This window comes from Jatropha curcas, chromosome 6 (assembly GCF_041381405.1).
Source record: "Jatropha curcas cultivar XTBG-Jc1 chromosome 6, XTBG_Jcur_1.0, whole genome shotgun sequence".
NCBI classification, from domain to species: domain Eukaryota; kingdom Viridiplantae; phylum Streptophyta; class Magnoliopsida; order Malpighiales; family Euphorbiaceae; genus Jatropha; species Jatropha curcas.
The window spans coordinates 27601222-27671768 of NC_143156.1; the positions used below are offsets into that span (position 1 = coordinate 27601222).

The following is a 70547-nucleotide window of genomic DNA, read 5'->3' on the forward strand; positions in this document are numbered from 1 at the left end:
GTTTGTGTTATGTTATTTGTAATTAATTATATCATTTTCTTGTATTCTATTTTTATTTCCCTTGGGTGGTATGTATATACAAATAATATTGATCGATTTGTCCTTATTGATATTATACTAGATTAAGGAGATTTGAGAGTATATGAAAAATGAATTCTGTATTAAAATATATTAAAAATAAAAAATTTAGAAATAAATAAATATTATGTATACCAAAAACTCTCATTCACAATTCCAATTTTGTAATTATTTGGAACTCTTCAAAGAGTTACAAAAGAACATATTCAAAAGGAAATAATAATAATAAACTACGATATGCGCAGACAACTAAATCGAACAAGAACAAAATTAAAGATGGAAGAGCAAATTCAAATGCTAGCTGCGTCTCTCCATGCTAGCTTTCAAGTTTACGACCAAATTGCGAACTCCAAGACTCCCAGACCAAATTAAATATGGAAGAGAATATGAGCAATAGTAGCAATAAGAGCAGTAAACCCAGTAATTGGCTCTCCAAAAATGGCAGAAAGAATAAGTTTCAGAACTACTATTGCCATTTTCCATCCATTTCTTGAGCTTTTTCTCTTCTGCTCTACTATTTCTGTACTAGTACTGCTAGAACCTGTGTTTTGCAGTGCCAAATCATTTGCTTTACTTACTTCATCACTTTCTTTGTTATCACCATTAAAATAGCTATTTTGCCAATTCTCATAAACCATTTCCTTCAGACAAGCTACGTGAAAGCAATAGGTCTCACAGCTAGAGACATAACACAAGCCCTTAGGACCTTTTCCTGAATTGATCCTGAAATGACATTTTTGGCATTTTAGTGAACTCTTTTTCTTGAGTTGTAATTTCACACCTTCGCCATCTAGGGTTTCTGGAAGCTTAGCGCAGTGAGGGTGCATGTCATATTTTTTACAAGAACATTGATACACGAACCCTTTTATATCCAATCCACAAACATCACAATCTCTTCCTTTATCGGGTGTTATTTGAGATTTGTCGTAAAACTCAAAACGACAATCGTCGAAAAACTGGAGGTAAGTAGGAGATGTTGGAATTGCACATTCTCTATGGATTGAAAAATGGTTGCATGTTTCACATTGGTAGCATATGTCAAAACCAAGCTCTTTGCACCCATCGCAGCGATAAGGTGCTGGAGGAGGTTTTAGTTTAAGTGGATGTTGGTGGCCAGGATATTGTATTTCAAGAACAGACGACATGTCGCTTTAATTCCTGCAAGCAAATGAAAAAGGAAATAAATAAACCTTGATGTTTTAAAATGGAAGAAAAGCTATATATATTAACGACTAACGAGTAATGTAAAGGCTTTGAGAAGGTTTTGAAACATGAGAGATAGGGCTGAATTGGTAACATAAATGACCTTATTTATAGACTTTGTTTAAGCAAACAGACAAAAGAGAGGCAGTTAATGAGCATATCATTTGAAAAGGCCCGAAAGTTTCTTGATTTCTTTATTTCATTTTCTTTTTCCTTTTTTTTTTTTTTTTTTTTTTTGGTAAATAGACAGAAAGTTTCTTAGAGATTCATGGTCAATTACTTACTAGAAGGAACATCTGGTTCTTGGTCAAGTAGTTATTAACTTATAAAGTGATTACTTTGTCTTTTGGACGGAGATTGAATTGATCTTGAATCCAATTTTCAATATATATCCCAAAAATATCAATTAGATAGTGGTCTGATGGGTCTTCTCATTTATGTGAAGGATGAAATATCGAAAGAACTCACAATTATTTTTACCAATTTAGTGAGCTAAGGAGAAAGGTATCTCCTGTTGTAACATGGCCTATATTAGCCATTGTTTATATGGAGGATTTTTTAGTGTAATAAGGTATGATAAAGGAATATAAATTTGAATTTTTCAAATTATAAGGTATGTACTTTGAGTTTACGAGCTTATTCATGAATTAATTGAATGAAAAATAAGTTTAAAAGATTTATATTAATTCATGTGAAACTAGGAAAATTTGCTAGCGTGTTTCCCTAGCCGTGTGCTATAGGTTTGAAGTATTTATAATATTCTTATATTATTTTGTGTTAGTTGAAAGATGTCCATTTCATGTTGATTTCAAGTCGAGTTATAATTTCTTATCCCTTTTTTGTCTGAATTGCAAATTAATTCCTTTGTATATGTAAAATATAATATGCATAGGAAGTTTCAATTAAACTTTGTATATGTAATATATGATATTTTGAAAATTTCAATAATGTAGCAATTATGTTAGGTTACCTGCTTGGGGATACCATTCTTAAAAACTTGTTATTTGGGACAGAATTAACTAATTAAGTGGTGCCCACACGCTAAGCATCAGCTTCCACTCGTTATTATTGAACTATAGACATAAATACTATATCTTCTAACCAAAAAAAAAAAAAGTTTCTTAGTATTCATTAATAAAAAAGTAAAATTAAGATTAAAATTTATACGTAATTAAGAGGAAATGTCTCTATTTTTAGGCTTTAGCCTTCTTTTTTATATAAAAAAAAAAAGGTCGATCATCAATGGTTGATCATGATGATTGATGAGTTACAATGTAAGAATGGTCGGACAGGACAATGCATGAAAAGTTGGAAATTAACCTCCCCTTCCAGTTTAAGTAACATTTTAATTAAATTAAACATCATAGAGTTTATCCAAAATTTCCAGTCTGCTTCTAAATTTGTTCTAACTTACTGTGCATATATAATTGGAAGACAATGTCATAAAAAAAATGACAATTTTATAACTACCCATATGAAAGAGGTCAAACCGGATATTCCTGGATTCGTTTTCCAGTCTTCCTGGCAAAAGAGCTTTCTGGTATGCCATGCTTGCCAATTCCAGGCACTTCGAAAGCTGGAACCTGATAGGAAAAACTAAGCATGTCTGCTCTTGAAACTCCACCAATTAAATCAAATCAAATCAAATCAAATCCATCATTTTTGCAAATGGAAGAAAGCCAAGTAACCTTTCACTTCTCCGAGCCTGGATACTATTATCCCATCACCTATTTGAGAAGTCTGATACACTTTGGATAATTTGGCATTCATAACTTTTATGGTCAACATCTTCCAATTGGTATTCCACCCCTTATACACAGCCCAGACTTCTTCAGGACGGCAATGGTGAAGTCACCTTATATTTTTTTGAATGGCCAAGGTTTTCGCCCCTGCTCCAGGTAAATTTTGTAGCAAGATTTGGTTGTTCTTTCTGTACTTGACTCGGTAGCAGAAAAGACTAAAATGAGATTACCATATTTCTGATCATCATATATCCTAATTTATGCCTACAAACAGAATACAATAGGTACAAATTGCAATAGCTTACGAACAAAAACAACTTGTTTAATTTAGTTGTTTCTTGAGCTTTTGCTCCCAAAAAACAAAAAAAAAATTTGTTTTATTATACCTCGAAAGCCTCGAGCAAAACCAAGCAGATCCTAATTCTAAAGCGACTCGGTACCATAGATTTCTTTAATGGATTACAACGGTAACTCTGGTGCCGTTGATGGCTTTTCTGCTTTGTCAACGGAAGGTAAAACCGGAAGAGGCTCCATCCCAGATGTTCAAACCCCAGGAAACTCAAAGCCCATTATGCTGTAATTTGAATGGAATTGAAGATAAAGGTTTAGGTATCTGCGGTTTTAAGAGATTTGGAAAAGTTTTCTTATTTTGAGCTCCGTTGCATAATTTCCTAACAATTTCCGCATTTTGCCGGCAACGGCGAGCCTTGAGCTTCGCCGACCTTACTTCTATTATAATTATAATCATAACTATAACGCATTCCTCATCTCAATATACTCTTTTGGGGGATCCAAATTATTGAATCCCTGACCATGTGGTCGTGGGTTCACAGATGGCGCCAATTATATAATATTCTGATTTAAAAGTACACATATATAGATTTTATCAAGTTAAGCAGTTGCAATTTACAGTATTCGGATTATATGCACATTATGCTAAGAGTTAGTCACCAATTAATAGGGGATAATTAAAAGCTTACATTTCGTCTTAGCTCAGCCACTAGAGCACATGGCTGTTAACCATGTGGCCGTGGGTTCGATTGCTATAGACGGCGCAACTTACATTACATTATTATGATAAAAATATAGTTGATAATTTACATTATTTTCTATTTTTAATATGTTATGTAGAAAATTTCATAATAATATTTAATATTAATTTATTATTTTTAGTAACTATAAATAATTTCATCTCAAGAAAATATTAGTTTAAAGAAAAAAATTTTTAGTCATAATTTTTCTAAAATTAAAATAGTTTAAATATATAATAAAATGGAATCAATTAACAGCTCATAAGAAAAATTTCAGAATAAAATTTTTTTTAATTGCCAATTGATTGATACTCTATTATCTATTAATGAATTATTGGTCAAAATCTTAGATTCACAAACTCTTTTTTTAATATGGTTTAAAAGTTTTAGAATGCATTTACATTTTTTTCTAGAAAAAAAAAAAAAAAAAAAGAGAGAAAAGAATACATTTACATGTCATTCTCTTTAAATGTTCAATTGTTTCAAAAGAATGTGTAACCCATATTTATTTTACAACCCACCGTCAAAGTCCATATTAGGGTAACCAACTAACCATGCGCTGCCATATGCAGCGTGGTAGAGTTTTCCTATCCGGCCCAATAATTGCATAACTTGTAAATACCCAGTGAGGCTCGCACCCCATCGTAATGGGCCCCAATCCAAATATCTTAGTCAATGTTCTTTCTTTCAAGGAATGTAATAAAATATTTTATAAATTTTAATTTAAAATTACTTGATAAATAGTTATTTAGGCATAACTTAAAAATTAAATCAAATTAAAATTCATTTAAATTAATAAATGGAAATTTTTAACTTGAAATCTTTATTGAAAATAATACTTCTATTGTTTAATGCTTAAAATTTAGCTCTTAATTTTTCAATATTTAAAATTTTAATTGTGTTTATCTCATAATATTATTTGTAACATATTTTCATGTTTTAGGTTTGTGTTATGTTATTTGTAATTAATTGTATCCTTTTGTTGTATTCTATTTTTATTTCCCTTGGGTGGTATGTATATACAAATAATATTGATCGATTTGTCCTTATTGATATTTTACTAGATTAAGTAGATTTGAGAGTGAAATATTTCGAATTTTTATTTTCGAAATTTTCAAATTTTTATTAAATCATAAATCTCGATTTTCAATTATATGAGCTATAAACACCAAATAATTTTAATTTAAGTCCAAAATTTTGGGAGTTGGGCCCAAACCCAAATATATTGTCGAAATTTTCGATTCGAGAACAGTTAAAAAAAAATTTCAAGAAATAATATAAAACTCCTGCCATTAATCTATTATATATATATTTATCCTAAAATCAAATATCATTACTATTAATATTTTTATGATTATTGAGTAAATGGAGAAAATGTTATGGAACCTAATTAAAATAATCAAATAAATCGAACCAGACCCGAAAATCAAATTGATTTTTCGAAAACCCCACAAATAACTTGAAAACCAGTGAAAAACCCGAGAATCAAGCGAAAATCGAGTCAAAGCATTGAATCAGACCAAACTGATTCGAATCAGACCGGAATGGTCTAGAAACTCCAAGATTTTTCTTTCTTTCTTTCTTTCTTTTTTTTTCTTTCTCTTCTTTTTCTCCTTCCGGGCGTGAGAGCCGGCGCGCGACAGCTCCTTCCTCTCCTTCCCGTTTGTCGGCCAAACGGCTATCTTCTCCGGCAAAAAATGACTCTAACCTCAAGAGCTCAGCGAGACAATCACTCCGGTGGCCTTGGTTTGTGCGATGAGAGCCTGAATCGAGAGAGATCGCGACTGGAAGGCCGCGCCACCGTGCGATGGAGTTTTCCAGCGAAATTCTCACAGTTCCGTCGACTTCAGGTGCTGGGGATGGTGTCGATCGACTCATCTCCTCCAAACGAACACTTTCCCCTCCACTGATTTGCGATTTCGCCTGAGGTTTGAGAAACCACCATGAACGGCGGCACGGAGGTGACTGTGGTGGTCGATCCGCCCAAGCGAGACACTATCTCCTCAAAACGACACCAAATTGAGCTTCTACAAGTGATTTCGAGCATTTTGGTGACAGAGTGTATGAAAAATGAATTCTATATTAAAATATATAAAAAATAAAAAATTTAGAAATAAATAAATATTATTTAGATATACCAAAAACTTTCATTCACAATTCCAATTTTGTAATTGTTTGGAACTCTTCAAAGAATTACAAAAGAACATATTCAATAATAATAATAATAATAATAAACTACGATTTGCGCAGATAATTAAATCGAACAAGAACAAAATTAAAGATGGAAGAGCAAATTCAAATGCTAGCTTCGTCTCTCCATGATAGCTTTCAAGTTTACCACCAAATTGCGAACTCCAAGACTCCCAGTCCAAATTAAATTTGGAAGAGAATATGAGCAATAGTAGCAATAAGAGCAATAAACCCAGTAATTGGCTCTCCAAAAATGGCAGAAAGAATAAGCTCCAGAACTACTATTGCCTTTTTCCATCCATTTCTTGAGCTTTTTCTCTTCTGCTCTACTATTTCTGTACTACTACAGCTAGAAACTGTGCTTTGCAGTGCCAAATCATTTTCTTTACTTACTTCATCACTTTCTTTGTTATCACCATTAAAATAGCTATTTTGCCAATTCTCATAAACCATTTCCTTCAGACAAGCTACGTGAAAGCAATAGGTCTCACAGCTAGAGACATAACACAAGCCCTTAGGACCTTTTCTTGAATTGATCCTGAAATGGCATTTTTGGCATTTTAGAGAACTTTTTTTCTTGAGTTGTAATTTCTTTATTTCATTTTCTTTTTCGTTTTTTCCTTTTTTGGTAATAGACAAGAAAGTTTCTTAGAGATTCATGGTTAATTACTTCCTAGAAGGAACACTTGGCTCTTGGTCAACAAGTTATTGACTTATAAAGTGATTACTTTATGTATTTTGACTGAAGATAAAATTATTCTTGAATCTAATTTTCAATATATATTCCAAAAATATTAATCACGTGGTGGTCTGATTGTTATTCTCATTTATGTGAGGAATGAGAGATCGAAAGGACTCACAATTATTTTCACCAATTTGATTAGTCAAAGAGAGAGGTATCCCAATTGTAACATGATCTATATTAGCCATTGTTTGTATAAAGGGTTTTTGAGTGTAATAAAGTATGGTAAAGGAATATAAATTTGAATTTTCAAGTTATAAGGCATGTATGTTGAGTTTATGAGCTTATTTATGAATTAAACCAATGAAAAATAAGTTTAAAAGATTTATATTAATTCATGTGAAACTAGGAAAATTTTCCCTAGCCTTGTGCTATGGGTTTGAAGTATTTGCTACCGTGTTTCCCTAGCCGTGTCGGTTTGAAGTATTTATAATATTCTTATATTATTTTGTGTTAGTTGAAGATGTCGATTTCATGTTAATTTCAAGTCGAGTTCTATTTTACTGCCTGCCTGTAACTTATAATTTCTTATCCCTTTTTTTTTTTTTTTTTTTTTTTTTTGAATTGCAAATTCATTCGTTGTATATGTATAATATAACATGTATAGAAAGTTTCTTATCCCTTTTTTCAGTTAAACTTTGTATATTTTGAAAATTTTAATAATGTAGCAATTATGTTAGGTTACGTGCTTCCGTTGACCATTCTTAAAAACTTGTTATTTGGGACAGAATTAACTAATTAAGTGGTGCCCACACGCTAAGCATCAGCTTCCATTCCTTATCGTTGAACTATAGACATAAATATTATATCTTTCTAACAAAAAAACCAAAAAAAAAAAACTTAGTTTCTCAGTATTCATTAATGAAAAGCAAAATTAAGACTAAAATTCATACGTAATTAAGAGGAAACATCTCTTTGGCACACTCCAGTTTCTACTTGTAAGGCTTAAGCCTTCGTGGCAAAAGAGCTTTCTGGTATGCCATGCTTGCCAATTCTAGGCACTTCAAAAGCTGGAACCTGATAGGAAAAACTAAGCATGTCTGCTCTTGAAACTCCACTAATTAAATCAAATCAAATCAAATCAAATCAAATCAAATCAAATCCATCATTTTTGCAAATGGAAGAAGCCAAGTAACCTTTCACTTCTCCAAGCCAAGATACTATTATCCCATCACCTATTTGAGAAGTCTGATACATTTTGGATTATTTGGCATTCATAACTTTTATGGTCAACATCTTCCAATTGGTATTCCACCCCTTATACGCAGCCCAGACATCTTCAGGACAGCAATGGTGAAGTCACCTTAAATTTTTTTTTGAATGGCCAAGGTTTTCGCCCATGCTCCAGGTGAATTTTGTAGCAAGATTTGCTTGTTCTTTCTCTGTACTTGACTAGGTAGCAGAAAAGACTAAAATGAGATTACCATATTTCTGATCATCATATATCCTAATTTATGCCTATTAAATAATCTTTAATATAAGCCATATCTATTGTTCATAGAATTTGTTTGATAGAAATAGACAATAAGCGGAAGCGTACCTTAATCCATAACAACAGATCTATGTTATGGGCTACCTTGTTGCGATAATTCTTTTCTCACCGTAACAACAAATCTATATTTCTTCCTCTGACCTTTTGTCCGTAAGTTTTCTCTCAATGGTCAAAGATCAATCAACAGCTACAGGAGTTTCTTTTATGAGCTCTCTCAAACAAGTTATCACCGTTTTGAGGCAGCCGTCACACTCTCTATTTTGTTTTCTTTTCTGTATTCTTCCCTAAGCTATCGATTCCTTTTACTTTTATAAGAGGAAGGGTATTAAAACCCTAACTAGCTCTTATCTATTAAGCCCAATAACCATCATCTTGGGTCACCTTAATTAGAACCAACCCTTTAATCACATGGGCCACATATAGATTATTAAATAATCTAACAATCTCTCACTTGGCCCATGTGCATTTCTTGAATCTATCATGTTTACCATAATTAGAATTAAGATGATCGGATTATGGCAGTCACAAGTCATTAATCGACATGATTCCTTCCATATATCACAAACCACTTCAATTCATAAAACTTTAATGGAGAAACTATTCAACAAACAATACATTGTTACAATCAACTGTTATTGTTATCTCACTCAAACTATTATTGTATATATCTAAAATGTGGATAACACATAAATAAGCAAAACACATCTTTAATTGAATTCCCAAGTGTCACAATAATATGAGCGAAACAACCATATGTATATATATATACTGTCACACCTTACCCTACTGTAAGACATGGCATGTCGCCCGTAATATAATTAATAAGCACTTAATTCTTATAACACGCTTCCAAGGGGAAACCTTAAGGAATACTTTATCACCCACCTTATACTCTATATCTCTTCTCTTTAGATCCACATATGACTTTTGTCGATCTGTCGCCGCCTTCAATCTTTCTTTAATTACTTTGATCTTTTCTTCTGTTTGTTGAATAATTTCAGGACCTAGTAATTGCCTTTCACCAACTTCATCCCAACATAGAGGTGTCCTACATTTTCTACCATATAAAGCTTCATATGGAGGCATTCCGATACTGGTCTGGTAACTGTTATTATAAGCAAATTCTATCAAAGGCAAATAGTTATCCCAACTACCTTCAAACTCAAGAACACAAGCTCGAAGCATATCCTCCAATAGTTGAATAATCCTCTCAGATTGACCATCTGTCTGAGGATGAAATGCAGTACTAAAATTCAATCTAGTGCCCAGGGCTTTCTGTAAGCTAGCCCAAAATCTAGATGTGAATCTTGGATCTCTATCAGAAACAATGGATACTGGCACTCCATGTAGTCTAACTATTTCACCAATATACATTTCTGCCAACTTCTCTAAACTATAGTCTGATCTTACAGGTAGGAAATGAGCACTCTTCGTCAATCTATCCACAATAACCCAAACTGCATCATGTTTCTTCTGGGTAAGTGGAAGTCCCATTAGAAAATCCATAGTCACTCTTTCCCATTTCCATTCTGGAATCTGAAGTGGATGATGTAATCCTGCTGGTACTTGATGTTCTGCCTTGACTTGTTGACACGTTAGGCATTTAGCTACAATTTCAGCAATATCTTTCTTCATACCAGTCCACCAATAGTTCCTCTTCAAATCCCTATACATCTTTGTCCCGCCCGGATGCATAGAAAATGGAGAATCATGTGCTTCCTTCAAGATGAGATGTCTCAAATCTAAATCTGACGGAACATATAACCGGTCCCGAAATAGTAATAACCCATCTCTACTGACAGAAAAATCTGGTCGTTTACCATCTTGTGCCTCTGAAAGAATCTTTTGATAGTCATCATCCGTCAATATTGCTGTTCGAATCTGATCAATCAATAAAGGCTTCACCTGAAGATTAGCTAACACCCAATTGTCAGAAATCTTCTCAAACTTAGCATTAATAGACCGTAGATCATGGACTAGAGATAACGCTGTCGTCCTGAGGTTAGCAATAATCTTACGGCTCAATGCATCTGCTACCACATTAGCTTTCCCTGGCTGATAATCGATAATACAGTCATAATCTTTTATCAACTCAAGCCATCGTCTCTGTCGCAAATTCAACTCCCTTTGAGTACCCAGATACTTTAAACTTTTGTGATCTGTGAAGATATAGCATTTCTCACCATAAAGATAATGTCTCCATATCTTCAATGCAAATACAATGGCTGCAAGTTCCAAATCATGTGTAGGATAATTCCTCTCATGTGGTTTAAGTTGGCGTGATGCGTAAGCAATAACATTTCTATCCTGCATCAACACACAACCTAAGCCATTATGAGAAGCATCACTATAAACAGTAAACTCTTTACCTGGAATAGGTAAAGTCAAAACTGGCACTTCAGTCAAGCACTTCTTTAGCTTATCAAAGCTCTCCTGACATTTATCTGTCCATTCAAACCTAACGTTCTTCCGCAATAGTTGAGTTAAGGGCAAAGCAATGATAGAAAATCCCTTAACAAACTTGCGATAATAGCCAGCCAAACCCAAGAAACTACGAATCTCGGAAACATTCTTTGGTGGCTTCCAACTGGAAATAGCCTCAATCTTACCAGGATCCACTGCAATACCCTCTGCAGATACAATATGACCAAGAAAAGCAACTTGTGCTAACCAGAATTCACATTTAGAAAACTTAGCATAAAGTTGTTTTTCTCGAAGAGTTTGAAAAATGATTCTTAGGTGCTTATCATGCTCTTCTATATCTTTGGAATATACCAGAATGTCATCAATAAAAACCACAACAAACTGGTCAAGGTAAGGTCTGAAGATCGTGTTCATCAAAGCCATGAATGCTGCTGGAGCATTAGGTAATCCGAATGGCATAACTAGAAACTCATAATGGCCATAGCGAGTCCTGAATGCCGTCTTAGGAATACTCTGCTCTTTAACCCTGAGTTGATAATACCCCGATCTCAAATCTATCTTAGAGAATACAGAAGCACCTTGAAGCTGATCAAAGAGGTCATCAATCCTTGGCAAAGGATACTTATTCTTGACTGTGACCTTATTCAACTGACGGTAATCGATGCACAACCGTAAACCGCCATCTTTCTTCTTTACAAATAGCACTGGAGCTCCCCATGGTGACACACTAGGACGAATAAACCCCTTATCAAGCAATTCCTGTAATTGTGCTTTCAATTCTTTTAATTCAGCAGGAGCCATCCTGTAAGGAGTAATGGAGATCGGTTGAGTCCCTGTCATAACCTCAATCTCGAATTCAACTTCCCTTTCTGGCGGCAATCCTGGTAATTCTTCTGGAAAAACATCTGGAAAGTCACACACAGTAGGAATGTCCTTAAGACTAGGAGTACCTACCCTTGTGTCCACAATGTGAGCTAGGTATGCCTCACACCCATGACGGATCAATTTCTGAGCTAAAGCTGCAGTTATCACAGATGAAGGAAGTATCTGTCTCTCACCCTGTATCACCACATCAATATATTCTGGCAGTTTAAATAGTATCTTCTTAAGGTCACAATCAACCACTGCTTGATATTTTTTTAACCAATCCATGCCCAAAATAACATCAAAATCTCCGAAAGGCATCTCAACTAAATCAGAAGGGAATACATGATCTTGGATTATGAGTGGGCAATCAGGATATAATTTGTTAACAATAACCTCCTGTCCTAATGGACTCGATACAAGCACATCATACCCCAATCGCAAACAAGGAACAGATGCATAGCAAGAAATCCCAGCACTAATATAAGAGTGAGATGATCCAGGATCAAATAACACATAAACATCATGATTAAATAAAGGAAATATACCAGTCACCACATCAGCTGCATCAGCATCCTGCCTCTGCCTCATAGCATAAACTCTAGCTGGCACACCAATAGGCTCTGGTTGATTCACTGTCCCCTGACTACCCGACATGCTACCTCTACCGCTGCCTCTACCTCTGCCTGAAGACTGAGAAGATCCATAACTAGCAGCTGGTCTTTGAATCGATCCCCCTGTGGCTGTATATGCCGTAGTAGTTCTCGGTTTAGGGCAATCCCTCACAAAGTGTCCAACCTCGCCACAGTTAAAACATGCTCCTGTGGTCAACTTACACACTCCGCCATGATATCTACCACAATGAACACAACTACGAGTAACTGGAGGAGCTCGTGGAGGTGGCAATGGTGGTCTGAACTGTCTCTGGCTCTGTGGCCTCACACTGCTAGATCTAGGAGGAAATGACCCTTCACATATATTGCCTTTAGAATCAATTGAAGTTAATCGAGACGTCACATATGATGAAGAACCAGTGGCTATCCTAGCTAAGGAAATTAAGCAACTTCGGAATAAACAGATTCCCTTAGTTAAGGTGTTATGGCGAAGCCACTCCAGAGAAGAGGCTACTTGGGAACGTGAAGAAGATATGAGAAGACAACATCCACAATTATTCAGAGATCTATAACAGGTAAAATTTCGAGACGAAATTTCTTTAAGGAGGGAAGAGTTGTAATATCCTTAATTTTGTAGTTCTTTCTATTTTAGCTTTTTCGATGAATTCGGTTATCCGAATAAAAGGAAAACTTAAAATAATGGGAAACACTATAGATTGAGGATATTAATATTAATTAAATGAAACATTAATTGATCTTTACAAATCCATGTGAAAGCTTAAAGGAAATAAAAAATGAGTTGAAAGATGAATGACTTCTCGGTAAAGCACGATTTTACCTGAAAAGCCTGAAAAACGGTAATTTCCGTACGATTTTTACCAAGTGGAGTTTAGAATATTAAATACACTTGGTTTATACCTAATAGGACTAAAGTAAAGTGATTAAAAAGATTAGAGTGCCAAAGGATGAAGGGAAAACAAAATGGAGGATTATAGTGCAATTTGCAATTAAAGGACATGGAAGGAATTTTTTAATAAAGTTTATTATATAATTTTTATGAAGAAGTGAAGAGAAGCACGACACTTACCACCCATTTTGCAGTTCAGGTCGTTCAAGAAGAGAGGAGGAGGGTTTTGAGTCAAAACCAAGCAAAAAGAAGGTGAAAATCAAAGAATTTTCAAGTAATTCTTAAGAAAAGGTTAGTTATTTTCACTTCCTCCTTCATTTCTATGGATTACTTTTTGAATTCCATGAACTTTGAAGTGAGGTGCTTGTTTGTGTAATCTGATTTGGTGAAGATGAAGTGATGAGAAGTGATTTTAAGGTGATTTAAGATGATTGAAAGTAGTTATGCATGAATTCAAAGTCTAAGTTGCATAAGTCACCAAGATGGATGATTTTGAGTTTGTTCTTGATATGCCATGAACTAGGAATTCTGATATTCTTATATTATGATGTTATGTAAGTAATAGAAGAGTTGGATTGCATGAATTTGTGCTGGAAGTGAGGTGAGAATGCTTAAACATATATAAATTATTGTTGGACATGTTACAGTTGGGCTGCCTGAAATTCAGCTTCTGTAATTGACCTATTTGACTAAGCAAATGAACTCCAAAATTTATGAAATTTGATATGGAGATAGGCTGAGATGTTGGGTAGGTCGTGTTAAAATTTAAAGGCCGTTGGATAAAAGGAAATGGAGTTATAAGTAAATCAATGCAGGCTGCTCAGCATGAGAAAAACTGAACTTCAGATTCTATAATTATGTCATTTAAAAATGCAAATGAGCTTTAAAAATTATGAAATTTTCCAGAACAGTACCCTAAGATGTTTGGAACATGCTGTCAAAATTTCAGGGCAATTGAATATGGGGAATTCAAGATATAGTCAACGCAATGCCAGCTACTCAAATGCTGAAATTCTGCATTTCATAAACCTTGAACGAATTTAGCATGCTATTCACTTCTATTGTTTTCGTTGTTAGTATTTTGTGTCTAGGATGTGGTTAAGTGTTGGATATGAAGTGTTTCATGCTTAAACTCAGATCATATAACACTTGGACAAGTATAGTGAAAATGAAAGAAAAAGCATGAGACTACATTCTAATGCTTAATTTACATTCTTATAGAAGTGCATGTGTGTACATTGTGTAGTATGATCTTAATGTGAGTATTAATATCATGCTACAGCTGCTGAGAGAAAGGGAGTTGAGGAGAGGGTGATTACTAGAGGAAAAGGGCTAGGGGAGCCATCTAGTTCAGGTTAGTGTATATTATTCCTTTCCTACTTTTATTTAAACACAATGAAATTGATTTTGCAAAATATTTTCAATGGATTTGCTTTATGAATTATAATTATATTCATAAGTTTTTAAAGAGGAAAAAGATTATTTTGAAAGCATACGACCGAATGATATTTGTAAATGAATTTTATGATTCTTATACTGTGAAAGAGGAGGACGTTGGCCAATTGATATCTGTAGTATGAGGGGTGGCCGTGATTGAATGTTTTTAGCAGTGGTTGTGAAATGAAATGTTGTCCATTGTGATTTTGATATTAGTACATAAATGGAATTGTTTAAAAGTCTTATAGCTGATATAGATATGGTTATTACCCCGAATATCATTTCATTTGTTGAAGTTGATATTACGATCGATTGAACATGGATATCATCACTAGATGATATATGATTGATATGAAATTCTCCCTCCATGTTGAGGTTGTAGATTGCTCCCTCTTCTGTTGAAATCATATCACAGATTGAGGTTGTAGATAGCAGGTCTAGATGTGCACATTAGACACTGATGGCCCTCAGAATTGACTCTATAAAAGCTGTAAAGACTATATTATGAATTGATGATTTAAATGGTATTGATTTATTTTGTTTCTTATTTTCTTTACCATGGTGGATTTATGAATTGTCATTCCTTATTATTTTTATTAGTACACCACTAAGCCATATGCTTAGCGATAGTTGCTTTTGTACTATCGCAGGTAAAGGAAAGGAAAAAGAACCAAGAGAGGATCATTTTTATTTGATGTAGATAGTATGCTACTGATGTAGCTATTGTATATTTGACTTCTTTTGGAATATGTATGATGTATTAAACATTAACAGATCATTTATGTATATTTGAGCAGATTCATGTAAATTATGATTGTATGAATTTGAAAATTTATAGTCTATTAAAGTAATTAATTTCTATTATGTATCTAAGATTTGAACAGGACTCCAATATGTAATTAAATCATCCATGGACTTATGGGTTATGGAACCATTTTATTTTATGTTTTTTTTTATAATATGTTTAAGAAATTATATTGAGATTAATATCTACCAAAAGAAGTTATATATATTTAATAACTAAATTATTTTGCTACAAGATATAAAAATGAAGGAATTAAAAGGATTAAGTCCCTTGTAGTATACTTAGTAAGCATTTATAAGAATTAAGTGCTTATTAATTATATTACGGGCGACATGCCATGTCTTACAGTAGGGTAAGGTGTGACATGTTTATTTTGGTATCAAAGCAGTTTTAATTGCATATTGGATCATATTTTTACTGCATAAAAATGTGTGAAATGTAATCTGCTCAAATATGACATGCCTGTTAATTGTTGGATATCTACATCATACAATATTCTAATACGATGCATGGTTTTCTGTGATAATATACAGAGAGCGTGTTATTTTTGATCGATAGTATGGAGGGTGTTAGTCGGGGAGATAATTTTAATCCGCTTGAGGAGCAGTCTGAAGCGAGACAGGAAGAGCGTGGTAATGCTCCCGAGCATGCTGATGTCCCTGTTGCACCAGCTGCTGACCCTATAGCCCAGCAGATGGCTGCGTTATTGAGACAAATGGCGGGTAACTTACAGCAACAGCAGCAGCCAGTTAGACAGTATGATAAGTTGGTTAAGTATGGGGCCACAGAGTTTTCCGGCACCACTGACCCGATGGTAGCTGAGCAGTGGCTAGAGAGGATTGATAGGGTTTTCCTAAAACTCCAGTGTGATGATGCTCAGAAGTACGATTATGCAGTCTCTTTACTTCAGGAAGATGCATATGAGTGGTGGAAGACAGTTCCTAGGAGCAGAGTGCAACCACTAGTTCTGACTTGGACAGACTTCCTAAGGATATTACATATACAAGTTTAAACATCATGCTAACAAGGACTTATCTATAATGCCTATCTTACCAATATGGCCAGTGAAGATTTTGGGAGGTAAGCCTTTAGGTAGCAGATCCGCTATCATCAGATCAGTACCATTATGCTCAATTGACACTTTGTGTTTTTGCACTTCTTCTTTCACAGATAGGTACTTTAAATCCATGTGCTTTGGACCCTTAGAGTACCTATCATTCTTAGAGAAGAAGAAAGCTACGAAATTATCACAGTAAATTCTCAATGGTCTAGCTATACTGTCGATAATGCCTAGACCTGAGACAAAGTTTCGCAACCATAATGCATGAACGGTGGCCTCAAAGCATGCCACAAATTCAGCCTCCATAGTGGAAGTAGCAATGACAGACTGCTTTCCACTTTTCCATGATACTGCTCCTCCGGCTAGAAGAAACAAGTAGCCAAATGTAGACTTTTTTGAATCTACACAACCGGCATAGTCTAAATCCGAGTATCCCACCACTTCTAGATGGCTGGACTTTCTATAAGTGAGTATATGATCCTAAGTGCCTTGTAAATACCTAAGTACTTTCTTTGCAGCTTTCCAATGGTCCATCCCGGGATTACTTTGATATCGCCCTAACATTTCTACAGCGAAACTAATATCCGGTCGAGTACATGTCTAAACATAAATTAAGCTCCCAACCACTGACGCATATGGATTTGACTCCATCTCTTTATGTTCCAAATCATTTTTAGGACATTACATTTCGCTGAATGTATCTCCTTTCTGAATTGGAACTATTCCTATGGAGCATTTTTCCATTCTGAATCTCTCTAACACCTTATCAATGTCAGCTCTTTGAGACAATCCTAATAGTCCATGTGATCTTTCACGGAATATTTCTATTCCAATCATAAAGGATGCCTCTCCCATATCTTTCATTTCAAAGTTTTTAGAGAGAAAACCCTTTACATCATGCAACAACCCAACATCATTCGCAACAAGAAGAATGTAATCAACATATAGGACTAACATAATGAGCTTGCTCCCACTGACCTTCATATAAATACACCGATCAATAGTGTTTTCTATAAAACCATATGAAGTGATGGTATTATTAAACTTAAGATAGCATTGACGGGAAGCTTATTTCAGTCCACATATTGACTTCTTTAACTTACACACCAAGTTTTCCTTTCCTGTGACCACAAACCCCTCTGGTTAGTCCATATATATTTCCTCCTCTAAGTCACCATTAAGAAAGGTTGTCTTTACATCCATTTGGTGAAGCTCTAGATCATAATGAGCCACCAAAGCCAAAATAATTCTTAAAGAGTCCTTTTTGGAAACTGGAGAAAAGGTCTCTTTATAATCAATGTCATCCTTCTGAGTGTAACTTTTAGCAATAAGTCTGACCTTATATCTTTCAATGTTGCCTTTAGAGTCCCGTTTGGTCTTAAAACCCATTTACAACCAACTTGTTTTGACCTCTCAGGCAACTCAACTAAATCCCAGACTTGATTATCACTCATTGATTGCATTTCTTCCTTCATGGCATTAAACCACTTTTAAGAATTATCACATTCCATGGCTTTCTGGAAAGAGACTAGATCCTTAGCAATGCTCAATTCACATTCATGCTTAAGTGAGTAAACCATATAATCACTAGAATAACTGGCTTTCTTTGCCTTTGTGACTTCCATAATGCTATTTCTTGTGAAACCACTTGATCATTCGTGAATTGTTTATTATTTGCTGGTTCATCATTTATATGGTCATTTTGTGGGTTTGGAATGTTGTTTTGTTGTTCAACCATGTTGTTAAACCGTGATACAACAACCGAAGAAGAGACATTAGGAAAACCCATCTGAGTTGGATTTTCAATCTGAATCTCTTGCACATTCACCTTACGTGGTTCACTGCTCCCACTAATTTGGCCATTTTCAATAAACCGAGCATTACCAGACTCAACAATTCTCGTACTATGGTTAGGACAATAAAATCTGTACCCTTTTGACTTTTCAGGATATCCTATGAAAAATCCACTAACCACTCTAGCATCAAGCTTCTTTTCATGTGGATTATATATCCTTACTTCTGCTGGGCAACCCCAAACATGAAGATGCCTCAAACTAGGTTTCCTTCCCATCCACAGTTCATAAGGGGTCTTAGGAACTGCCTCACTAGGAACCCTATTAAGTAAATATGTAGCAGTCTTTAATGCATGCATCCATAATGATAAAGGTACAGTATAATTATTTAGCATACTCCTAACTATTTCCATAAGAGTACGATTCCGCCTTTCAGCTACACCATTCTGTTGAGGTGTACCTGGCATTGTGTATTGCGCACAAATGCCACGACTTTCAAGGAGCTTTGCAACTGGACCTGGACATTGTCCATTTTCATTAAATTTACCATAATATTCACCACCTCTATCAGATCTCACAACTTTAACTTTTCTATTTAATTGCCTTTCTACCTCATTAATGAATATCTCAAGGATATCCACTGATTGAGTCTTTTTATGCAGTAAATATACATAGCCGTACCATGAGAAATCATCGATAAAGGTAATAAAATATTTTTCACCACCCCAAGAGGGAACATCAAAAGGGCCACATATATGAGTGTGTATAAGTTCAAGCAATTCACTACTTCTTGTGGCTGGATTTTTTAATGTGTGCTTAGTTTGCTTACCTTTAATGCAATCTATACACACATCCCAGTCAATGAAGTCCAATTGAGGTAAGATTTCATATTTCACTAACCTCAAAATCCTTTCTTTGAATATGTGACCTAACCTTTGATGTCATAAGAAAGCAGAATATTCATTATGTGCACTTCTTTTATCACTTATATTGTGTTCAACATTAAACATGGATTCAATAAATTTAGAATCAAGATTAAAACGATACAAACCATCAATCAAAGTACCAGAACCATAATAGTACTTATGTTTGTATAATGAAAAAACACCATTACAAATCTTAAAACTGAAACCAACATTATCCAACCTCCTACAAAAACTAGATTTCTAGCACATTCAGGAACATAGAGACACTTTTCAAGATCCAGATAACAACCAGTGTCCAGGATAAATCTATAAGTCCCAATTCCTTCTATTCGTGCCTTCATTCTGTTTCCCATGAATAGGAACCTTTCAGTTTCATTTATAGGTTGGATCGAAAGAAATCCCTGTATAATATGAGACATATGAGTAGTTGCACCAGAATCTAACCACCAGGTATTATTAGGCACTTCAATAAGATTTGATTCAAAAAATACTGAAATATAAAGTATACCTTTCTTTTCAAACCAAATCTTTCTTTGAGGACAGTCCTTCTTGAAGTGACCATTCTTCCTACAGAAGTAGCACTTCAATTCCTTACGGATTTGGCCCTCATTAACCTTCATTGGAGCACTATCCATTTTCTTGCCTTTCTTCCCTAATTTGTTGTTGCTGCTACTAGCTCCATTATGAAATGTGAGATTGATAGAGTGTTCCTTCAATTTCTTTAATCTCCCTTCCTCTTGTATCAACATGGCCTTGATTTCTTGAATGTTCCATTTTTCCTTAAGGGTGTTGTAATTCACCTGGAACTGACCAAACTCAAGACGAAGTGAGTTAATAATAAATTGAACTAAAAAGGATTCACTCACATCCATTCCCATTGATTTCAGTTTGGCTGCCAAATTTTGCATGCCAGTCACATGATCATGAATGGATTGTGACCAATCAAACTTCTTGGTCGTCAGCTTACTCATTAAGGATCCTACGATGGACTTGTTTGCTATGTCCGATTGGGAGTATTCCTTAATTTTCAGCATGTACTCTCTCGCATTGTCTGTTCTAGGCATTGATGGCTTAATATTTTCAGCCATTGTCATCCTCATTAAGTTCAAGCTTAGCCTGTTTAATCGCTCCCAAGCCTCACGATGAGACTTGTCAGCTTCAGTGCTGGTCTCTGTAATGGCTGCTGGCTTTTCAAAGACTAATGCTAGATCCAAGTCCAGAACTCCTAACTGATAATGGATTTGTTCCGACCAATCAACATAGTTCAATCCATTAAACTTAATCAACCCAGTGCCCATAGTAAACATGTTAAAGGAAGCTTGCAACATTACACATATACTCATACGTTAATGCTTTGAGTAAGCAAAAAATAGATTCAAACAAATAACAACTTTAATTATGCATCTAGATTCACCTTTGGGTAATATTTAAATGCATAGCTTTAATCAATAATGATGCCAAGAAGAAAAATACTTTAATAGACTTTCATTGTGAAGCAACTTGTGAGCCTTTATGCAAGTCATAGAGAAGCACGCCCTTGCTTCTCTCTGGAAGTCCATAGCACGCCCGTGCTCGTTGCAGCACGTCTGTGCTCCTTTCTGGAATCCTGTTACATTTTTTTTATATATATTCCATTCAACTATTCAATAATGCTCCATACAATATGCATGTTATCTCTGGATATACATTCATATTAATTAGTACAATGATAAGTCTCTTTAATGCCATTGATTATAATTAATGGTCTACCTTTGGGTAACCTAACAAATTAAAATCAACGAATCAATTGTTTAATTTTAACTTTCATGTTATTTAACGGCATTACACAAATATGAACAATGGAAAACTGCATAATCTATGTCGAAAACAATCCAAACAAGGCCACTTTGGTGACTAACAATTTTTCCATTCAATAAACATTGATTTATGCAAAATTTTTATGAGATTAAATTGAGATCTCAAAACTTTAACGACATAACATAATAATATGTTATAACCATTCTCTATAAATTATAGCAAAATAATTTATAAAGAAAATGAACAGTTTTCAAATTTCTATAATTTTGGCTTCGTTCAATCATCACAATATGAAATTAATTTTCCATAAATTAAGCCAAATAAAACATTATCAAACAAATCTAAAACAGGTACAGGCTCTGATACCACATGTTAAATAATCTTTAATATAGCCCAGATCTATTGTTCATAGAATTTGTTTGATAAAAATAGACAATAAACGGAAGCGTACCTTGATCCATAACCGCAGATCTATGTTATGGGTTACCTTTTTGTAGCAATTTGAGTCTCATCGTAACAACATATCTATGTTTCTTCTTCTGCCCTTTTGTCCGTAAGTTTTCTCTTAATAGTCAGAGAACAATCAACAGTTACGGGAGTTTATTTTATGAGTTCTCTCAAACAAGCTATCACCGTATGTATTTGAGGCAACCGTCACACTCTCTATTTTGTTTTCTTTTCTGTGTTCTTCCCTAAGCTGTCGATTCCTTTTACTTTTATAAGGCAGAGGAAGGGTATTAAAATCCTAACTAGCTCTTAACCATTAAGCCTAATAACCATCATCTTGCGCCACTTTAATTAGAACCAACACTTTAATCACAGGGCCACATATAGATTATGAAATAATCTAACAATGCCTACAAACAGAATACAATACAATAGTTACAAATTGCAATAGCTTATGAACAAGTAAACAAGTTGTTTTTTGAGCTTTTGCTCCAAAAAAAAAAAAAAAGTTTTATTATACCTCGAAAGCCTCGAGCAAAAAGAAGCAGATCCTAATTCTAAAGCGACTCGGTACCATAGATTTCTCTAATGGATTGCAACGGTAACTCTGGTGCCGTTGATGGCTTTTCTGCTTTGTCAACGGAAGGTAAAACCGGAAGAGGCTCCAACACAGATGTTTAAACCCCAACAAACTCAAAGCCCATTATGTTGTAATTTGAATGGAATTGAAGATAAAGGTTTTAAGTATCTGCGGTTTTGAGAGATTTGGAAAAGTTTGCTTATTTTGAGCTCCGTTGCATAATTTCCTAACAATTTCTGCATCAACAGAATACTCACTTTCACGGGTTAAAAATAATTGCAAACAAAGTTCATAATTTGGCTGATGCATATTACATGGACAGTGCGATAACGATTTAACTAAATTAGCCTGTATGTCAATGGAATTTTGCTTCAATGAAAAGTTAGAACTTCAAACTTTGTGTGCTGTCAGCAGTTATCGTTAGAATTGAAAATCATTTATGAACAGTATGAAATGATCTTATCAGCATATTTAGCTACAAAAAATTACTCATCTTTCCATTAAGTAATCATTATTAAGGCCTGACTATTTGTTTTATTCTAAATGACAATAGATAATGTAATGCTCTAATAACAAATTTCTATGCTGTGTTTTGAAGAGCATTCAAATCATTATCTCAGTTTACAAAATCAACTTGATTTTCCATTTCTCATCTATTTTAGATATTAATTAATGTTCAATTTTGTGGTAGTTTTACTATTGTCATGCTTAAAGCCCCATAACTCTCTACCGAGACCGAGGGTAAATCAACACTATAAAACCTGGGTTGTCACTGTTTAAGTTCCTTCCGTTGAGTGAGAGCTTGACCCACGGGTTCTACCCTATTTTGTAGTGGCCGAGAGAAAACTCTAATGTTTTAGTATAGAGACTCTTACGTAAAAGGTATGACCTGTTTAGGCCTTTATCGTCTATTAAGGTTGCACCAAATGAAATGGTAGTCTTTATACCCGTGAGAATTGCTTAGCTAGAAGAAGGTTTAGGAGCAGAAATGTAATAAAAGCAATTGAGTCTCTTTAATGTGATTTTTTTTATTTTTTTGGATATTGTATATTTCTTTTTACTTATTTGGCGTATTTGGAAGGTTTGAGAACTGTGGAGTTGGATATATATCTATGTAGCTATAAAAGTCTTGTCTTCATGATCATGAATCAGCAAGCCTACACCTGCCAGATCTGAAAATCATAAAATTTGTTGTTTGTTAATGTCCTTGTAAATTAAATTTGCCAAAATGCTGAATCAAACTGGTACTAGGCCTATGCATAGATGCAACATGTTTTTCCATTTCCATGTCATATCCCTTTACTTAGGATTCAAAGCTTCACAGCAAGTTGAACTCATGTTATAAAGATGCATATCTCATTGTCTTGGTGGTTCAAATGTGGTCTTAGAATATCAAGCTTGAAGCTTTTAACCACCAGACTATCCTCTAAAAGCATTGGGTCCATTCTGCGTTTTTATTGGAACTGATGTTAAAGAAAAACTATTGTACAAAAATGTTGATTGGAGAGCATTAAAGAATGTTCTTTTAAGGTGGATTTTACATGTTTTAGGCATAAAAACTCCTAGACCTTGTTTGGCATTACTGCAAAATTGTTTTTTTGTTACTTTGCAATTGTTGTTTATTTTGCTAGTGATCTTTCATCAACAGTTTCAAGAACAGAGTGGCGGTGGCCGGCGAGGAATGAAAATTTTTTTGTTTGCGATTCGAGGCTGCTCTTCCCTACACACAACACACATATATGCGCTTTTTTATGGATTGAAAGTCGAACCCTTGATTTTGCATTGACTACTGTCTACTGGTAATAAATCTGTTAGCTGATATTATAGACCTATAATTGTTGTGGTATCCATGTCCATGTGAGTAGTTGGCAGTTTGATTTCTCCTATGAAGAGGAAGCCAAAAGCTTTAATTCTCGACTTCAACATTTAAGCACTGATACGACAGTATTATCCATAAACAACCCAACATAGTTTGTTGGGAATTATCACCTTAAATGAATCATCACTATCCAACTGCCTCCGGAGAAACTACTAAATTCAATGAAAATATTTGAAAATATTTTTACATTGACAAAAAAAAAATAAAACTAATTTTATCGTATTAACATAAAAAATAATTATAGGCTTAGTTATTTAAATTAAATTGACATTTTTACATTGATTGATGTTGACAATAAATTTAATTATACCTCAAATTTTAATTTTAAAATAATAAAAATAAAAAAATCTATTCCTTAAACATGTTAATTTGACTATTTTCCATTGTGAATAAAATTGATGGTTTCGGTTTCTTAACAAGTTTAAGATTGTATTGGTCTAAAATTGTATTGGACCATAGCTTTTTTAAATAGTTTTTATCAAAAAAAATTGAAACGTTTGATTGATAATATAGCATTTGGATGAACTAAGTAGATTAAGATAACCAATATTGTAGAAAATAGGAATTATGGATAGCGGCAGATGATGACTCATAAGAAGGAACTCAGTGATGGCCCACTTCCGTTAACTGTAGTAAAGTAGGAAGCCAAATTAGTTATTGGCAATTAAAGTGGGTGTCGGTTTATCAATTTAGCCATGGTTAGCTCTCCTACTTCCCAACCGCACGACTTTAATATATCCGCCTAGAATAGGCCCAAACCCATCTCTGCTTTTCTTTTGTAAATCCTCTGCTTATTTTCGATTCGAGATCTCATTCAAATTCCTGCTTCTACTTAGCTTCTTTAAATCTTGAGCTTGAAGGGTTTTGCTTTGTTTATCATTTGGTCAATTTGGTCTCTCTCATTTGATCTCCGAAATGAAGGTCTCTGTAGTTTCGCGAAGTGGCAGAGAGCTCATTAAAGGAGGACTTGAGCTTAATGATTCGGTAAACACTCTCTCTCTGTCTATGGGTTTTATGATTTGTCTATTTGTATGTTTGGTTTCCAAGAAAATGTGAAGGAAAGGAAAAGATGATTTTGTTTTTAAAATTCGTTATTTGTCAATAGAAGGGGGGAAAAGGAATATTTTTCAGGTACGGTTAAGTAAAAGACCAACTTTTCCCTAGATTATTGTGGGTTTCAATTGTGATTATTGTTTGTTTTTTTACTTATTTTGTAGGCTACAGTGGCTGATCTGCAGGAGGCAATTCATAAGCGAAGTAAGTGCTGCATGTACTTTTGACCGTGAGGCTTATTTCTCAATGACTGTAACTTCAATGTTAAGTTTGATTTGCAGGTTTAATTGTGCTTATGAGTTTATTTTTAGGTGGAAATTTTTTTTTTTTCGTTTTTCTGTTGAAATGGAACTCAAAATTTTATAAGATTGAAAATCCTACTCGAATTGTTAAATTGGCTAGAACTGTCTTGTGTTTGACTTTGATCTCATCACCTAGATATTCATTTCCTTTGTATTTGTCTGTAGATAAGCATGAAAGACTGTTTCATTTCTTTGGTCCTCTTAAATTCTTCCTTTGTTGCAATTCCACATCCCCTCCTTTATTTTACTTGGAAAGTGTGAATTTACTGGTTGAAATCCAATTTGGGTTGTTTCTTTCATTTGAAATTATTGATTTAATATATCGCGCATACTAAGAAGAAACTCACATGGCCTCATAATTGCTGTTAAAATATTTATTTCTATGGTGGGGTTTGGGTAGTGGGTTGTTATTAAGGAATGCATATCATTTTTCTTTCAATGACAATAGACCTAAAAAGAATAAGATCATCTCCTGAGTGCTGTAAACAGAATTAAAATTTCAGTGTCTCTGTTTCATAGTTCTGGACTTCTTGGTTCTTTGACCGAGTATATTCCTCAGTTTTCTTGAAACCTCATTCCCATCCAAAAGAAAAATTTGCAAATAAGGAGTTTCTAGGTATTTGTTGCACTTTGCAGCATCAGATGTGATTTTATTTTAATAAACTGATTCACTGATGAAATCAACAGCCAAAAAATTCTACCCTTCAAGACAGCGGCTGACTCTTCCTCTTCCACCGGGATCAAAGGAGAGGCCTGTAGTCCTTAATTACAAGAAGAGTCTCAAGGATTATTGTGATGGGAATTCATTAACTGTAGTTTTAAAGGACCTGGGTCCACAAGTTTCCTATCGCACCCTTTTTTTCTGGGAGTACTTGGGTCCTTTGGTCCTTTATCCTGTCTTTTACTTCTTTCCTGTTTACCAGTACTTTGGCTACAAGGGGGAACGCGTGATCCAACCAGTTCAGACATATGCTTTATTGTATTGGTGCTTCCACTACTTCAAACGCATCATGGAAACATTTTTTGTGCACCGATTTAGCCATGCAACTTCACCACTGTCCAATGTGTTCCGAAATTGTGCTTATTACTGGACATTTGGTTGCTATATTGCTTACTATGTGAACCACCCACTTTACACTCCTGTTAGCGATCTTCAATGGAAGATTGGATTTGGGTTTGGTTTGATTTGTCAAGTTGCAAACTTTTATTGCCACATCTTGCTAAAAAATCTTCGCAGTCCAGATGGGGGTGGAGGGTATCAAATCCCACGTGGATTTCTCTTTGATATTGTGACCTGTGCAAATTACACAACAGAGATCTATCAGTGGTTGGGTTTCAATATTGCAACACAGACTGTTGCAGGCTACATCTTTCTTGTGGTTGCTGCTATGATCATGACCAATTGGGCCCTTGCAAAGCACCGCCGATTGAAGAAGGTAATCTTCTGTTCTGTTTTGGTTAGTTTATATTATTTTATATTCTACACAAGAAGTTTAGAAATCATGACTTTGCTTTAAAAATCAGTCTCGTTGTTTTGAAGTTTGATATGTAAACCACGTGTAGCTTAGGACTCTATTCGTATATTAGACTGGTTGCTTATTTATGAGATTGTAAATTGAAGGTTGTCATGTGAATGTGATACACCTTCAGATACGAGCAAATGTACTTGCATATTGATGTTGATTTTTCCTTGCAGAGTTGATTCGTCAAGGTAAGGTGTTTACTAGTGACTGGACTTATTCAATCCTATATACAACTAATCTTTCTTTTTTTGTTTTTTCTTTTCCACCAACAATTGCATCGCCAATGCAATTATTGGGGAACAATGAGGATGCCAAAAGGCAAACGATCCATCTAGATAAGGTGGCAACAAATTAATATGAGTAGCATTCATCTATTATCTATTGTCTTGGACTTCTGAAAGTCTTGCTGTGCAATGCATATGTCATGCTTGAAACAATATGTCATTCCTATTTTTGTTGTTAGGTTTATAATCCTTGACTGCTATTTGTCTTCTGCAGCTATTTGATGGGAAGGATGGAAGACCTAAATATCCACGCCGATGGGTTATACTGCCCCCATTTCTATAGAAATGATAAGCTATTCCACCAATTATCTAATGCGTCGGTACTTGTTTTTCACAACACCAAGAATTCCATATTGTGGTTCATCCTTCTCAGATGTGAATTTGGAGGTCATACTTTCACCAAATTGCTTGAAAGATGTTAGTCTCTTTTATTTAGACTGGAAATTACTGGAAACTAGAGCGCAATCTTGTCAAACATTTGCTTTTAGTAAATCTTTCTTCAATCTGTTAAATTATTGGGGGAGTTCTATGAATCTTGTCAGTTTTAACTAATTAGTTGAATTGCAACTCCTTGATGATCCTTGTTATTTCTTGTTTTCCTTTGCTTCCATTTAGAATTTATCATGGATTTTACATAAAGCAATGGCCAGGACCTTCAACTTGAGAATTTGATTGATAAATTGATCGGATAGATGATTTCAATTGATTTTGCTTTGCTTAACTTTGCTACTTGTCCGCCAATTTGAGAGAAAGCATGAATTATATCTTTAATGACATTAAACACCTCATCTCCTGCCATCTATGGCTATGATGGTATGTTAGCTGTTGGTTGAGAGCTATAGTGCTAGCCAGTTAGGTGAGTGAAAAGCTTTGCTGAAGTGCTCAGGTTTTTGGTTTTTCCTTCTCTTAGTATTAGGGAGGAGAGATCTGAACCTGCTTCCTAAGGCTTTGGCTAATTATTAAAATTTAGTTGAGTCATTTCTTGTGATTTACTGTCTGAACAGGTTTGTTGTTAACTCCATTTAACAAAATATCAAGGATATGTTTCTTGAAGGATATAATTAAAATGGAATTCTTTGTTGTTATATGTCGTTTTCAAACGGTAATGGAATGTTATATACTTAAATATAATTCTAATATAACGTTTACATTTAGAAATAAATTTAAAGTGCTAGATTACATTCTTGATCAGAAAACCTCACATTCTTGTCAGAAAATCTCTCTCCCTGACCTGAAATGTGATGAACGAAAGTATTTATTTAAAAAAGGTCCAGTGGATATGATCATTTGATACACTGGAGGTGAAGAAGATAGGTTTCCTGATCTGTAACCAAAGTCATCATCATAGCCACTATACAGCATCTGTATAAGATGGAAGGCCAGTTGTGTTTTTCAACTTTCAACTGTTCAAAAATTTCAGATGGAAGGGCTCAACTGTTGAACTGCTCAACAACTGTTATAGGCTGGAAAATGGAAAAGAACAAAAAAAAGTTACTCTAGCTACTTTGTGTTGACACTTTCTGGAAAAAGTATTTGCTGTTTCAGATTATTTTTCCCACACAAAAGGCACCAATTTGAAAAAAATAAATAAAAGAGAGAGAAAATCCAAATCTTTCCTTATTTCCAAGGTAATGAAAAAAGTGGGTTGATTTTAGTTTTTCTTTCTTTTATTTATTTGTCCTTTGTTTCATTTCTTTATTTATTCAAGAAAGGAAAAGCTGTTGTAGCAAATGCACATGTGCAACTCCAACATGATCATTGATACGGTTAATTACTTATCTAATCAGAAAGTGAATCGAAAAATTGAAAAAAATTCATTTAAAATTTATGTATGGAAAAAAAAATTTTCAGCATAATTTAGAATTTGAATATATAATATTTTATTTTTTATTTGATTATATTATTAATGATATACTAATAATTAATACATATAATCAAAAAATAAAACTAAATTATTTAAACAGATTTTGATAATTGTAAATTATATGTAATCAATATAACAATTAATTATATTATAGTTCATGCAGTAGAGGACTCAACCCAAATAATTAGGGGACTAAAAAATAATTTTACTTAATTATAGAGTGTAAAACTAAAATTATAAAAATTTTTACACTGAAAATTAATTTAATTTAAAGAGCCACAACATTTCTTCAAACTTTCTGTATCCATCCCCCTAAATTCATATATAAATATTATAAAAATGTATAGTATGATTTACCATAGTTTATTAGCAACTATAACTAAGAAGTACAAATAGCTAAATTAATATACACAAATGATTCATTTTTGGTAACTTTGCTACATTTAGTAACACCCAAAATTCAATTTGCCTAAATAAAAATATATATTCATAAAATATTCAAAAAAAAACATTTAAAAATAAAAGGAGGGTAAAATGGTCAAGAGAACTGAAAAAATAAAAATGACTGGAAAACCGGAAGGAGCTGGATCCAACAGGCAACAATAACCTCAGATCATATTTAAAGTGAGCCCATGACGCGTTCTTCTCTGTAAGTTGTGCCCACACAAAATATTTATTAAAAAAACAAAAAAAATCCAACGGCCAACATTGCATCTTCCACTTCCATATAATGACCAGTTCAATCTCCCCACCAAAAGGAAGAAACTGATTTCGTATTTCTCACACTCGTTTCGGTGCTGTCTCTATCTCTCGCTTTCTCTGAAATAATATCTCTTCTCTTTAATTAAGGTTCTTTTTCTCTCTTTAATCTCTAATTAACCCTTTCATTAATCTCTCTCCTTTCTTTGCGTCTCTATCATTTGATTTGATACGTGTTAAGCTGCATTTTATCTTTCAGGAAAGTTTTGAAGTTTTTTTTTATTATTTTGTGTTTCACTATCTGATATTACTGTTTCATTTCTTGGACTTCTGTTTATTGATCATATTTTCCAAAGATTTTGGTGGCTTCGGATTCTCGTATGAGTTGATGGGATCTGGGCTCTGGGCTTGTGTGCTTCCATTGTTTGTTTAATCGGCGAATGTAAAATGGAAGTAGATTGTAAATTAATTATTATTAAATTGCTTGAACATTAAAAATGCGGGAAGAATTATTGAGTGTAAATTGCATTAGCAAATGAACTTTTCCTTGCATTGTTTCTCTTTAGTTTTTATTTTTCCAGGATAAAATTTCTAAGGTGGCTGAATTCATGAGATTTTGATTTGTATTCCTGTTGATTGGTTTTTTAAATTCGTTCTTGGTTGTGGGGTTTCGGTTTTTATTTTTAAATATAGTTATTATTATTATATTTTACGGGAAAGTTACAGTTTCCAACCAAAGCCCACGAAATAGAAACATCAAATCTTTAGTAATTTATTCAACATGAACAAGGCGGAATGTGTTATATTTCATTTATGAGATGATGGAGAGCTTGCTCTTACTTTTGATTAATCAATTCACTAAACAGATTTTATAGTTATAATGCCAACATGACTTGGATGAGCGTAAGGCCACAAAATGACATTCTGATCTTGTTGTAATTTATGAAAAGTTATGACATTTTTTAGACTGATCACAGTTTGTTTTTGCAGACTAGAAGATGGCCGATAACGAGGATATTCAGCCCCTTGTCTGTGACAATGGAACAGGAATGGTCAAGGTCAGCAATCGATTTTCTTCTATGCAATTGCTTATTGCCTGCTGATTAGTAGTATGTGGGTACCTGTTGTGTAACCTTTTGACATTCATATTTTAATTATGTATATTGTTTTTAGGCCGGGTTTGCTGGAGATGATGCTCCACGTGCTGTGTTTCCCAGCATTGTTGGTCGTCCTCGTCACACTGGTGTGATGGTTGGCATGGGCCAAAAAGATGCTTATGTTGGTGATGAGGCTCAATCCAAGAGAGGTATTTTGACTTTGAAATACCCAATTGAGCATGGTATTGTGAATAACTGGGATGACATGGAAAAGATCTGGCATCACACGTTCTACAATGAGCTTCGTGTTGCCCCAGAAGAGCACCCTGTACTTCTAACTGAGGCTCCTTTGAATCCCAAGGCTAATCGTGAGAAGATGACTCAAATCATGTTTGAGACCTTCAATACTCCTGCTATGTACGTGGCCATTCAGGCTGTTCTATCCTTGTATGCCAGTGGTCGAACAACTGGTAAGCAGTCGAAGGATTTTCTTGATTCAATTAGATATCAATTTGAAAAATGGAGCTGTTCAATCTGCAGATGATAATGTCTATGTTTATGACTTTGCGACTTGTTCCAAAGTGCTTGTTTTAGTAGAGTGTTTCCTGAATATTTGTCAGAAATTAGTGGTGGTGATTTACAGATTTGCTGTGCAGGTATTGTGTTGGACTCTGGTGATGGTGTCAGCCACACAGTCCCTATCTATGAGGGTTATGCCCTACCACATGCTATCCTTCGTCTTGACCTTGCTGGGCGTGACCTCACTGATCACTTGATGAAGATCCTCACAGAGCGTGGATATTCTTTCACCACCACAGCTGAACGGGAAATTGTGAGGGATATGAAGGAAAAACTGTCTTATATTGCTCTCGACTACGAGCAGGAGCTAGAGACCTCCAAAACCAGCTCATCAGTAGAGAAGAGCTATGAGTTGCCAGATGGGCAAGTTATCACCATTGGTGCTGAGCGATTCCGTTGCCCAGAGGTGCTCTATCAACCATCCATGATAGGAATGGAAGCTGCAGGCATCCACGAGACCACGTATAACTCCATCATGAAGTGCGACGTGGATATCAGAAAAGATTTGTATGGTAACATTGTCCTTAGTGGTGGCTCAACCATGTTCCCAGGAATTGCTGACAGAATGAGCAAAGAAATCTCTGCACTTGCCCCAAGCAGCATGAAAATCAAGGTGGTTGCACCACCGGAGAGGAAGTACAGTGTCTGGATTGGTGGGTCCATCTTAGCTTCCCTCAGCACCTTCCAGCAGGTTGGTTGAAATTCATTTATGGATATTAAAAAACCTTTCTTACTAGAGATTTACTTAGAACTTAGAAGTTGATTTCTCATTGTGGACTATGTTTGCTTGTTTCTTTGATTGCAGATGTGGATTGCAAAGGCAGAATATGACGAGTCTGGACCATCAATTGTGCATAGGAAGTGCTTCTAGTCCTAAGTGTTCCAAGAACAGGGTTTTATTTATTATTTTTTTTTTTTTTGGAGAAAGAGAAAAGGAAAAAAAAAGTACTGTTCTGTTTCTGGGAAAAAAGAGGGTAGCTCGCCCCCTTATTTTTATTCTAGCTTTGTTGCCCTTCTATGTTTATTATGATATTCGAGTGATGACTTTGAGAAGCTCAGGAAGTTATTGCCAAAATTATCCAATTCGTTCATTGTTACTTTTGAGTAACGAGGCCTTGCTTTCCATAGTCACTAGCATGCAATTCCGCCCTTTGTAAGGATATATATTTTTATTTCAAGATGTTATTATAAATGTACACAAAAATTATTATAAGCGAATTTTTCATAAAAAACTTGAAGTCTGAAACAAGAATATGATATTTTGAAATATTCAAAAATGGATTGAATATGAATTACACTATTGGTAATCAAAATACTTCTCAATGCAATCCTATGTATTCATTCTTAGAATAAATTCTCAAAGTAGTTTTAATTTTAACGGTTAGGATCAGTTTTAGAACAAGTTCTGTAAATAAATAAGTCGGTTCATATATTCACTTACCATTAAAGATTTAAAAAAATGAGGTGGACTAATAACATGATAAGTTTTGTAAGTAATAGATAATAAATTAATATATGAATTTGAACATTGAGTTGTTGTCTGTTTATATATTCACTTATCATTAGATTGTGACAGTGTACGTAATATTTGAATTGTTGAATGGTTAGATAAAATATATTGCAAAAGTTGTGAAAATTGAAAAAAAAAAAATTGCAATAGCAGCATGCAGTTGCAGATCTGAGAGGAAGAATCAATGGTGAGGGTGTGATAATGTTCAGATGTTGCATGCATGAGCAGGTCATCTATTTGACCCAAAATTATAAATTTCTTTTGGTTTAAATAAATTTAAAATTTCAGAGCTCATTTATACATAAATTTTAATTATATTTTATTTATAAATAAATTTTTTCGCATTTGATATATTGTAACTTAAAATATGTAATTCAATCAAATTTCACCAAATACTATTTATAATAAATTTTGAAAGGAACATTGATTTTTATTTTTTTATGGAGAAGAAACAGATGAGGTGGCCATGGTTTATGGAGAGGATGGTAGCTTTATCAATAAAATTTGGATCTGATTTAGAAATTTCACTTATTTTACTAAAATTTAATTTAATTATTTTTAATTTCATATAATTGAATACATAAAATAAAATTTTCATTTTAAACAAAAAAAAAAATAGATTCATAAAATTTATTGAATCTATTTGTTCTAAAATGGAGGATTAATATAGTCATATAATGATTGTAAAAGTAGATTGAGTTGGATCCAACAGGCAAAAAATAATAACTCAAAACACATTAATATATATAGCAAAGCTGAACTTAAGGAAAAATACCAAAAAAATTGGAAGAATGATTATGGCAGATGTATGATGACCACATGTTTCATTTTCTTGAGAAAAAAATATTTTTACTTTTCAATAACTTTTTAATATTTATACTTTAGGGAATTAATTTAGAAGTTAAGTTCAAATTACTTTAACATAAATTTAGGGAAAAATACAATATGATCCCTGTTGTTTTTGAAATACAATTAGTCATTTCTTATCTTTTTGAAATATATAAATTTTCTCTATGTTTTTCTTCTGTTCAATTTTTACATTATTCTCCGTTAAGTTAATAAGAAACTATAGAGATTAAAGGAGATATGCTAAAATATTATACCAAAAAAATTACTTACGGTCTCTATAGTTTAAAAAATACATTTAGTCCGTCTATGTGTTTTAAAAATAAAAAATGAGTATTTTCGTCATTTCATAAGATACTTAATGGAAAAAATACAAAAAATATGCTTATTTTTTAAAATTACAGACTAATTGTATTTCATAAATCAGAGGGATCATATTTTTTTTTTTAGTATCAAGGGAATGAAATTTGAACTTGGATCCATTGCTAGATCATACGTGCACTTATCACTGGGTTATGCCTTGGTATGCAAGAATTCATGCATTATGTTTCATTAGAAAAAATATCTTCAATTTTAATTTTGGTATAAGCACAATAAATTTCGCTATGAATATATTGTGTGGGCAAAACATTTTATAATTTATATAAAACACAATTTACACAAATACAAATTTTCAACAGTTAAATTAAACTAGATGCTTCAAAAAAAATATAAAATAAAATAAATTTTATTATTGAAATGCTGATATATTAATTTAAAATAAATAAATTAACAAAAATGTAAATAATAATAAATTAAAAAAAAAAAAAAGGCACTCCAGCCAGCCAGCAACTAAAAACAAAGCGCGAAGGGCGGATTTGAAGTTTGAAAAACAAGTAGTTCTAAAAAGCAAGCCCATGAAGCGTTCGTCTCTGTAAGTTGTGCCCACACAAAAATTTATAAAATTAATCCAACGGCTCTCATTGCATCTCGCGCTTCCACATAATGACTATTTCTATTTCCCTTTCAAAACGAACAACAAACACTCATTTCGCTGCTTTCTCTCTTTCAAATACTCTCTCTTCTCCTTAATTAACTTCTGCTTCTTCTCTTAAACCACTCTCGTTTTCCATTAATTTCTCTCTCTCTCTGTCTCCTTTCGATCTGTTAACCTGAGATTCGATCTCCTTCGAAAATTCTTGAGTTTGTTTTCCTTAATCTCTAATTAATACATTTTGTTTTGTTTAATAGAATTCGAAAATCTGATAGTCTTGACTTGTTTTGCAATTAGGAAGTAGAACATGGCTGATTCTGAGGATATTCAACCCCTTGTCTGTGACAATGGAACTGGAATGGTCAAGGTATAATTTATTGTGTTTGTATTTTATGGGGGTATAGTTCTCATTTTATTAACAAAAAAAAGCCTCTCTTAAGAACTAGGTTCGAACTTTCTGAAACAGGGCTGGTTATTGTGTTAACTTTGCATATTATTTCTGGGTACTGATTTCAATATTTGGTTTTAGGCTGGATTTGCTGGGGATGATGCTCCGCGAGCAGTGTTTCCCAGCATTGTTGGTCGCCCTCGTCACACTGGTGTGATGGTTGGCATGGGCCAAAAAGACGCTTATGTCGGTGATGAGGCTCAATCCAAGAGAGGTATTTTAACTTTGAAATACCCTATTGAACATGGTATTGTGAATAACTGGGATGACATGGAAAAGATCTGGCATCACACGTTCTACAATGAGCTCCGTGTTGCTCCAGAAGAGCACCCTGTACTTCTAACTGAGGCTCCTTTGAATCCCAAGGCTAATCGTGAGAAGATGACCCAAATTATGTTCGAGACCTTCAATACTCCTGCCATGTATGTGGCCATTCAGGCTGTTCTATCCTTGTATGCCAGTGGTCGTACAACTGGTAAGCAGTCAAAGGATTTTCTTGATTCAATTAGTTCAATTTGAAAAATGGAGCTATAGATTGTGAAGAAAATGTTTTTATGTCCCAGATTGTGTTAATTTTAATGTAAACTGGTACTTCTGAGTTGGTGCGCCAAGTTGATAGTTTATAAAGAGTGACCTCAAGAACATAACAAATGATCTTTTAATGGGCAGTCAAATTTAACCTATTTGAGAGAGCAATATGTTTAATGTTATCCTCTATTTAGTGTGATTATTCTGGAATTTGCTGTGAAGGTATCGTCTTGGACTCCGGTGATGGTGTCAGTCACACAGTGCCCATATACGAGGGGTATGCCCTCCCACACGCCATCCTTCGTCTCGACCTGGCTGGCCGTGACCTGACTGATCACTTAATGAAGATCCTCACAGAGCGTGGATATTCTTTCACCACCTCAGCTGAACGTGAAATTGTGAGGGATGTGAAGGAAAAACTGTCTTATATTGCTCTCGACTACGAGCAGGAGCTAGAGACCTCCAAAACCAGCTCATCAGTAGAGAAGAGCTATGAGTTGCCAGATGGGCAAGTTATCACCATTGGTGCTGAGCGATTCCGTTGCCCAGAGGTGCTCTATCAACCATCCATGATAGGAATGGAAGCTGCAGGCATCCACGAGACCACATATAACTCCATCATGAAGTGCGACGTGGATATCAGAAAAGATTTGTATGGTAACATTGTCCTTAGTGGTGGCTCAACCATGTTCCCAGGAATTGCTGACAGAATGAGCAAAGAAATCTCTGCACTTGCCCCAAGCAGCATGAAAATCAAGGTGGTTGCACCACCAGAGAGGAAGTACAGTGTCTGGATTGGCGGGTCCATTTTGGCATCTCTCAGCACTTTCCAGCAGGTTGGTCTATATTTACTAATGGTCTAAATTCACTTAAAAATGAAAAGGTTTGATTTTTCATTCTGAAAATTTGTATGCGTGTTTCTTGAATGCAGATGTGGATTGCAAAGGCAGAATATGATGAGTCTGGGCCATCAATTGTGCATAGGAAGTGCTTCTAAATATTTCAAGAATAGGGATTTTGGAGGAGAAGAGGGGAAAAAAAATACAGTTTTGTTTCTTGGAAAGAAGTGAGCAGCTTGTTGCCCTTTCCATTCTAGCTTTGTCGTCCTTCCATGTTTATGATGGTCTGGACTGTGGATTTGATGACTCTGAGAAGGCAAGGAGTTGATTGCCAAAATGGTCCAATTCTTTCATTATTATATTATTCTGAGATGTTTTTTTTTTTATTATTATTAAATTCATAAATATATATTGATATTAATTTTTGTTTAAGCTTTTTAGGATCTACCCTTTTTTTTCCTATTCAAGATCTGATAAAATTGCTGGGTTTGATTGTAATACTACTGGTTATTGATAACAAGAATTTCTATTCTCTTTTGATCTCTCTCTTTTGGGCCTTCTCTTCTCTACCGCTCGTTTCTTATAGTTTTCTGGCCGGCTATAGTATTCCTCGTCTGCCAAACGGCCCACGCCTTGCAAATAATTTATCATTTAAAAATTTTAATGACATTTTATTTTACCATATTCTTGTTCCTGTGTACATGTAACATTTTATTGAATTTGTGAATTTATTAGTAGAAATAATTCAATAAACACATTTATTTATTTGTTGCCAGTCATATTTATTTTAAACAATCTCAGTATTTATAAGACTTACTGAAATAATATTTTTACATCTTTATTTGAAAAAAATTATAAAATTTCAAAAAATAAATCAGAGAGATCCCCACTTTCTCTACTCTAATCATTTATTTTTCTTGCCACCCAGCTTTATTCCTAATTTCTCAAAAAAAAAAAAAAAGAAATTAAAATGACAAAACTTGCTAAGCCTTACTCCAATATCATTCTTTTTAATTCTTCTCTTTTTCTAAAAAATCTTCAAATACATACATACATACATTCGAAACCCATCCAAAGAAAAATTTTAATGAAATATGAACTAATACTTTGTAAAAATACTCTAATACCAATAAGTTTGGAAGAACCCATTGTCCTTTTTGTAGAAATATATTGTCACGGCCGGAGCCTTTAGTACGGGTGTGACGCCTAGACTTACAAAGTTTATAAGCAAAAATCATAATATAAGATCTGCCTTCTTCCATTTGGAACATTCAATGGAACCCTCAAACTACATTACAAAAATGGGTCGACTTTGTCAAATTGCCACTTTGTAAATCTCACATACAAACCCAATTTGCCAACTGATTAATTACCATTGTAATTCTAAAACATTAGGATTTAGTAGATTATGAATTCTATAAATAGAAAGATAATAAAAATAATAATCTTCATTGTACTTCTTTAGATATATGATTTTAAATCATAATTTGGGAAAGATAATAAAAAACAAAAAATTTCAAATGCAGGTGTAAAAAAATTTCCTCACAAACCTTAATATATCATGTACAATCAACAAGAAACTTGAAAAACAGAAAGAAAAGTGAAAAAGGAAGAGTTGTGAAAATTTTCATTCTAGAGGAAGAAATGATGATGTTGTAGTGTGATGCTCATTGTAAGAGAATGGATGATCTTCTTCCCCAAAAGTTTCACAGAAATTTTGTGCTTTCTGATCCATTTCCTCGGTGGAAAACTCATCATCTGAGGCCAAGAATTCATAATCTTTATTAGTAATATTAGAATTAGACCTAAAGGCCAAACCTTTAAAGCTTCCATCATGACGAGAAGGTGATTGATGACGAGAGAAGCTCCCAAAGCCTTGAATTCCTCTTGTTAATTTACGAGCTTTTCCTCTCTCTTCTTTTAGAAATTTATCATTTTCCAGAAGCTTTAGTATTCTTGCGGACAAGTTTCTAACGCTCAAACCCCAGTTGAATCTGAAACATACGTTAAATATATATATATAGCATGCAAATAAAAAATATAACTAATTAAGAAAATTAAACTTGTATATATATATATATATATATATAAAATAAAACCAACCCTTTCTCATCGACAAATTGAAAGCTTCCCATCTCTTTAATGGTCTCTTTATTACCCTGAAATTCATCAGAAGCTCTTAAAGGACCATGGGTTAGAAGGTGTTCTAATACAAGTAAGCTCTTGTAAGACACTCTCCAGGTTTTCATATCAAACTTTGTCAACCTGAAAAGAAAACAAACAGAAAATAAATTATTTGAATCTTTGATTAATTAGTTCAAATCACTTCTTTTCATTAATGCAAATAAGTAAATAAACTACCAAATCCAAATCAAAATTAGCAATAAAAATAAAAGAAAAACCTCCTGTGTAAAATGTCTGCGATTCTATAATAATCATCAACTTCAAAAGCAGCCCTTGAAATTATGGCCATGGTACGTGTATCTGGTGCCAAAAAATCTTCATTCGTAGCTTCTTCTGTCAACCTTTATCATGGTAAATAAAAAGTTAATGAATGAAAATGAATTGAAATTATACATATAAACAAGAAATGAACTTACAATTGTGCTGGTGTAACATCTGTTAGTGCTAAGCGAGCAGTCTTGAATTTTTCTTTGAAGAAGAAAGAGGCTTGCTTCTTGAACTCATGCAAAATAGGGCTACCCATTTTGTTGTTTGTGTCTAAAAGCATTGACATGTTGTTTATTAATCTGCCAATACAGAATTGACGAAAGAAAGCTAGAATTATTGTTGGTTTTGTCTTGCAATTCTTATCTATTTACGCAAGAATTGCAACTGCTCCACTATATGGCAACGAACACCAACTACTCTATAAAAAGAATGGATTTGCTTATGTAATGAGAAAGTGAAAAGAATATTAATAAATGGAAGTTTCATGGAAATTTTGGTAATTAAGCATATATATCTTAAACTAATTAATTAAAGGGTCATGTCATTGAAGAATGTTTTTTTTTATGATTAAAATGTTTTAAACTAACTTTTATTGTGTACATTTTCAGCCAAAAAAGCGTTAAGATGCTTCTAAACAAATTCAGTTGATTTCCATAATTGACCATAAATTAGGTAATTAATCTGTCATAACCTAAATGAATAGTTGTGGGTCCAATCCCACTATTTGACCAAACCAATTGGTGTTTTCACTTAACTGAATAGTGGTCAAACTAATCATTTCTTACACAAATCATTTGCCAAACAACGGTGATTTAACTTCTTATTGTTAGAACTTAAGGTAAGCATTGTTTTAAGTTATAACTTACTTACAGTTAGTGTACGGGTCCATCATACATCGAGCCATAGTTAATTAAGACAAATGGGATAAATCAGAGTATCAATGTCTTTTCATTAGAAAAATAAAGGGATAGAATAACAATAAATAGAGACAAATTTTCAAAAAAAAAAACATAGTACCTTAGGAAAATGTTGATTGTTTAGGACATAGTGACATCATGTAGTGAATTACTTTAGGACATACCCATGTTAACATGACCTCTGGCTCATATGAACGAGCTGTATTACTTAACTACATGTGTCTTAACATAAGAAGCTAAGCTCTTAATTCAATGATCAATGTACTGAACATAGAAGAAAAAAAAATATGGCCACTCAAAATGTTAGCATAAATGAAACTAAAGGGTCTGCTACTGCTTGCCTTTTGAAGTCCTACGAGTTTAAATTTTTCTCCTTAATTACGCTGTCAAATGTGCTTTTACAATAAGGATGGAGTCCTCGGTGTCTTCCTCTGTCCAGTATTGCATGAGAACAAAAGAGGCCAATAAGAGTGCTACAGTTCCTGTAAATAAACTCTATTATAAATATTCATTTGCAAGCACTCCACAATCCCGTTCTATATCCCATGGACATGATTGCAAGCTCCCAAAGCATGTTGGGGATGCTTAATAGATTCACCTTGGATCCAGGAATTTCAGACCAGTTTACAGAAATTTCAAGCATAGGGATACCAAATCGTTTGCATAGATAAACCACCTCGACATCAAAGCACCATCTGCACAAACATCCAGTTCCTTCAAGTGTTAGTTCACATAACAAATTCAACTAACAAAACAAGTGTGTAAAGCAAGAAACATCTAAGGCCAAATGTAAGTGGCAAACTTGTGTCCTTTTTACTTGCAACTAAAAGGATTACTTATAAGTTGGCTGGCATTTTGCCTTTAGGATTTGTCCAAGGGCATACTTAAAATTCATTCAGACAGAAAAACTGATCCAAATGCAACTTTCTAGATCTTTTAAATTAATTGATAAAATTCCACCTCCAGACAAGCATTACTGATGCTCCTATTCAAATTAAAGATCTTTCCTTTCCCAAAAAATACGAGAGAAACCAAGATCATTCAAGTTAGGGAAGACTGTTGTTTACATCTATAGTTTGCTGATGTCAACCACTTGCATAAAGCAAATATTTCTTATATGATATAATCAAGCAAACACACCAAAGCATATTCTAATTTTTTTCATATTTTTGCATTGTGGCTCTTCCTCATGGACTATGACATGGCATTGGAAATGAGCCTGTCCACATATCAGGGTCATGGCACATAGGAGGAGTCATGTTTCTTAGTTTTCAATTCAATTTAAAGATTTGAGGACCTAAATATATGAGAGGGTGTGCTAATGAAGATTATACTTGCCTTTTCAGCCGGATGTTTGTAAAAAGACTCCTTGCTGCAGCTCGGGTAAACATCTTAAAACCACACTGTAACATGAAATATCAGGAAAAATATTGAAGAAAAAAAAAAAAGAAAAAGCGAGGATAAAGAATATTGCAAAGGAAATTGGGCATCTGTACTAACTAGATTAAAAAAAAAAACGTGCATGATATATATACTCCAGAAAATTACCTGTGTATCACGGATTCCAGGACCAGCAGATAAGAGAACCACAAGATGAAATCCCTTCATCAGAACATTGCGGTACCACTTTCTCTGGAACATAAAGTAAATTGGATCAACCATGAGAAACATAAGATGAAGTTGATAAGTAAAAGAAGGAAAAATGTATGAATATGAGAAGCCTAAGCTAGACTGAACTGTTGCCAAAGCCTTCTCCTCAAGATGAGCACGAGAACCAAATGCAGCAATTGGGACATCAGATATTCTAATATTTGAATCTGTGGCTTTTGAGTCTCCTAAGTTAAACTCCTTGGCAGCTGCATGAATCTGAGAGGAAAAAGATCAAGTAGCCAAAGGTAACCATGTTAACTTTTCCATGGAGTTTGAATCAGGATTTTCCCGCAGCATTATAACATGGTCTACACAGCCACAGCTATTACAAACCTGATCTTCAAGTTTCTCTAGGTCATTAACCTTTGTCGCCCCATCAGCATCCAGCATTAGAAGTAGTTGACCACGTGAATGAAGCATGCCCTGTTTTACAATGCTTTCACAAAGGTAAAGAACTTCAATGGTTGTCATCATGCAAATGACAGAAAATGGGTTCTTCAATTTAAACATATACATAATGAAGAAAAGAACTGTTTGGATTAGACTCACTTTTCGAATCGCTTCTCCCTTGCCATGATTTTTCCCAAGAAGGATAACCCTTACATTATCCACTGTGTATTTTTTCACAAAGCCAAAAGCTACTCTATTTGTTGCATCAGCACTTCCATCGTCCACAATCACCACCTGTTTGCGAACTCATCCATTCATAAATTTGGAGCTGAGAAAAATAAATGATATACACAATGCGCAAATCCTATATTGTTCACAAGTAGACACAATGGAATAGCAAACATTTCATATTAACGATTAAGTGCTCAGATCATCTACGTCATATGTAGGAAATACGAGTATTATCCATACATGTGTCTATGTAATTACATGCAACCACAGACATATGTGCATGCTTGAATTCCAGGCAGTCCTAATTAAATTGTTCCAAGCTCAATGTATACTTCTTAGATTTTGAGATGATGAAAGTACAGAACTAAGCTAGCATCTTGAAGGATTGGCGGGGAGAAGTCAGCACAAAAATCAAAATGCTTTCACCGAGAGGAAAATCTTTGCTAACAAAGATAAAGAATCAAATATACATGAGGCTTCTCAATTCTATGGTAAAGGAAAAACTAACAAACTGCCAGAAGATTCTAAGCAGCCCGAAAGCAGTAAACTGTTCAAGAAAGAAAGCTAATGACAGGATCAGTGTTTATCAATCACCAACATAAGCTTTCAGATGCCAATTAAAATCTTGCATGATCAAAGTGTATTCAGTAAAATACTTTCTTTGTATAGGACAGTAGTAGGTCAAATGCCCAACCATTAAGACAGTCAGGACTCAAAAAAATGGAATATTTGTTAAAGCTAAAGCTTGGACAATAATATCAAAAACCCATAGCTTTGTGGACAAGCATATGATTTTTTTTGGTTGCCAAATGCCACAATAGAAAAGCATAGAATTGGAAACCATATTCACCACTTCTCAAGTCAATTGCAGCATTTTCTTTTACACCATTGAAATACAAGCTGCTTGAAAGAACAAACAATCTTAATCTAAATTTCATGGTAGCCAATTACGTACGTAACTCAATCTTATGCTTGCAATTATACCTCAATCATTCATCATTATTCAGATGATCCAGGACATTAGAAGAATAAAATTATACCTCATAAGTAAATGACTTATCCTTTGCCGCACGTTGTTGAAGATAACTACAAAGTAAAGACATAAGAATCATTATGCTTTAATATTATCATTCTCTTTGCTCTGGTCATCAATCAAAATTATTAACTTTTAGAGGCAACGTGTGAAAAACTTGGCCCTTAATCTTCCAACCACCATTTTTTATCATGTAACGTGACAAAACAAGAAGCAGACAAACTATAAAATGCAAAACAGAATTTGAAAGAGTATTCTATTCAAAACTATAAAGTATAACACTCAAAATCCCCTCTTGCAGTCATAAAAATATTCACAAATGGAAAGAAAGTAAGGCTACAATAGACTAAAATTAATGTGCTTTAACCTACTTCATGGTTTCATCAAGTGCTCCAGGAAGCCTATGCTCTTCATTAAATGCAGGCATGATCAAAGATATATACTTCTCTGCTGGATCATGGATATGGGGGCAAGGGACCTGTAAGAATAACATGAAAAGGTCAGATTAATTAAAAGCAGCTTCGGTATCAGAAAATTATAAACGAATTAATTATAACAATTACTCTTGGTTTCTCTCTTATTCAATGATTCTTTTTTAAGTCAACATATTTCTCAAGTGCTGAAATTTCCATAACCAGACCCATTGGTGTTGAAGTTGAAATTGAAGTCGCACCATAACTCTCCGCTCAATGCGCTATGAAGGCATGGTAATAAGTACAAATATAAAATAAGACTAGAAATCTTTCATTTTAAGGTCTTACTCAATGCTGGTCCAAACAGGGGAGGACGGTTTAAAATCCAACTCTTATATAGCTATTCTCATCATTGGAGTATGGTGTCAATGGCATTTCAACATTGCACAAAGTGATAGTCAGAGCTACGAAAGCTGAGTAGACTGCACTTAACACAACAGTAATTTGATTCAATTGGATCGCATTTACACCCCAGAGAAGCTTTTTCAGATATTCATCAATTTTTAAGCTAAAAGCCAATCTAGACCATGACATTTTCACTTCAAGGAATCACAGAACTGAAGCAGAACAAACAATTTCTACGAAGATAATGGAGCTCATGTTCTTAATTTAGTGGCCTATACTAAAAGAGTCATCTAATACCAACCCTACTAAATAAAAACAGATTCCCAAGTCGAGTTGAGTAGTTTGCCAGTGAATAAAGACCAAGCAACAATAGATTTTCTTTCATTTCTCAGCAACCAGACAGAATCTTACAAACCCATTAACTATATAACTAGATCAAAACAACTTAAAATTTCAGAAACAAAAAATGTTAAATTATTATTTCCAATTACCTGTTTCAACGAATTCGGATCCTCAAAGATAGCAGGAGCATCAACATGCCTATCAAATTATCATTCAGAAAAAAGTATATTCAAAAGAAATAACCTCATAATAACCCAAAGGTTAAAAAAAAATGGCGATTAAATGAAGAAAAAATAACAATGAAAGAAACAATTTTTGTGAAAAGAAGAGCAAGTACCTGTTGTTGTGTCGTCGTTTGTAGGCTTCATAGAAGATTGCAGAGAATAAAACAGTGATAAGGGCTACCAAAAGCTCTGAAAATGTCAATAGAAACCCCATTTTCGTTTAGTTTGTGTTCCCTCTCTGCCTTCACAAATACACCAAACGATTAGTTTCAGTAAAAGTCCATAATTTTTCCGTGCAAAACAAGAGAAATATGTCCACCATTTCAGTATGATTGGGTTAAGAAAAGTGTGATTGGGTTAAGAAAAGGTTCGACGCAATTTCCACTAGTAGGGCCCGTTTAATTCAGTCGCTAGAGCAAAAGGTTCCTAACCTCGTTGTTTTGGGTCGTAGCCCAGCGGTATTTGTTTCTCTTCTCTGTCTTTGAGCTAGTTCATGAATTTCATTTTTTTCTTTAAGGATAATTAATTACTTAGTTACCAATTTTGGTCTAAATTACTACTATTTGATAAAATTACTTAAGGTTTAGTTCCATTAAATTATTTAATTTTTCATCCAAAAAAATTTTTTTTATTATTAAAATACTTGTGATATTTGACTTTATGATCATTCACGTTTAATACAACATTACTGTTTAGTTCCTCGTCTTTGTTATTAAATTATCTTTTAGTTTTTCACTTAACAAAAAAAAATTGACACTTTGGACGATAGGATTAAATAGTTCGACCAAGCTAAACTTTAAGGATGAATCAATGATTTTGCCTAGTAAAAATATGATTGTAATTTCAATCATAATTCAAGGACTAAATAGTTATTTACCTTTTTTTAAAAAAAAAATTAGCTGAAAGCCTTCTACTTTAATCAATTAACAGTATGATGAGATCAATAATTCTTGAATTTTAAAGGCAGGTGAAGTTTTGTAAAATAATTCAAAACATCACTTTCTTTGAGAAGATTTTGTGAAGATAAGAACTTGCAAAAGTCTCCATGGGTTGAAGACAAGAGAAAAGTATTTGAAATAAGAAGTTCTATGTGGGATTGTTTTCCACTTCATTGCATGTGCACTTCTGGGTTCATGTCTGTAGTGTTTCTTTCCTGAAATCGTTACTTCTCAGTTCTTTATTCTTATGTTCATAGGCCAATGCCTCAATTTGTCTCATCATGTAAGCTTCTTTTTTCTTTCTTTCTTTCTTTCTTTCTTTTGTTTTTTTTTTTTTTAGAAATCATAGTGTAATTAAGCATTTTTAGATTGATTAATTCTTTTAATTTACCTTCTCAATTCTTTCTATTTTCTTTCTTTTTTTTTTTTTTCTCAATTATTTGGTCTTCGCAGATAATTGCGGCAGGGGTCATAATTTTGACCGTTGGTTTGTTTTGTAGTAGTGGATAAGAAATTTGTCAAAATTAAGATGGTGAAAGTTTTGAAAGAGAAGGTTGAAAACGTTAGACAAATGTTAGAAATGATTCAGCTAAGGTACATTTAATTAATAATTTACAGCTATATTATTTACTTTTAACTGTTTTCAGCTTACATTTCATGGCTTTTAAGTCAAGATTCTTTTGCATATACTTTGTCATAAATTAATTAACATGACATAATTATGTTACTGAAATTTAAAAAATAATAAGCATATCTAGCTTATTCTAAGTTAATTCAAAAAAAAAAAAAAAAAAAGATGGAAGTTAGTATAATTCCTTAGAGTCTATTAAATTAAAGTGATGGACAAGAAAGTTATCCGACGACAATAAAGAAATTTTCTTTCCGTCAATTTACCAGTAAAAAACGGAATGAAAATGAAAAATTCATATAGTCAATCATAACTAGTTCAAGATTAAAACTTAATTAGAAAAAAACAATATTGATCATATTGAAAAAATTGCTGCAAGTATTAGAGTTCGGGAAGAATTTTTGGGAAGAATTGCAACCGAGTATTGCTTATGAATCACCCATAAAAAGCACTTATTGTTCTTTCATTATACATTGCACCGTTAGCAATCCTTTATTCAAGTTTGTATGTAGGAGAAGGAAAGAAAGAGACTTCGATGATTCCTGTGAAAAAAGTGGTTGGAGATGTAGCCTTCTCAAGCCATGATTAAAGCCACAGAGGAGGAATGTGATAAAGAAAAAGATGTAATTTTCTTTTTTTTTTTTGCTTTTCCTTCACTTTTCTAGACCACAAAGCTTTTCTTAGGAGGAGAGTTGGCCCTTAACCCTACCATCATTTCTGCGTTGAATCATGCAATCCAGCCTCTATATATATATATATATATATATATATATATATATATATGCAAGATGTACATAATCCTGCTTGTATTCAAGGGTGAACCTACAGAGTTAAATGATTAACATTTAGCTTTAAAAAGAAGGAAGGAAGAGCAATTGTCTGCTCTCCCTCTAAGTTATGCGGACACTTTAAAAATTCAATGTACCCGCCTATGTCGAACACCGACATCCCTCAAATACTTTCGGACACGTGTCGAACATTTTAAAAAAATATCTCATTTTATTGAAATAAAAAGAGGAGAGAAAGAGCAATTACCTTATTTTTTATAACTCTCATTAATTATTAGTTATTATTTCAAATACTCATTTACCCTCTTAATTTATAATTTAAGCTCAATTTGCAAAAGAAAATTTGAATTTACCCAAATTCTCGTATGAATTTGGGTTCTATTGGGTAAAATTGAACATGAATTATAAATTTAAAGGATAAATTTGAGTCAAAAATTCGATTTTGTAGTTTTTTTGTTTATGAATAATAATAATAATAATTTTACGGAACAAATTGATCTTTATTCCAACATTTATTATTTAACCTTAACTACTACTAGAATTCTCTCTAAAAATTATGAAATTACAGATTCTCACAGCATTATAGAAGAACCACTGAAGTTACCAAGAAAATTTTTGGCATTATGTAGTATATAAAATGACAAATTGAGGTACGTTAGTTGTAATTTCTATACCAATTAAAAGATTGCAAGTGCAGTTTCAACACTTGGGTTCACAGGTCATAACTTAACGCAAGTTACAAGAAAACAGTATTGGAGTGAGGAAATTTTTGGACCAACTACGCAGCCCATATTCAAGTTCTGATACAAACATCAAACAGAGATATAAACATTTTTTTTTCAAATTGATAAAACATAAATTTCATAAAATTTTAATTTTATATTTCGTGAAATTGATAAAATTTCATATTTTTATTATAAAATAAAATTTATCAGTTTAAAAGAGATTTTTAAAATAAAATTAAATAGTTTAAATTTCATAGTATTGCATAGCGATTAAATTTTACGAGTATTCTTGAAGATACATTTAATGTTATTGCATAGCGCATACCTCTTTTTGCAGAATTACCAGTAAGCAATGTCGCTGCATATCAGAGAGTCAGAAACAGTAGCAAACTAGCAACAATGGAAGAAAAAATGCAGAGAGGAATACAAATGGTTATCTCTGAAATTAATAAATTCCAAATATTATTCATATTAAAATACAATTTTCTTTTTAAATTAGAAAAGAAAATGAACCATAGATGCACAAGATCTCAAACAAATAAACCAATACCCCCACCAATCCATCAGTAGAAAAAATATATATATTTAACAAGAAAAAGTAAAATCAAACCAAAAGAAATTAAAAATCCTAAGAGAAAGATGGTGTTAATTAAAAGAAAGATTAAAAAAAAAAAATGATTAGCTAGTGAGCCATAGCAGCAACAGGAGCAGCTTGATAGTTGATGCTTCTTTGATGAGGCATAGCAAGCATGGCAGTGTGATCCAAGAAATCATTAAGAGAAACAACAGATTGCAAGATTGTTCTTAAATCATCTGCACAAGAAAAACCCATATTTCCTATTCTTCTTACTGCATAAACATAAAAAGTGATGCAACCTTTTCTAAATTTAAATCTTGCCATCTCATACCCATTTAAGCCTCTAATGAGTTTCTTGTTCACTTCTCCAAGAGGAATTTCTGGCGGCCAAATTCTATCAATAGCCAATTTCAAAGACTCAGATTCAAAAACAAAAACTAAAATCTTGGATTTCTTGGTACCAAGACCAAGAGTAAGTGTATGCCAAGCTTGATGGGCCAAAATAGTGAAATTTGTAGGCAAGAAAGCTGTCGTTGAAGGAAAAGGGATTTTGCTGTTACTATTTTTATTTGTTGGTGGATAAGAAAGAACTTTTAGAAGTTCAAGTGGTCTTGCTCGCCGGATAGTGAAAGATTTTACTATAAATTGCCCACCAAAACGAAGACCTTTCACTTCTGAGCTTGGCTTGAAAGAAAAATCTGATGTGGGTTTCGTTGTTTGGTCATTTGGGTGTTTTTGTTTTTGCTTCTTCTTCTTCTTCTCCTTCTCTTCCATTGGTTTTTCTGGACTCTCTTGTGAGATTTTTTTTATGGCTTGGTGGGTGTATTTTGGTGTATGTGATATCCAACCAATCCAAGGCTTTTGATGATGTATTATATATGTAGGGTTTTTTTTTTAATTTTTTAATTTATATTATTTTTATTTTTATTTTTTTTAACAACTGGCTTTTCTTTTTGTGATTGAGATGCTAGAGTCAAAAGAAGGGGAAAACACTTTTCAAAACTTGATTTTCTTTGTTGGAAGTTATTTTCAATGTTTGATATGTATATAAGTTATTTTAATAGATGATGATTGATGAAGAGGTTAAACCAATTCATACAACCTTGATTATTTTCATATTTTTTAGGTTGGTATTTATTTTAATCCTAAAGTGTGTCATTATATTAATTTATTGATTAGTTTTAAAAAAATGGGCTTTGAGAGAGTAGCAAGTTGGAGTTCTTGAGTACCCTCATATTTCGATGAGGTATGCAACTTTTTCTTAGCTTTTCTGGTGTTTGCACCTTTAAACATGATTCCAATGGAGATATGAACCCTTGCCTACCCTTAGATAGAAGGGGGGAAAAAAAAAAATTCAAGTTGTCAAAACTTATCCCGTTCAAACTTATTCAATAAATTTAAGGAGTCGAGTTTAATCCTAAACCTGTTTACTTTTTTAAGCTTGAGTATATCAATAAGTCGAGCTCAAACTTGGTAGGATTCAGCTTTTCTCGACTCATTTATAGTCTAATTAATGCTTAATTTCTCTTGTCTGATACAAATTTTATAAGCAAAATTTCATATTTATTAATGAGCCGGTCTAAATTTAAAAGATATAAAAATTTTGAAAGATTCGCTTACTTAATCTATAATTTTCTTTATAAATTGAGGTATGTGGATTAATCCAAAACTAAAAATGATGTACTAATTTAATCTTTTTAATTTAAGATTCATATTGAAAATAGAAATTCATAATAAATTAATTATTTTATTTTTATTGTAATGCACAATGAAGACACTCATTACAAATTTTAGTAATTAGTAGGCTCCAATAAACCAAAATTTCCATAACTCATTTTTCATTTGAGAATTGTCAACAAAATCTCTCATAAAATCTGAAGCCAAAAAGGCTAATTTCTTTTCTTTTTACAGATTTCAAAAGCATAACATGTGCCTCTAAAGGATCTTGGGCTTCCAAATGATAATTACCTCCTGAAATAAGCATATACATGCTCATTAAAAGAGGATTTGGACCACATTATTGTAGCCCTATAGTAGAAAAAAATTAACCCTAATCAAGAAGATTTTGTTTCCCACAGTTAATCATAATTACACCCATTAGGTTAAATCCTTTTGTTCTATTGCTAACAGTAAATCTACATACTAATGCAAAATTTAGTATGTGCCTTGATTAAACTAAAGAGGACAAAATATGGCTATTTGCAATAAGCTAAAAGGCATTTATTTTGCTTATCTAAACAAAAATTTCCAAATCACAAACATTTAAAAATGGACTCATTACTAATTGTTGGTGGAAGTTGTTTAGAAGAAGAAACTTAATGATTATATTTTATTTTTGAAAATAAAAAATAAAGAAAGAAAGAAATGGTTACCTTTGATTCTTTGGCAATAATTTTTTAAATAGTTGTAAATGTTATTTTTATATATTCGATAACATAATATTTAAATTAATTTTTAAATATTAAGATATCATTTTATAAAAAATTAACTCATATAACATAACTTTTAGTGTTTTATGAAAAGTTATTCAAGCAGCTAAACGTTATTAAAATAACTAATTACTGTTAAAATAGCTAATTTTGCTTTGTATTGTATTTGTGTTGTATTTAGAGAGAGAGAGAGAGAGAGAGATAAGGTTGGCTTAGCTCATTTTGACAATCCATAAGTCCTTCTCAGTCACTAAAGTTGTTTCCTTCCAAAGGCACCAATGCCTTTAATCATATCATGAGAAAAGGAAGTCCTTAGGTGATGAGAGGAGACCAACTAAAGTCTAAAAGCAATAACTCTTCTTGCACAAGGGGCCACCATGGGCTTAACATAAAAGCCCTGCCTGGTTTCATGTTCTTTTTCAAAAATATTTTGAATATTGTGGACCCAAACTCTAAAATCGGGTGGTTTAATAATAAAAATTACTATGATTTGTTGCAATTTTATTTAAATTTGAATTTCTTTTGACAACTATATCCTAAATTGCAACTTTAAAAGTAATTATACCGCAAACTCAATAAGGGTTAGGGTACTTAATTAAAAAACAATATTAATGCAAACCCATGAATGAATTAGAATTAATTTAAATAAAACTCAACATCGTTCTTTAGATTTCATCTGATCGTTTAGGTTTCACCTCCGCGATTTAATATGATATTCGAATAGCATCTATTAGAGATGTGTCTGTGAACCAAATTCTAAAAACTGTTAATATGGTTTTTTTGATTATCATTACTTTACGACCAAAACTCCATCTTAAGTTCAATTTGACAAAGAGCATAAAGGATTAATTAATTAATGCATGACACGATTGTGTTCTATCAACTTCATATACCAGAATTGATAGATGAGTTGGTTGCTAGGTAGAGGATCCCAACAAAATTAGCTCATTGATAATTAAGCATGGGTTTTACATCTAATATATATATATATATATATATATATATATATATATATATATATATATATATATATATCTTCTTAATTGACATCAAAACTACCAGTAATGACCTTTATGTCAATGTCAAAATGGTAACTGCAAAATCACAACACAAAATCTCTATTATATATCGAGTATATTCAGCAAAATTAATTATTTTAGTAGTCGTTAACTATTTTAGTAACATTTAGCTGTCAGTTATTCGATTAATTTTTTATGAAATGTCAAAATTTAAGCATTACATTAGTTAACATTTTATAAAACGCTACATTAATTTCTAAAACTTAATTTAAATGTTATGTTACCGAACACTATAAAGGTAAAAAAACTATTCCGAGCACAGTCCTACTCTCAAAACATTTCAAGTAAGAGGTATGCTAAATTAGTCTAACTTGGGTCTAACACAATTTCACTGTAGCAGAACAAAATGTTCATATATAGTGCTCTAATGCGGTGGATTTTGCCTGCAATATACACGGAGGCATTTTAAACATTTTGACCCGCTACAGTAAAAGTTGTATCAAACTCAAATTGGACCAAATATATTTATCCTTTAAAATGAATTTTATAAAATGTTTAAAAATAACTAAATAAATAAACAGAAGCATGTCAACTTTTTTGCATATTTTTTAAGCATTGCCCAAAAAGCAGAAGGTTAATGCTTAATGGGCTCCATACGTCGTTTATAAAGACAAGGAACAATGAGTAATAATGCATTATTGATTTCAAAAAAGAAAGAAAGAAGCTCTATAAGAACGTTCCTCCTGGTATTGGAGAAATTTCGCTTATAGCCTCCATTTCTTTTGTAAAATATTTTTAAAAATACTTATAATGGTTAAGCTATTAGTTATTGAAAATAATTTTCTAATTAAATAAAAAATAAGTCATTTTAAAGAAAAATAGCTTCCTATTTCTACGAGCGAAAATTATTTTTTAAGTTTTAACAAATTTATTATTAAAAAAGTTATATATCCTTACCAATTTATCCATTGACCATTGCTATTAATCAATACCGGTTATATGCGAAAATTAGATTTTTATCATTTTTATATTTAGTATTAAAACTTTAAAACTATGAAATTTTTATAATTTTAAACATTTTATAGTTCTGTAAATTAAATTTTCATATTTTTTAATTAATTTTTAATATTTCAGTAAAAATAGAAAATGAGTTATTTCAAAAATATTTTTCAAAAGTAAATTATTCTCTAAAAATAAAAAGAACATTAATTCTACTAAAAACATTAGTTGAAACTAATTTTCTAATTTTTTTTTTTTTGTATTCAAATATTATTTTTGGATATCTGCTTCAATAATTAAATCCTAATTGACAAAAAAAAAAAAGAATAATAAACTCAAATATAATTCATTTATTATTATCAAAAAGTGATTTGCATTCTTATAATATATATATATAAACAAAGAGCATAGCATAGTAAAATTAACAGCAGAGCTTTCCTTGTTGATTTTGGGGGTGACAAAGAATGTTGAAAATGATAAAGGGAAAGAAAGATTACATGAAACACAATTAGTGCAAACATAATTAGTTAATTTACCTTAATGATTCAAATAATTGCACTACGACAAAACAGGTTGGCTGTCGTTCTCTACAGCATCGTATTATCTGAATCATTACAACAACTTAATTAGTTGGCTCTTAAATAACCTCCAATTCAAATTCATTTCCTTACTATATCAAATTAGATTGTAATTTTAGCTAAATTTAAAATAAAAAATTGATAAAATTCAAAATATTTTTATTAACTATTGGGGAGCTTCATTTGATTTGATTTAAGATTAAAGATATTAACTTTTAGCATTTTAATTATAATTTTAAACCGTGGATTATTGAACTTAAAATATTAATTCAACAGTTAAATTTATATTTATCAAACACTAATAGAGATTGGGAGTTTCATGCCAAATATTTAAAGAATTTTAGTTAATTTAGATAATTTTTCAAGAAGCTTGAACATATTTGAATTTTCTATATGTTCAAGTTAAAAACAGTACATCAACGACGATTTGTTAATTTTAAAATTTGAATTTTAATATCACTTATAAATCGAGTCGTATTCACTTTCTTGCATGATAAATCAAGAAATTTTATTAGCTCAAATAAAAATTTAACATGTCCACCAGAAGTTTATAATTATTTGTTTTTTGTAAATTTGCTATATCTATGGGCGTTGTTAAGATGCTTGAATGTTGGTTCAGATAAATTTAATACGATGTCGTTTCCGAAAGAGCTTAGGAGAACTATGTAAATCACGTCTTTACCCTTTAGTATGAAAATTGACCCATTGAATGGGAGAGGCCAGTGGGCTTGGGTTACGAACATGAGAAGATAATCCATCTCTATTCTTCAGTTTCTCATTTACTTTTTCTCCACTTCTATATGTCATTTAACGTTTTTTCTTTTCGATATTCGGATCTTGGGACCGATTAAATCCGGCTCGAGACTTAATTATAATTAAAAGACTTTATAATCTGACGAAATTAAATTAAAGAAAATTTTAATCTATTTTTCAAAATACAAAGATTTATTAATTGTATTTCTAAATCAGAGAGACATAACGTAATTTTTCCATTACAAATAGCGTTATTAGAAGGTCATAAGTGCGGTTAGAGATTTTTTTTTTTTTTTAGCAAGCGATTAGAGATTGTTGTTTTAGACTTTTTAGTCAAAAAAAATGGGAATTGAATTCTATGTGTAGGCCCACCACCAGATCTGAACGGGACGATGAACAATTACAATATGAATAATAAGGTAATGAATCTGAGCTTTAATGTCTCTTGCTTTAGCTTTCTATAAATAAACGCAAACGCAGACGCGTTAAGGGAAATTAGTGGAATTTCAATACATTATGAGGTGACAATTATACCCTTTTGTTGTGTATAAACCCTGCACATTTCAATTACAATTACAAGTAACTTCACAGCTTGATTAAATGCATAAATTACTGATAACAAAAAGAATCAACAGATCACGAATAAAATTACATGGCTGCCTGCCTTGTACACTCAAAGGTATTTACATCCTCCATGACCTGCATGCACATGGAAGAAAAAATTAATTAAGGAAACAGAAACCCATCGATATATAATTGACAAATAAAATTAAAAATTTCATGCTCTATATCTGCAAAATCAATATGTAGTATGCAATTTGACTTACTTGGATCAGAAGTGGTGACTTCACCGGTCTTAGAGAAATCACAGTTGAAATCATTCCGGCCATGTGTTTGATAGAAGGAGTTCATTACAAATGATGCGTGTGATCTTACATTATTTGGATCAAAGCACGCACCACCAGCTTGGATAGGCTTGCAATCTACACCTTGGCTGCACACATAGTCGATGTTTCCTTGTAATTGTTGCTCAGTAGCTTCTGCTTTCGGTACACACCATTTCTTGCCTCCTGTTGTTGGTGTTGGTTGTGGTACTGTTGGATTTTTCTAAGAAAGAAAATATTTAAGGATCAGTATAATTACATACATTACATATTACATATGACATAACAATAACTGTGTTGTTTGTTTGGTAAAATCAGTTCTTCTAATAGTTATTATGGTTTTATGAGCAAGGTTTCATTATCAGCTCTCTCAAATTCTCAATGCTACCCCACTAAATATTATAGATAGTAGAAATAGTACAAATCGTTACTTTCTATTAGCTTTTAATTGTTTTAGCAGCCGGTAAATGTTTTATTAATATTTCATTAAAGGTTAAAAGAGAATTAATCATGATCAACTCTCTCAACTAAAACCTCCTACAAATGCTAGACTACCATATAACAGAGTTAGTATAAATACCAGCATTTGGTTAAAACACTAAACCCTACAAGAAAAGTTATTCAACCGGAGAATTGATAAATTTTCATCTTAAATAACTCGTACCTGCGGATTGCGCAAAATCCCAACATTATAAACAGGGCTAAAATCAGGTCTAAACAAGCCCCAATTCCTCTCAGCAGTAGTTCCAGGTTTCAAATTCTCATTAAACAATGCGAAAATGTAAGTCTGAAACTTCCTATTAGGCATCAAAGGTGTCCCTTTCCCTGAAGTAACATGCTTAATCAAATTCCCATTAAACGACACTGCATTCTCCACTGTGCAAGCCGGTTGATCCGGATCACCCATCGAAGGCCACCCTGTCTCCGCAACCAGGATTTCCACGTCGGCATATCCCATTGCCTTAATCGCCGAGTAAACCGCATCCATCATCGCATCAAACATGTTCGTGTAAGTAATGCCAGTTGCTTTATCGTGAATTCCACGGTTAGGTTGGAAAAGAATGTATTTAGCCACTTTTGGTGCATAACTGAAATACGGGTACGGGTTTACCATAAGAGGCGATTTGGTTTCTCGTAAAAAGGATAGCATAGGTGCAAATATTGGTTTTTGGTAACCGGGTCGGATCCGGGCTGAACTCGGTGGTACCGAATTATGAAGAATTCCTAACGTGTGTGGTGTTGAAACTTTAATAGTGTTTATTTTTTCAAGAACTAACGCATGGTGTATTGCTTTCATGCAAGGGACAAGATGGGCAATCCAATCTTGAACACCAGACATCAAGATTTCATTACCAATGGCTATAAGGTTGATTTTTGTCTGTGGATAATAAGGTTTTATGTTGTTGGCTACCCATCGGCGAGCTGCGCGTGCGTTGGATAGAGAAGGAATGTCTCCGTTGCCGACAGTGACGGTGACAGTGATGTTTGTGTTGGCAAATGCTTTAAGAATTTCTGGATTTGTATCAAAGATTTTTATGCTGTCTATAATGGTTTCTGTTTTTAAAAAGTTGGCTACTTGGGCTGGAGGTGGGAGGTTGTTGGCTAAAGTTCCATAGTTGACACCAAGGGCGGCGGAGGTGGTGAAGAGGTGGAGGAAGGTGGAGATGAGGAGGAGGAAAGTGGTTGTGACGGTGGTCATGGTTGGACGGATAATTGGAAATGAAAGAGAGAGGCGGCGAAGTGGATATATATAAGGAGTTAAATTAGACAAAGGTAATATTATAAATTAATTAACTTGATAGAGCAAACTAATTATAACAAGAAAAAGAGAAACAATAAAATAAAAGATTTGAATGAGCTAAAAATTACAAGTTGAAAAATTGAATAAAAAAAAAAACCAGCTGTTTTGCTTTGGCTTTTGCTTAGCCACAGAAAAAAGTAAAAAGAATAATAAAAAAACAGATGCTTCGATTCTTGACCTTTTATTTCATGGCATTTTGGAATTGTTTTGTTTTGTTTTTTTTTTTTTTTTGAATAGTTCAAATTTGTTCTAAATCTTTTAGGTTAGTTTGGAATCTAATCTAAAATAATACTATCATAAAATTCAAAGTTATTTATTTATTTTTTTAAAAAAAACTTAATTTTCTCTTATTAGAAACTTTTGATTTATTTTTTTAAACTTTAAAGGTTTTTATTTTTATTTTATTAGAAAATTATAATTTATTTTTAATAACTTCATGTGTTAGAAAATTTAAAAGATGTTTTTTAAATAAATTATTTTTCGGAATTTCATATACTCGTCTCTACCAGACGTGATTATTAAATTTATTAAGAAAATGCATCATTTTTTTAAAAAATATTATATGGGATAATCTACATTGATTAAAAAACAATTAAGACGTGAGATTACAATTTAAATATTCCAACGAAAAATATTTTCCCATTTGTCAAAAAGGTGTCGTTTTTACTTATTCTTGGCGTGTACAGGATCAACACGGAACGGCGGTGGAAGCTGCGGTTGCTGTTCAATGATAAATGATAAATGATAAATAACGTCACTGAAGGTCATACTTGGCGGTTAGGAATTGTCGTTTTAGACCTTTTAGTCAAAAATGGGAAAATGAATTCTATTGGCAGCCCACCACCCGATCTGAACGCGACAAGGCACAGTTACAATATGAATAATATTATAGTAATGAATCTGAGTTTTAATATCTTTTCTTTAGCTTTCTATAAATAAACGCGAAACGCCGACACGGTAAGGCAAGTTAGTGGAATTTTGACGGTACAACCTCAAACGCGTCTCACTTTTTTTATGTTTTTTTTTTTTTTTTTTAAATTTGGCTTCCATAATTTTAAAAGATTTATAATTAGGATTTGACTAATTTACTACTAGTCAGCTCGAGTGAAAAGAAGTGCATACAACATAAAATATATATTCACATGACCTGTTAAAATCTAACATGTAAGAACATTAAACTTAGGGAGGGGATATTGTATTAATTAAGATGCAGATTGCTTTGAAACTTGTCTTTATTTTTAAACCTCAAACTAATAAAAAAAATAACATTTATTTTTCATTTACTTTTATAATAATAAAACCAAATCGAATCTATCAATAATCAAGACGTACATTTTCCATGTTAGAACAGAGTATTCTATTTCTACATGTGATCCCCAGCATTTTCCATGTGCAGCATTTTGTTAACTGAACAATATGATTCTTTAATGCAAATATGTTTGAAATAAAACAAAGGAGTCTCTGCTTAGCTTTGCACACCAATATATATATATATATATATATATATATATATATATATATATATATATATATATATAATAAGTGCATATACGACATAAAAGAAAATATAGAATCTGACAATAAATATAGATTTGAATCTCTTCTCCAATAAAAAAAAATCTCTACTTAATTAACTGTAAATGGGTGTTGGTGGATTTAATTTAAGTCAGCTTAATACGGCCAAATATAATACACTTAATTAAATGAGTTGAAATGAATTTACGATTTAATTTACTATCATATTCATTTAAATTCGTATCATAAATGAATTCATTCGTCAAGCTCAATCCTAATATATTAATTTTATGTGTTTGGCCAATTATGTTGACATGTTATTCTGCATATAGTTGACTAGAATTAACTAAATTAATGTTGGTCATGTCAGCTACAAAACAATCTCTAAATCACCATATATGTATATATATATATACATATAGCTGAATAAACAACATCTAACATTGCGTCGTACATGATTGATATGACGAGAATAATTAATTAGTTAATTAATTAAATTTTTAGACGGGCTCATCAAGTTTGCATGTTTTATGATGGAGCCCAAAGATCAAGCCCAGCCCGATCTAGCCCAATGTTTATGAAATACTGAGCCCAACTCTGACACAAATGGGAAAATATATATTTTGCTCCTGAGATTTTACAAAATTAGTTAAGTCATCTTTGCATTTTTGTATATTTCTTAAGATTTGGTTCCGTTACGTTAAATAGTCCTTCTATCTGAAATCAACTAGTTTTTCCGTCCGTTCAATGAGACTAAAAATAACAGAAATGAGAGAGAAATTTTTTAAAATGACAAAAGGTACTCTTAATAAAATTCAAAATGGCCCATATTCAAGAAACCATTTCACACCCATCATCACCGACAACCTCAAAAGCCCGCAACGACTGCTATCAACAAAAGAGACAATCGCCGTTAAATCTCTCTGTACAATACCATATGCCTTCAGGCTTCATCTTCTCTCTTACCGTTAATAAACCAAGCAAGATTAACAAATTTAGGCTTGTAATTATCAAAGAAATCCAAGAAAATCAATTAATATTAATTCAATATGAAACTTCATCTGAAATCTAATAACCCAAACAGAAAACCCCACTTCCCGAATCTAATATTGCTATAAAAGATGATCAATTTCAGCCACATCTGCTTCCTATATTCTTCACCCTTGGCCCCCAACTTCAACAATCACTAAACAAAACGTCAAGCAAATGGAAGCTCACACTCCAGCTTCAAGATCTGCTCAACCTATGTGTGTGTGTGTGTGTGTGTGTGTGTGTGTGTGTGTATATATATATAAGGTAAATTATGTTGGGTGTTTAACAAATTTGTTTAAAGTCATGTTTTGGGTTTTATGAATTTGATTTTTCTTGAAGAAAAGAAATGGAGATTATGGCAATTAATTAATGGTGCGAGAGATTTTCTGGTATGGGGCTTAACAGAAATGGGTTTACAAGGTGTACTTTAAAACGTACGTGCGTAGTTGCAGAGGTGGAGGTCTAGAGAAACGAAGGAGAAAGGTGCGCTCTAATATTTTTGTTTTATTAAAGGGTATTTTAGTCCATTACGAGACATTTAACGGTAAAATTGTTAAACTTAGAAAGAACCAAATGTCAAATACCTCATAAACAAAAATGAGAAGACAAATTAATTAATTTTGTAAAACTTTGGAAATAAAGTAATTATTTTTCTCATAAAATTTTTGTGCTGGAACAGGCCTGACCCGCCCAATCGTGTAATAGAAAATGTTAAGAGAGTACGCAACGTACATTATATAACTCAAAATTAGAAATTCACATTTGGTTTGCTAATCCGATCAATTTGATTCAGTAAATAATATTCGATTAATGGTTTCAGTTAAAATTGATCAGATCAGTTAAGTTCGACTAAAAATTAAAAATTAATCGAATCAAAAAATTACATAATTTTGATTAAAAAGATAATAAAAATTAAAAACATTTTAATTAATTTTTTCTTTTCTTTTAATATTTAATAATTTTAATTAACTTTTATTTCGGTTAAAATTAATTAATAAAAAATTTTGGTCAAATTCAATCCGTTAATTAGGTTTCAAATTTCTTTATTTTCGGTGCAGTTAATAGTTGAAATTAATTCTATCAAAACTTTTAAATGGCCAAAGCCATGTTGAGAAAGAAAGAGGAAGCCTAAACTAATTCAAGAAATTTACTAGCAAACAGTTTCAAATGAGATGTTGTTAATTGACTATCAATGATTAGTTTTAGCAACACCCAATGTTGCTCCTAATATTGAGATTGCTCAAGCTTAGATGATTTGGTGAAGTACATATAAACTTGATAGACAATGGTAAAATTAGAAGAACCAAGAAAGAACAAGAACAGAGAGAACAATAAAGAGACGTTTGCTCTTTGGAATGCGCAAGAAGAAACTTAAGCAGCAAACATAGAAGCAAATTCTCTCTCAGCAACTTTCTTCAAGAGACTCTCATTTAAGAACCTTTAGCAAAAAACTCATTCCATTAGTCATAGCCACATCATCCGCTTAGTCTCTGCCTTAAGCTTTTCCAAATTAATATTTCCATTCAAATCATGATCAAATTGTAGAAACAGAGCATTACGATACGAGAAATCTCCTGAGGCTCTATTTTCACATCTATTTCAAAATGCGTCTTGAACATCCTAAGACTCTACGATTCCTTCTACATTTCTCCATAGGAAAGTAAATTGTCTTGGTTAGCATCGCAGCAAAATGATCTTCTATTGAGAGTGTGAACGCTTCTTTATCCTTGGCGAAGTTGACAATGGTGGTATTGTCTAAAATTCTAAGTCCTAAGAATTCAAAATGACGACGAAGAATAGCGAGGAAGCTTCGATAGTACCCACTAGGCGTAATAACAGGGGCAGCAAGGAAGGAAAAAAAAAGAGAGGAATTATACAACTATGGGTTGTTTTAATTTATTTGCCGCATCTGAAAAATTGAAAGTTAAAAATAAAAATTTTCTTCAATGCTATTGTCTGTTTAATCTGTGAGTCTAATGTGTCAAAAAGAAAATCTTTGTCCACACACTCTATTTTTAGATAGTTTGTTAGATAGCATGACTTAACTTTTCATTTTTTTTTTCCTATTTATTCATTTTTTTTCTTATTTTTTTATTCTCCTTTATGCCTTCTCTTTTATTTGCATTCAAACTTCTTCTTGTGATGAAATTGATTTTTTTTTGTGCATTAGAGAGCCATTTTTAAAATTTAACATCTACAAACACACATTCAGTCACATTACCATCCACAACTTCTATTTATTAAGACATATCAGCCACAATCTATGATTGCATTGAGATGCTCTTAGGGCCTGGTGAGGAGAGAGGGAGATGAAGGACCCCTTTTACAATGAGGGTATTTTCATCTTTTTATAAAATATTTTACAAAAAACTTACAAAATTTAGACAAAAAGATATAATAGTTTAATTGTCACGACCCATTTTCGTGGGCCAGACCGGCACTAGGACTTGGGTGGGCTACATTAATAGAGACAAAATAAAGGGAAAAAATAGTGTATTTTTTAAATGCGATGGCATGCTAATTATTTTTTATAAAATAGAGGGATAAAATCATAATTTTTTCAAAAAATTTAAATGAACGTTGCAAAAGTAAAACTATTTAAAAAATAAATATCAAAGCCCAAATCCGCAATAAAAAGAAAAAAAGAAAAACCTAATCTCTTATTAAGGATAAAAATCCTAATTAAGAATGAGGACAACACATTTGTCAATTGAGAATATGAAAAAAAAACAAACTTTTCAACTAAGAGGGGGTCTGGCTTGATTTAATTTTCCATTTGTCCAACTCATATTATTATTATTACCAAAACAAGCAAATGTCATTTAGGACATTTCCATTTATTTGTTTTACCAAAACAATTTTCTACTCATAACCATATATTATATTATATTATATTATATGTGTTTTAGTATTTGATAATGGTAATTAAGGAAGGTGTTTTAGTATTTTTATCAGCTTTTACCAGTCTGAAACGGTTACATTTGTTTATGACAAAAGTAGGTAAAGACCAAATTCTGTCCTTATCGAATATTAGAGTTACCATTTTTTTTTTCACCAAGTTTTACAATTTAACTCCTACATTACTTATTTTCAATATAGTCCTCCAAATTTTGTGTATTTTTACAAATAGTTGCAGAACCTTAAAGCATTTCATTTGCACCTTTTTTTTTTTTGGAGCAAAATTTGCACCTATAATTATATGTATACATATATTAACATTTTTATAGTGGCGTGTGTGTGTGTGTTACAATTTAAATAGGAAATCAGGAAGATTTGATTATAACAATAAAAATTATACATATCTTAAGCATCCAAAATTTTTTTATTAAATGTACTTAATAATTTAATAACTAAATATGTGATGTCTTTTCTTGATATACTTACGTACTTTCCGTACAATAATAAATAAACATATGACTTGTTTTTTGGTAATAAGTAAAATGAAACACGTGTCTAACCTTTCGCGTATAACTGAGTTGTTTATTAATTGCGAAGTTATAAGTTGGTATGACACACGTCACAAGTCGATTTTAGACCAATAAAATTCAAACCCTAACAAACGTAATGCATGGTTTTACGTAAGGAGTTTTTATGTACGTAACTCTTATTTTTATATGAAATTTAATTTATTATTATGGTGCAAAATAAAAGTATAAGAATGTATACTCAACATCTTAATGTAGTATATTTAAAATAATATCAAATCAAATAGTTATAAAGCTAAAAGATCCTAAATTTAATATTTTTGAGAAATAATAAGTTTTTATGTGTAAAGCATTATATATATGAGCAGTGAAAGAAGAAAGATTAATAAATTAAACTAAACCTTAAAAGAAAAAAATAAGAACAAGCAATATTACTTAATTATTGCAAGGGTTCAAAATATAAGAATCTAAAGTATTTTGTGCTACAATGATAATTAATATTAACACAGAGGACCAATTAGCTTTTTGTTTATTCTTTTTTTCCCAAATTAAGAAAACTTACCATGCCTCCCATTATATAAAGAGCCATAGAGCACTCACTCTAGAGCTTCAAACCATATATCGAGCAATGGTGAAGAGAGGGGATAGCTCAAAGAAGGGAAATATGGAGAGAGGTGAAAATAGTTTAGATGTGAAGGACGAAAGTGACGATGAGATGGACGAAAGTGACGAAGGTACCCTTGAAATATCCAGCTTCTATGATGGTGGCATCTATGATAGGAATTCACCGGAAACAATGTCTACTCTGTCGATTATTGAGAATTCCGGCCGGAGAAGGGTGAAATGTCCGGGTAGCATGCGCACCATTCATGACAACACTTCCCCTGGCTACGGCTGGCTTCTTCCTGGCTGGCTTGCTGAGGAAAGGATCATGCCAAGTGGTAGGATTTACAGGGTAAGGGTATTTTAAAAATAAAATCAAATGAGTTTTCAATTTTTAATTTATTCCGAACATGAAAAACTCATTTATAAATTAATTCTACATTTTGAGTTCATTTATAGCAAACCCAACGTTTATGCTTTTATGCTGCAATTTATACTTTTTTGTATTCCTTATGGTGCTTAGCTATATTGTAATTTTTGTATATTTAATTTTCTTGTTGTGCAGTTCTACTATGATCCTTCAGGGTGTTTCTACTATACCTTGAATGAAGCTCTCGACAAACTGAAAGAATTAGGGTTCATCGTTATTTCATAAATGATCGAGTGCAAGGTAAGATAATTCACTTTCCCTTATCTTCTAATATATTTTTTTTAAAATTAATAATGTGCAAATTAATTATTCATTGCAGAAAGGCCTATTATGCATTCTGAAGTTTATGATTTGGATCCAGGAAGAAGAATCCATATTTGCAGTATTTCAAATATTTCAGTAGTGTAATTTGCTTTTCAGAATAATTAAAGACTTTAATGTTGTCTTTATGGACAAAAATATATCAGCTTGTGTTTCTAGTGTTTGCATCTATATAAATGGTTTATGTTTTATGCTTCTTCTTTTTTTCTTTTCCTTTTTTTTTTTTCTTAAGAGCAATGCTTATGCAAATCTACAATAAGCACAAATCCATAAATCGGATCTAATTAACCTAACTCTAGTATATAAGAGAAATAAGAGGTAATGATCATTAATTTATGTTATATATTCCTTTTTCTTATTAGAAAAAAAAAGATTAATTTGATATATGGTAAATTTATTCTAATTAAATAAAAATGATTTCTTTAATAAAAAATTTCTACTAGGTCTCTTTCCCGTAATTCTATCTTCTTTTTATAATTAAAAAATATTAGACATGTATTGAACGGCGAATCACGTTTATAAGAAGAGAGACAATTAATCTAACATTCAAAATTTTTTTACTTTATAATTTCTCTTAACCATTAATCCTTTTGATTTAGATATTCAAAAACAATTTGTCTTCCTATGCTTTAAATCATGGTTAATTATTCACATGATTCCTAGTTTAAAATTTTATGTAGTTTGTCCAAAAGATAGGGTACTTGGCAATTAAAAGTTTCTGTCTTCTTTCCCATAATTCTATCTTCTCTTTAACCAATTGAAATTTAATTAATTAGGTAAAGAAATGCACTGTTTGGCAACAATTAAATACTATTAAAACAGTTAATTTTATTGAATAGATCCTTTGTCCAGTGAATAGCCAGACAAGATAAAAAAAAAAAAATCCCAAATTAATAAAAATTGCAACTTCTTGCCAACCAATTCAGGTTGTTGTGAACAAAAGTCATATTTACTGCTCATATAGAACATCCAAGACCAACTTGTAATCAATTTAACCACAATAAGTGAAAATTTTAAAACTGTTTATCCATAATAAGTTTAAAATCTCACAAAAACCCTACTTATAGCTTTTAAAAAGAAAAATAAATAGTTAGCATTTGTTTAGTTCATCTTAAAATTCAAATGGAAGAGAGACAATAGTACCATTTCCTGTGTTTCTAGCCCAACTTAATAAAAACTCAAAGGGATATGAATTGTTACAATTCCAAATTTACTTTGAATTTGAAAATCACTCATCATTGCATTTCAAAGTGAAAAAAATACAAAAGAAAAATGAATGAGAAAAATAATGAGAAATTGTCAATTTTCTTTTCATATTTATTTTTCACCTTTGTATTTACATACAACGAAAGAAAGAAAATAAATTTATTTTCCTTCTTTTAGAAAGAACAAAATTTTTAGAGAAAAAAAATATTATTTGGAAATTATTTAATTGTGGTCTCATTCATTTTAAAATGTATTCTAATTATTTAGGATATTTAGGTAATTTAGTAAAAATGAGTGAAAATCTTATTTTTCTTCTTGTTTTCTCTCTAAATTGGAAAGATTGAAAACATGTCGCCTGGATAGAAAATAAATGAAATATTATTTTCTTTAATATTTTCTTCCCTTTGTTAAGTAAGGGAAAATATAGTTTCCTAAATATTTTCCATAGTTTTTTTTTTTCCTTCAAAAAAATACTTGAAACACCCTGAATTTTTATTTTCGAAACTTTCGAATTTTTATTAAATCAAAAATCTTGATTTTCAACTATTTGGGCTATAAACACCAAACAATCTTAACTTGAGTCCAAAGTTTTGTGAGTTGGGCCCAAGCCCAAGTATATTGTCAGAATTTTTGATTTGAGAACAGTTAAATCGGGTCAAACCATTGATTTGGACCAAACCGGTTCGAATCGAACTGGAATGGCCCAGAAATTTCTAGACCCGCCTCTCTTTTTTTTTCTTTTCTTCTCCTCTTCTTCTTCGGAGCGTCGACCTCACCCTCGCCCTCTCCTCCTCTCGTTTTTGGATCACCGGAGACCGGTGCCACGCTTTGCCACCGCTGCTCCCTCGCCGTTCTCCCTCTCTATCTCTCTTTTACGTCTAGCGATAGTGCAGTAACGAGAGTGAGCTGCGTTTCTTTCCAAACGAGACAGCCCCTCCCCTTCGTTTCATTTTGCCAGCGACTCCACCACGATAAACTTCAGCACCACCTCTCTCTCCGGTCTCTCTTTCTTTCTGTTCTGGGTTCGTTTAGCAGAAAAGAGGAAGAGTGCGGGCTATGCTTTCCAATCGTCACAGCCCGTGCTTTCCATTTTTTTCGGCAAGACCAGCCAAGTACTGGCCAGTTTAGACCTCCTGCTTCATCACCGGTCCTCCTCTGTCCACTGTCTTTCCCATTTTCAGGATTAGTTGGGGCGCAGCAGCAAAATAGCGAGAGAGACTTCTGATTGTGACTGTTCATCCGAAAAATCGAGTCCTCCGACGTGTTTTGCAATTTAGTAAGTAATTTTCAGCTTCATTCTTGGTGCTATATGATTTCTTGCGACTAGATTAATGAATTTGAGCTTGGATGGTAGTTGTGATGGAGTTAGGGATTTTAGATACTGTTTACGCGAGATTATTAAAATATATTCTCAAAATTTATGCTGCCATTGATGATATAAATTGAATTTCTATGAAGTATAATATAAGAATGTAACACTTGTAGATTTTGACTTGAGATTGAACATGAATTTCAGTTTGTAAAGAGCTTTGGGATTCATAAACGCTGTGCTGAAAATAATTCGGGAAATTTTGATATTAATCTCTAATTGAAATATAAGCTGAGGTTTATGTTTATTTTGAAATGGCAGCAAGCTTATGATAAGTCAATAGGAATTAAGAAAACTTCTTAATCATGCAAAGAGTAGTTGATTTAGTATGAGTTTCAAAGAATTTGCTTGGGATTTGACAATTATGTTTTTACATAAAGTAAATATGTGGTTATTACCTTTAAGCAAGAATGAAGAAATGAAAGCTTGATAAAGAGTACTATAATAGTTAGACACTACGAAACTATCGAATGAAAGTAATTGAAATTAACTTAACGATATAAGTTTTATTCGATTATATATGTATTAAAGCCTTCATTTGTTTGATAATTAGCTATAGCAGCTAGTTATAATTATATGAAGTCAATAATGATTGTCATTATCATTGGAACATAATTGTTGTGAATTAATGGTTGAGTGTTGACACTGTTGTTTTCGAAGGAGGATGGGGTTTTAAATTGATTGATTGCCCGACGGATGGGCTGTGTGTATTGATTGATAATTATACGATAATATTGTGATATTTAAACAGGTGGATAGTCCAATTTTTAGGGGAGGTGCTGCCGAAATTTCGATAAAACTTAGACTAGTTTTAATTAATAAGTTTATCTAGATTAATTCTATAATTTAATACATAATAAACAGAGTGCTCTAATTATTTTTATCATCATTATTCATTTAATTATTCAATTACTTATTTATTTTCATTATTATTGTTTATTATTATTATTTATTTTATCGTTGTCGTTTATTGTTAATATTATTTATTTATTTATTTATTTATTTGCATTTGAGTATGATTGTCTAATTGTGCATTGCATTTCGATGTTCAATTGATCAATATGTCTGTATTTAATTGCAATACTTGATTAATTGTGTTGTGATAATGCTATGCTTTGTTTGTGTGGAATTGGGATGAAGTGGACCACCATGGGTTTATGAGGACGGTCTGTGATATGGATCCGGATATGATATGATATGGAATTTGACCGTCGGCCGGGAAAATGGGAGATCGGCACCCCCGTGTGCACCTGATGATATGGATTATATGGAAAACCACAGGATGGCTTCTTGTTGTTGCGCACCTGATAATCTAGATTTGATTGTAGCCCGCAGGGTGGCCTCCTGTTGTGAGCACTTGATGATCTAGATTGGATGGAGACCACCGAGTTGCCTCCTGTTGGTATGGAAAAGAAAGAGAGAATGGAAAAATAATGAAAGGACTGGTCAGTGAGGATTAGACCAGTTGGCCGTATGGGGGATCGGCTCCCTGGTGCACATGTATGAGAGGGCGAGCCATGTGTGAGGACGGCTCGTTGGGGTTTCAAGTGGCGCCACTGACTAATTTCCACGTGATGTGATTACATGAAGATGTTAATGATTGTGGGTGCTGGTGATATGCCATTTGTGTGACTGACTGCGTGAGCATATAACTAGTCGGATGACTAGATTGATATATTTATTCATTTGTGTGAATGCGTGTGTTGTGCAATAGGTATTACTTCTTAAAAGGCTCACATATCTTGTTTAATTTTTCAGGAAGTAATTTTCTCTCTAATTCAATTTAGGCTATGTTTCTTCGACGTAGGGCATAAAGAAATTTTCCCTAGTTCCATAAGTATTTTACCATGTAACTGTATGTATAAAAAGCTATGTATATCAAACAGTTAGTGACTCCGCAGTTGTAGGATTTATATATATTTAGTCGTGTATTAACATAGAGAAAATAATTCTGTAAGCCCATATTAGAATGTGATGTATTGTAAATTGGGCCCGAACTATAGAATGCTGTAGAAGATAAACTTGGGCTGAGAAATAATAAAATATTGAGGTTTATTTTTCATAATCATATGAGCTGAATGTCGAAATTTATACCGAGATAATAGATTCTAGTGTTTCAGGCTTACTACGGGCCTCGGGGGCCTTAAGCTTACCTGGGTCCTAATGCCGGTCCGGCCCATGGAAACAGGTCGTGACAAAGTTGGTATCAGAGCTTAGGTTAGAGTTTTAGGACACAACTGCGGAGTATAGGAAATTTCTTTATGTTGGGATCGGCCGTAACCAACATAAGGAAAGAAGCTTGGGAATTTCCTTCTTGGGGATGGCGGACGCACTGGACCCTATGAAGGAAAAATCCATACCTATTGTGTAAACCAATAGTTCGTAGAAAGAAGTAGTTGAGGATTAGAGTGAAAGCAGTAGACGATAAGATAATTTATCGCAATACCTATAGAGGCTAGAGTTGGTATCAACCCTTAGGCTAGGGAATAGAGTAATACCTGATAGTAGTGGATTGGCTTGATCACCCAGTACACTACTTTTCATGTGAGCTCTATTCCTACAGTGAATAGGATAGTGTAGAGAATAAATAGGTTTTTCATTTGTATAGCGGATTGATGAACTTTGGGTGATTAGGAATCGGTATTTTAGTATTCAGCTCGGCTACTGAATTTCTTTAGAATTTATTCAAAAGATAATCTTTTTAATTATTTTATTTATTTGATATTTGATATTTAAATTTAAAACCCCATTTTTATTTTGAATTCAAATTGTGTTATGATAAATAATTTGAAATTGATTATTTATATAGAAAATTGTTTTTGAAAGTTGTCTATTTATATCATAGGGCCAATTGGATTAGATCATAAAATGAAATGATTACAAGGATAGTAAAATTTGAAAGAAGGTTGGAAAAAGAAGAATAAGACTAGTGGTGATAATAATAAGTAGACAGTTAGTAATCAAGTTGAGAATATGAACGCTGGAAATGTCGGTAGCCAATTTTGGTATAGAAGTTAAGTGGCGATTAGATTTGGAGTATAGGATTGTTTAACGTAATAAATGGAAGAAATAACATTAGGAATGGACTTGAATGATTGAAGGGTATAGAAATGATATATATAACGAGTTGTAATATATATATATGAGGAGTAAGTGGTAGATAAAAATTAGAAGAATTCATGAATATCTTACTAGACTTAGATAAGGGAAGGATTTGTTGAAAATTCTAAAGTCAAATATGAAGTCAAAGATGGGTGAGACAGGTGAGTTGAATCTGAATTTGATATAAGTTAGCAATAGATGGATGCTAAGTTAATAGTTCCACATATGGTGCCTAACACTTAGTTAAATAAGACTAATTAAAATGTTAGCATTATGGTTTGAAATTGTAATCCAGGAGGATATGGACAAAAGAGTGAAGAAGTTAATAGTATATGTAAATCAGACTCGAAGGAGTTAATGAGATCGATTTGATGTGATATCTGAATGGTAAGGCAGCATTAGGTCAAGAATTAAGAAATTTTATTAAAAAACATTAGTATTGATGTGTATTAGATGAAAGCGTATATTTAGAGTAAGTAATAAGTTTTAGATTGAAATGTTGGTGATTAGATAGATCACGATTAACGATAATTAACAGACGAAATAATTAATAAGAATACTCTAATATATCTAGAATGGATTAATAGGCAACATAAGCACAATGGAAGGTTATCAAATAAGATTTGGGTTATTAACTGAAATTCGAACTATTAAAAGTTGTTATTATGAAAATCGATTTTTGTGGTAAGTATTAAGATAACTTAAAGAATAAGTATTAGAAAAAGACGCCGGCGGTTAAGTGGAAGAAGTGAAAATTTTTATAGGAGTGAGATAGCTAGGGGCTGCAGTGATCTAGGAGCTATACAACAGATG

At 32.7% G+C, this 70547-nt stretch overlaps 9 protein-coding genes, 1 long non-coding RNA gene and 1 pseudogene across 11 annotated transcripts; 5 read left to right on the top strand and 6 right to left on the bottom strand.

The window, feature by feature from the left end:
* Window positions 1-288: 288 nt before the first annotated feature.
* On the bottom strand, window positions 289-1309 carry LOC105649450 (uncharacterized). The gene has a single exon (XM_012236094.4). It carries the CDS (start codon window positions 1221-1223, stop codon window positions 447-449), a length of 777 nt encoding a protein of 258 aa, XP_012091484.2. The 5' UTR covers window positions 1224-1309; the 3' UTR covers window positions 289-446.
* A 12151-nt stretch (window positions 1310-13460) lies between these two features.
* LOC149495850 (uncharacterized) lies at window positions 13461-15585 on the top strand. Its single transcript, XR_016321403.1, has 3 exons — window positions 13461-13578; window positions 14570-14641; window positions 15375-15585. It is a non-coding gene; the product is annotated as an uncharacterized LOC149495850 (long non-coding RNA).
* Window positions 15586-24700: 9115 nt separating this feature from the next.
* Window positions 24701-27760, top strand: CER10 (3-oxo-5-alpha-steroid 4-dehydrogenase family protein). Its single transcript, XM_012233935.4, has 4 exons — window positions 24701-24995; window positions 25229-25268; window positions 26054-26802; window positions 27388-27760. The coding sequence occupies exons 1-4, from the start codon at window positions 24927-24929 to the stop codon at window positions 27454-27456; spliced, it is 927 nt and encodes a 308-aa protein (XP_012089325.1). The 5' UTR covers window positions 24701-24926; the 3' UTR covers window positions 27457-27760.
* A 1974-nt stretch (window positions 27761-29734) lies between these two features.
* Window positions 29735-32465, top strand: LOC105647721 (actin). The gene is made up of 5 exons (XM_012233915.4): window positions 29735-29886; window positions 30727-30794; window positions 30910-31303; window positions 31490-32103; window positions 32218-32465. The coding sequence occupies exons 2-5, from the start codon at window positions 30735-30737 to the stop codon at window positions 32281-32283; spliced, it is 1134 nt and encodes a 377-aa protein (XP_012089305.2). The 5' UTR covers window positions 29735-29886; window positions 30727-30734; the 3' UTR covers window positions 32284-32465.
* Window positions 32466-34782: 2317 nt separating this feature from the next.
* On the top strand, window positions 34783-37100 carry LOC105647712 (actin). Its single transcript, XM_012233903.4, has 5 exons — window positions 34783-34950; window positions 35039-35108; window positions 35271-35664; window positions 35940-36553; window positions 36649-37100. The coding sequence occupies exons 2-5, from the start codon at window positions 35049-35051 to the stop codon at window positions 36712-36714; spliced, it is 1134 nt and encodes a 377-aa protein (XP_012089293.2). The 5' UTR covers window positions 34783-34950; window positions 35039-35048; the 3' UTR covers window positions 36715-37100.
* Window positions 37101-38049: 949 nt separating this feature from the next.
* Window positions 38050-39868, bottom strand: LOC105649432 (epsin-3). Its single transcript, XM_012236071.4, has 4 exons — window positions 39157-39868; window positions 38959-39081; window positions 38660-38821; window positions 38050-38550 (listed from the first exon to the last, which is right to left on the bottom strand). The coding sequence occupies exons 1-4, from the start codon at window positions 39291-39293 to the stop codon at window positions 38184-38186; spliced, it is 789 nt and encodes a 262-aa protein (XP_012091461.1). The 5' UTR covers window positions 39294-39868; the 3' UTR covers window positions 38050-38183.
* Window positions 39869-40000: 132 nt separating this feature from the next.
* Window positions 40001-45002, bottom strand: LOC105647703 (Nucleotide-diphospho-sugar transferases superfamily protein). Of its 2 annotated transcripts, XM_012233891.4 has the most exons (10): window positions 44726-44991; window positions 44538-44586; window positions 43600-43706; window positions 43236-43281; window positions 42124-42258; window positions 41908-41997; window positions 41662-41790; window positions 41473-41556; window positions 41263-41327; window positions 40001-40619 (listed from the first exon to the last, which is right to left on the bottom strand). In XM_012233891.4, exons 1-10 carry the CDS (start codon window positions 44824-44826, stop codon window positions 40433-40435), a joined length of 993 nt encoding a protein of 330 aa, XP_012089281.1. In that variant the 5' UTR covers window positions 44827-44991; the 3' UTR covers window positions 40001-40432. The 2 variants fall into 2 exon arrangements, with proteins under 2 accessions (XP_012089281.1, XP_089579261.1); XM_089723135.1 differs by having other exon boundaries at window positions 41473-41790; window positions 44726-45002.
* Window positions 45003-48124: 3122 nt separating this feature from the next.
* Window positions 48125-49128, bottom strand: LOC105647693 (uncharacterized). Its single transcript, XM_012233878.3, has one exon. It carries the CDS (start codon window positions 49040-49042, stop codon window positions 48374-48376), a length of 669 nt encoding a protein of 222 aa, XP_012089268.1. The 5' UTR covers window positions 49043-49128; the 3' UTR covers window positions 48125-48373.
* A 5403-nt stretch (window positions 49129-54531) lies between these two features.
* LOC105647679 (glucan endo-1,3-beta-glucosidase) lies at window positions 54532-56775 on the bottom strand. The gene is made up of 3 exons (XM_012233866.4): window positions 55595-56775; window positions 54874-55153; window positions 54532-54745 (listed from the first exon to the last, which is right to left on the bottom strand). The coding sequence occupies exons 1-3, from the start codon at window positions 56627-56629 to the stop codon at window positions 54720-54722; spliced, it is 1341 nt and encodes a 446-aa protein (XP_012089256.1). The 5' UTR covers window positions 56630-56775; the 3' UTR covers window positions 54532-54719.
* Window positions 56776-60649: 3874 nt separating this feature from the next.
* On the bottom strand, window positions 60650-61698 carry LOC149495851 (uncharacterized; annotated as a pseudogene).
* Window positions 61699-63324: 1626 nt separating this feature from the next.
* On the top strand, window positions 63325-64254 carry LOC105647670 (uncharacterized). The gene is made up of 3 exons (XM_012233846.3): window positions 63325-63658; window positions 63872-63976; window positions 64056-64254. The coding sequence occupies exons 1-2, from the start codon at window positions 63332-63334 to the stop codon at window positions 63959-63961; spliced, it is 417 nt and encodes a 138-aa protein (XP_012089236.1). The 5' UTR covers window positions 63325-63331; the 3' UTR covers window positions 63962-63976; window positions 64056-64254.
* Window positions 64255-70547: the final 6293 nt, after the last annotated feature.

Coding starts and splice junctions, on each gene's coding strand:
- LOC105649450 (XM_012236094.4), bottom strand. CDS start 1,223: ATGTCGTCTGTTCTTGAAATACAATATCCTGGCCACCAACATCCACTT.
- CER10 (XM_012233935.4), top strand. CDS start 24,927: ATGAAGGTCTCTGTAGTTTCGCGAAGTGGCAGAGAGCTCATTAAAGGA. Junction 25,269..26,053: donor GGAGGCAATTCATAAGCGAA/GTAAGTGCTGCA, acceptor TGAAATCAACAG/CCAAAAAATTCTACCCTTCA. Junction 26,803..27,387: donor AGCACCGCCGATTGAAGAAG/GTAATCTTCTGT, acceptor TGTCTTCTGCAG/CTATTTGATGGGAAGGATGG.
- LOC105647721 (XM_012233915.4), top strand. CDS start 30,735: ATGGCCGATAACGAGGATATTCAGCCCCTTGTCTGTGACAATGGAACA. Junction 30,795..30,909: donor ATGGAACAGGAATGGTCAAG/GTCAGCAATCGA, acceptor TATTGTTTTTAG/GCCGGGTTTGCTGGAGATGA. Junction 31,304..31,489: donor TGCCAGTGGTCGAACAACTG/GTAAGCAGTCGA, acceptor TTTGCTGTGCAG/GTATTGTGTTGGACTCTGGT.
- LOC105647712 (XM_012233903.4), top strand. CDS start 35,049: ATGGCTGATTCTGAGGATATTCAACCCCTTGTCTGTGACAATGGAACT. Junction 35,109..35,270: donor ATGGAACTGGAATGGTCAAG/GTATAATTTATT, acceptor ATTTGGTTTTAG/GCTGGATTTGCTGGGGATGA. Junction 35,665..35,939: donor TGCCAGTGGTCGTACAACTG/GTAAGCAGTCAA, acceptor TTTGCTGTGAAG/GTATCGTCTTGGACTCCGGT.
- LOC105649432 (XM_012236071.4), bottom strand. CDS start 39,293: ATGTCAATGCTTTTAGACACAAACAACAAAATGGGTAGCCCTATTTTG. Junction 39,082..39,156: donor GATGTTACACCAGCACAATT/GTAAGTTCATTT, acceptor ACCATGATAAAG/GTTGACAGAAGAAGCTACGA. Junction 38,551..38,659: donor CAATTTGTCGATGAGAAAGG/GTTGGTTTTATT, acceptor CGTATGTTTCAG/ATTCAACTGGGGTTTGAGCG.
- LOC105647703 (XM_089723135.1), bottom strand. CDS start 44,826: ATGGGGTTTCTATTGACATTTTCAGAGCTTTTGGTAGCCCTTATCACT. Junction 41,998..42,123: donor AGGGAGAAGCGATTCGAAAA/GTGAGTCTAATC, acceptor ATTGTAAAACAG/GGCATGCTTCATTCACGTGG. Junction 41,328..41,472: donor CTGGAATCCGTGATACACAG/GTAATTTTCTGG, acceptor TTCATGTTACAG/TGTGGTTTTAAGATGTTTAC.
- LOC105647693 (XM_012233878.3), bottom strand. CDS start 49,042: ATGGAAGAGAAGGAGAAGAAGAAGAAGAAGCAAAAACAAAAACACCCA.
- LOC105647679 (XM_012233866.4), bottom strand. CDS start 56,629: ATGACCACCGTCACAACCACTTTCCTCCTCCTCATCTCCACCTTCCTC. Junction 55,154..55,594: donor GGATTTTGCGCAATCCGCAG/GTACGAGTTATT, acceptor TTTCTTTCTTAG/AAAAATCCAACAGTACCACA. Junction 54,746..54,873: donor AGTCACCACTTCTGATCCAA/GTAAGTCAAATT, acceptor ATGTGCATGCAG/GTCATGGAGGATGTAAATAC.
- LOC105647670 (XM_012233846.3), top strand. CDS start 63,332: ATGGTGAAGAGAGGGGATAGCTCAAAGAAGGGAAATATGGAGAGAGGT. Junction 63,659..63,871: donor CAAGTGGTAGGATTTACAGG/GTAAGGGTATTT, acceptor CTTGTTGTGCAG/TTCTACTATGATCCTTCAGG.